Source organism: Macadamia integrifolia, chromosome 1 (assembly GCF_013358625.1).
Source record: "Macadamia integrifolia cultivar HAES 741 chromosome 1, SCU_Mint_v3, whole genome shotgun sequence".
NCBI classification, from domain to species: domain Eukaryota; kingdom Viridiplantae; phylum Streptophyta; class Magnoliopsida; order Proteales; family Proteaceae; genus Macadamia; species Macadamia integrifolia.
In genome coordinates, this window is record NC_056557.1 from 4,451,045 (window position 1) to 4,512,241 (window position 61,197).

At 37.7% G+C, this 61,197-nt stretch overlaps 7 protein-coding genes across 10 annotated transcripts; 2 read left to right on the top strand and 5 right to left on the bottom strand.

Annotated features, from left to right (window-relative positions):
* Positions 1-2,374: 2,374 nt before the first annotated feature.
* On the bottom strand, positions 2,375-4,134 carry LOC122075260 (transcription factor TCP20-like). Its single transcript, XM_042640229.1, has 2 exons — positions 2,763-4,134; positions 2,375-2,662 (listed from the first exon to the last, which is right to left on the bottom strand). The coding sequence occupies exon 1, from the start codon at positions 3,891-3,893 to the stop codon at positions 2,979-2,981; it is 915 nt and encodes a 304-aa protein (XP_042496163.1). The 5' UTR covers positions 3,894-4,134; the 3' UTR covers positions 2,375-2,662; positions 2,763-2,978.
* Positions 4,135-13,346: 9,212 nt separating this feature from the next.
* Positions 13,347-22,935, top strand: LOC122078236 (recQ-mediated genome instability protein 1). Of its 3 annotated transcripts, none has more exons than XM_042644137.1 (8): positions 13,347-13,926; positions 14,108-14,278; positions 14,812-14,957; positions 15,772-15,908; positions 18,979-19,244; positions 20,813-20,923; positions 21,047-21,175; positions 21,976-22,935. In XM_042644137.1, exons 1-8 carry the CDS (start codon positions 13,366-13,368, stop codon positions 22,144-22,146), a joined length of 1,692 nt encoding a protein of 563 aa, XP_042500071.1. In that variant the 5' UTR covers positions 13,347-13,365; the 3' UTR covers positions 22,147-22,935. The 3 variants fall into 3 exon arrangements, with proteins under 3 accessions (XP_042500071.1, XP_042500087.1, XP_042500080.1); XM_042644153.1 differs by having other exon boundaries at positions 22,019-22,935; XM_042644146.1 differs by having other exon boundaries at positions 20,852-20,923.
* A 145-nt stretch (positions 22,936-23,080) lies between these two features.
* Positions 23,081-29,685, bottom strand: LOC122078229 (glucose-6-phosphate 1-dehydrogenase, chloroplastic-like). Its single transcript, XM_042644125.1, has 10 exons — positions 29,109-29,685; positions 27,734-27,963; positions 27,508-27,602; positions 27,185-27,299; positions 25,074-25,279; positions 24,841-24,990; positions 24,634-24,754; positions 24,320-24,549; positions 24,009-24,209; positions 23,081-23,722 (listed from the first exon to the last, which is right to left on the bottom strand). Exons 1-10 carry the CDS (start codon positions 29,308-29,310, stop codon positions 23,479-23,481), a joined length of 1,794 nt encoding a protein of 597 aa, XP_042500059.1. The 5' UTR covers positions 29,311-29,685; the 3' UTR covers positions 23,081-23,478.
* A 4,304-nt stretch (positions 29,686-33,989) lies between these two features.
* On the bottom strand, positions 33,990-34,907 carry LOC122084050. Its single transcript, XM_042652057.1, has one exon. It carries the CDS (start codon positions 34,743-34,745, stop codon positions 34,212-34,214), a length of 534 nt encoding a protein of 177 aa, XP_042507991.1. The 5' UTR covers positions 34,746-34,907; the 3' UTR covers positions 33,990-34,211.
* A 3,916-nt stretch (positions 34,908-38,823) lies between these two features.
* Positions 38,824-42,372, top strand: LOC122080975 (palmitoyl-acyl carrier protein thioesterase, chloroplastic-like). The gene is made up of 6 exons (XM_042647880.1): positions 38,824-39,405; positions 39,749-39,882; positions 40,714-40,827; positions 40,926-41,103; positions 41,292-41,360; positions 41,826-42,372. The coding sequence occupies exons 1-6, from the start codon at positions 38,965-38,967 to the stop codon at positions 42,069-42,071; spliced, it is 1,182 nt and encodes a 393-aa protein (XP_042503814.1). The 5' UTR covers positions 38,824-38,964; the 3' UTR covers positions 42,072-42,372.
* Positions 41,506-45,314, bottom strand: LOC122080985. 2 transcript variants are annotated; one of them, XM_042647890.1, is made up of 5 exons: positions 44,805-45,314; positions 44,145-44,385; positions 43,458-43,575; positions 42,006-43,035; positions 41,506-41,917 (listed from the first exon to the last, which is right to left on the bottom strand). In XM_042647890.1, the coding sequence occupies exons 1-4, from the start codon at positions 45,050-45,052 to the stop codon at positions 42,944-42,946; spliced, it is 699 nt and encodes a 232-aa protein (XP_042503824.1). In that variant the 5' UTR covers positions 45,053-45,314; the 3' UTR covers positions 41,506-41,917; positions 42,006-42,943. The 2 variants fall into 2 exon arrangements, with proteins under 2 accessions (XP_042503824.1, XP_042503833.1); XM_042647899.1 differs by having other exon boundaries at positions 42,006-43,045.
* A 9,892-nt stretch (positions 45,315-55,206) lies between these two features.
* LOC122076804 (heavy metal-associated isoprenylated plant protein 7-like) lies at positions 55,207-57,446 on the bottom strand. Its single transcript, XM_042642411.1, has 5 exons — positions 57,085-57,446; positions 56,741-57,002; positions 56,446-56,654; positions 56,207-56,294; positions 55,207-55,905 (listed from the first exon to the last, which is right to left on the bottom strand). The coding sequence occupies exons 1-5, from the start codon at positions 57,091-57,093 to the stop codon at positions 55,475-55,477; spliced, it is 999 nt and encodes a 332-aa protein (XP_042498345.1). The 5' UTR covers positions 57,094-57,446; the 3' UTR covers positions 55,207-55,474.
* Positions 57,447-61,197: the final 3,751 nt, after the last annotated feature.

Genomic DNA, 61,197 nt, shown 5'->3' on the forward strand with positions numbered 1-61,197 from the left:
CTTAAGCCACGGTGAAAGGGAATCCTTTGACCATGGCTTTCGGATGGGCGGGAGAGGATAATCACACAACAGGGAGGGTATTATTGATTTTGTCCAATAGGGGGTGGGATGTTTTAGAAACCTAGGATGGTGGCTGAACTCTACAGTACGGGTGTAGGAAAACTTTCTCCTTTGGTTAACAAAACAGATAAAGATTTTTTCTGGACTAAAGAAACTAGCTAATTGTACAACATGAAACTGAAAGTTACATTCCAGAAGATATCGATGCATATCTAGTATCCGTATTAGTATTGCACCTTTCAACTAACATGTATAGCCTAAGCATGTTGAGAAATTTGGGAATCAGTGGAACTGATAATTTGTTCTTCCCTCAACTTCCATCATATGCTCTTGGTCTCTTCCCACAACTTCCACACCAAAATGCTCTTTTCCGAAGTCCAATTCTTCTTCATCACACTTCCATAAGTTGCTCAGTTATTTTGATCTTTCCTTCCTCCAATCCTAAGTTCTTTTAGTTTTCACCATCAACCATCTCTGCTTCATGCTGGTCTGTCATTCCCACTTCATGATCTATAAGTTCTTTTTTATTGCAAGGTACCCTGCACTTCCTCATTGATATCTGATTCTCCTCTTACCCTCACTTCAGGATTTCTAAAGCCAATATATTATGCTAATTTATGACATAGGACAGTTGAACCAAAAGTCAACTGCCAAAGTCCCTTCCTTCTGCTCTCTCTCTCTTATTCTTCTTCTTCATGTGTTCCTTAAAGGAAATATTGGGGTGGATTGCTTCAATACTAGATTTATTTCCTGTTATGGTCAGAAGTTGCTCACCAGGTCTTGCTAGCCTGTGGTACAAAGGTTAAGTTGCACTATTGCAACATGTTGGTCACAGGTTCAAAACTTAGAAACAGTCTCTTCTGCAAAGCAGGGGGTAAGGCTGCGTACACTTGCCCCTCTTAGACCCTGCAGTAGCGGGAGCCTCGTGCACTGGGTTGCTCTTTTTTATCCAGAAACTATGCATCTCCTGATTGTTTAGAAGCCAGATAATTTTTTCTCACCAAACTAAGCTACCAATACTTGGGTACAAGTTACTGGCTCAACAAATGGTAGAATAGTGCCAAAGCTTCTTGAAAAACAGCTCTTAAGAGCTATGCTACTTAATAAGCAGCTAGGACAAAGCACTTTGGAGTATCCAACATGATATTCACATTAAAATGTGGAAGTAATGTATAGAGGTAACATACCTTGGCACTTATGGATGATGTTAACCTCATGTTGTGGGACTGTGTCAGTAATGTATCCTTCAGTCAATCAGTGATCAGAAATGTATGTTGTTCTCAGGCAAATATGGAAAGTATATTTTGATATGGAGAAAGTTTGGACCCTGGATTGGGCAATTGAAAGAACTAAACAAATTGAGCAGCCTCAACAATAAACTAGAAATGATTGGATGCTTGTCCTGGTTCCCTGACCAGTGGCCCCATGAGAACATAGCCTGTAGAACTTTAATTCATTTTCACAACTGACTCGGCAACTCAACAGTTTTCCATAGGCCCAGATTGTAAACCAGCTAGTCCTGGTTCTCACTTCAATATGAGGATTCATTTTTCTGGGTTGAAAGATGTTTCAGATGTGAGAAGGTAAATGACCTGGCACATAAATAGTGAGAGGGTGAACCTAGCACACTTTATGTTAGGGATGAGTAATGCTTTTGTTTGCACTGCATTATCTGATCAAATTCACTACAATGACCCTCAGAAGCATGGCAGACAATAAGAGATTGATTCAGGAAGGCTCTTAATAACGTTCATGTGCTTACTAGAAATTGGCCCCCCCAAAAGAGGATTATCAAGTTCTATCAGAAAACCCTAGATGTGAACACTGGTTATCCCTGTAGCACAAATTGAAGAAGTTCATTGCCCATGCAAGAGTTGATGCTCTACAATTGCTAATTTAGATTTGAGACTGTCCAAGTAATTTAGTTTCTGTCCATTTCTATTTTTCTATATTGTGATATTTCAATTGCCATATAAACTACTTTACTGAACCACAGAGAACTTGTTTGTCCAAAATCTAACATATCAAACACTGTTCTAGATTTCCTGAAAAGTTATAATTTTCAGGAGAAATTAAGGCTTAGAGCTTCAGTGACACTGCACGCGAAACATATAATCATGGAAAAGTAATAACTAGATTTGGATGTGGTAATATGACAGGTTTTTCTGACTTCAATCCAACCATAGAGAGCATCAAGTCACTAGATAATATCTTTGCTTCCAAAATTTTGTCCTTGTAGGAAGCAAATATAGATTTTTTTGCTCATAGAAAGATGTGTTCTAATACTAGATTGAGTTAACAATGGCACTTAGCATACTTATGACGCTCGTGGAGTATGAATTATCTGAAATACCAAGTATACACACTAGATCCCACAGAAATCATATGCTTATCAAAAATTAAAATAAAAAATTAAATTAAATTAAAAAAAAAAGCCCTCTGTTATTTCACAAACAAGCTGACAATGATTCTGTCCAGACCTAATAACAAATGATTGGAGATCGCTTACAATATATATAGGAAAACACCCTTGAAATAAACAAGAAATTAAGTCCAACCCCAAGCCATGCAGCTCTGCAAATTTTCACTTCACCTGCACAATCTGAACCAGAAGAGACACCATTATAATTAACAGCCTCAATAGGAGAACAATCACAATGAAATTAAGTGGGGGCAAAAGGGAAAGAGAACCAGAAAAGCACCTGTATTCAGAGACTTCGATAAAGCTGTGGAGAGAAAAGGAGCTGATCCAATAACCAAGATACAGTCTCTATGATCCAACTCCATGAAAATGATTGAATTCTCATAATGTCCTTTCCCTCACTCTTGCATGTACATAGTAAAGAAAGCTTCTCTGGTGGTGCTAATTCTGTCTGTTTCTCCAAAATTCTCCATTAGAAACACCTTCACTAGACTAATTACTGTCCTGATCCTTGAGAATCATCCTTGGCAGGAGGTTGCTGTTGCTGCTGCTGTGGCTGCGACTGCTGATGCTGTTGCTGCTGCTGGTGCATGGGGCCAGCCACACCTCGGCTCTGCCCCATCTGCTGGTAAAACTGGCTTAAGGCTTGAGGATTCAAAACCCCAATATGACCATCTTGAGAAAGCCCAAGCTCCAATCCCGGAAGTTGCTGAGTGTTCCCACCCAGAATTGAGCCAAAATTCATTGGACCCAGATTGGAACCAGGTAGTTCAAACCCATGAAACCCAATTCTTTGCAAGTAATTCGAGCTTTCGCTGGGCAAATTCGATGTGGACGGACTTGAAGAAGGAACAAACCCAGCACCAAAGCCGCTGACAGAGGGCCATAAGCCTGTAGCTACATGAGATCTCCCTAAATTACCCCCTACCAAAGTCCAATTGGTCCTACTTCCGGACCCAACTCCACCTGGCCCCAACTCGTCGATCTTCGGATGCAAGCCCGCTGAAACAGAGGTTCCCTGCTGAGAAACAGAGCCCCCAACCGCAGCTAGGGCAGAAGCCGGGATCGTTCCTGTACCCGTAGCAGCGATGATTGAAGGCTCTGCTTGCTGCAACAACCACTGTATGGTTTCTCCATCAGATTTGTGACCCAATTCTCTCGTCAACTGGAAAATTCTTGCCGCACACAGAGCTGGCATCCTTATCCTTCTCCCTCTCCCATCCACTTTCGTATGTCTATCTTTGTTGGAGCTTCTCTTGGGCGCTAACTGTTTCTTACCCTCATCTTTTTCCGCAATCACAATCTGGAAATCCTTGATTTCTGCGGGCTTGTTATTATCAACCATGTCTGGCTGTGGAAGACTCAAGAACTTGGGAACCTCTGAAGACTGCTTCGAGACCTTAGGATCCATGAAGACAGAGGAAAAGAGACCTCTTTAATTGAAATCAAGGTGACCTGAAGTCCTGAAGAGGCCTCTGTTCTTAACACTCTTTAACCTTCCATGGGTTTTCACTGTTTTCGGATATGACTCAACCTCTTGTTTCAAAATAGGAAAAAAAAACAGATAAAACTCGATAAGTCCTAATACGAACCCCACCTTTCAAAATTTACTTGGGAGATTGGTACTCGCTCACTCTCTCTCTCTCTCTCTCTCTCTATATATCTCTCTATCTCTAAAGTCTAATCTCTATCTACATTTCCACTGTAGTGGGACTTTGACTACCCTGATTTGATACCCTTTTAAAGGCATTAACCGCCAATTTCACCACATGAGTTGAGACACTGCATGGTCAGGACAGCAATAGTGGAACCCTTCCGGCCTTTGCCACATTTTAATGGATTCCTACCTCATTATTTCCCTCCACTGTATGCTATTATGTAAGCATATCTTGCAAGGGACTCAAACATCCCACGTGGCAACCATAGGATGGCCCATGTGGCTGTCATTGAATGGGTAGTGGGATTGCTTGTGTACCACACTACCACTCCAGTAGTCCAGTCCAGACCAGACTATAGACCCATCCTCCAGAAATGGAAAAAATGGACATCAAAAGGAAAAACTGAATATAATGAAATCAACTACCACATGAGATTGGACCAGGGGGAGAGGAGCTGCTGTACTCAGGTGGGACATTTTAAATTAAATTCTTTTTTCTCCATCAGAAGCAGTCCTGAGCTTAGCCCTCTAATGGTATTGGATCTCTGAAGGTTAATAAGGATGTCTGACAGTTCATGGGTCAATTTTCTTTTAATTATAAGAGAGCTCCATGTTGTGCCCTTTTCAGATGTGGGTATTTTTTCCATCATCAATTAAAAATGAAAGAAGATGGAGAGGAAGAAGAAAGTGACCATGATAGCTGACGCAGTCTCCCCCCTCCCCCCTCCCGCAATGCTAATAAACAAAGGGAGCAGTTTTGGTGGACTGCAACCTAAAAATCATGGATGTGTGCTTAGATATGCCACGTAATAGATTGTGTGGGGTTGAAATTTTTATAAATAAATAGATAAAAATTAGAATCTTATCATCGATTCAAATGAGAATTAACTATGATTGATCCTAATTTTAAACGCTTTACAATAGTTGATTCTAGGGTTTTTGGGACTAGATCGATAACATTTTCAGATTTAAGAGGCGGAACCTATGTTTTTTGATTCAGAGTTTAAATCCTTTATTAATAGATCCTAAGGTCCTTTACTTACATGTTAAGTTCAACTAAATTATAATTAATCGTGTGGTAAAACAAAACAAGTAATACTATCGAAAGGTGGACAAGATTACTGGTAATGCATGACATAACAGGGTTAGAAGGGGGGAGAATGGTTTATTTTGAAGCTAAAATTTGATATGTAGCATATTTAGACTGTTTCTTAGACATCCAATGGCCAGAATCACTCTACCACTTTTTCATTGTGAGTTGTGCCCACCCACCAATTTTTTCTGTAGGTTAGCAACCATAGGAACTTTTAACATGAATTAATAAAAGAATTCTTATTAACAAACAATACATTAAAGGAATGCAAAAGATTTGTTTATTTTGGATACAAACTGGTTGGAAAATAAAATAAAAATATAATTATTCATTGATAATTATCATATAAAAATAACAGATGAATTATATAGTTTAATAGTAAGGTCCATTATATGCGCAAAAACCGCATAAAATAATTCCTATGATTAACAATTTTATATTCTCTTCACCATTTTATACCCAAATAAATTTTTATTTTTTTAGAGTATCCCATTGGGTATAGTATGTTGAATTTCTTTTTTTCATCAATCGTTTTTATATTATTTTTTTAAGTTTTATAAAGTTTAGGAATTGCAAACCTAGAATGGATGATAAAAAGTGTTGGGAGTTTAGTTCAACATTTGCTACTAATTAGCCTACAAGCCCCTTATTCACCTGGGAGTAATTTCATTTACCATTTCAAACTTTGGGTTGAAAACTTTACATAATATCATAACGTGTTTTCATTGTATCCAACTGCTATAAGTGCAAGGGAATGTTGAGAGTTTAGTCCTACATCACCTAGTAATTAACCTACAACCCCCTTATTACTCGTAAATCCCTCCACCTATCGTTTCAAACTTTTGGATAGGAAACTTTATAAAAATTAATTTTTCTTCGGAAGAAAGAAGGCTACCCTCTAATGCAAAAAGACCATGCTACCCCAGACCAAAGGTGTACGTGCCCTCTCAATGGCCGCATACGATGGTATGTACCTACGTGAGGAAGTAGTGTTCTCTTGCCACTCATAAGATGGAGAAAAAAAGAATAAAACATACGCAACTAGGATCACAGTAACCTGTCAAAGTGATTGCCTAATTATGTAATCTCCAAATTGGATCCTACCCTACCTTGACCCTTAGTCATCTTAATAAAAAGAAAAAAGTTTCTTTACCTTCTCAATCCTTTTCAAATCTACCATGTCTAATGTTCGAGGAGATCTAGGACCTTTTATATGACAGGTTGATTGACTTTGTTAAGACTTAAAAGAAAAAACACACCAGCCATATTGCAATCAATGAATAATTAAAGAGTCCAAAACAAGGTGTTAAGCATTAGGATCTGTGGTTTCCAAATCAAGTTTGGTCTGTCCAACCCATCTGATTTATGGATTTTTCTTTCTAAACATGGCCAAATTTATCTAAATATTTAGACTAGATTGGCTAGAACATGTGTATGTTTATGTGATATAGATACCCACAATCATTTGATTAGTCATGTTTTAACTCCTGTATTTAGAACTTTTAACCTTTATTTGATTATCAATTGTCTAATTCTCAAAATTTCATTGAAAATGACTTTATCAAATGTTGTGAAATAATAGGATTACCCTTGTTAAAAAAATGTGCATCGTAATAAATAGCAAAAAAGTAAGATTACAAATTATTTGATACGTAATAATAAGAGAATCTCTATTTTTTTTTTCTTTTCTTCTTCTTCTTCTTTTTTTCTTTTTTTAAAGTCAATTGCTTCGCATGCTTTTTTCATGTTGAAGCTTGATGAGTAATATATGGATACTTCAGTCCTCTACCACACAAATCCACCAACAATTATCAAGGTTGGTTGGTTACAATTTTATAAATAGAAACACCAAGATTGGTTATAATAAGATTATAACTTTACTTTTTTTTGCCATTTTAGTATATAATACTATTTTTATCTTTTATTTCAGTGAGGATAAATCCTATCTTTTCATATAAAAATTGTATTAAATAAATTTCAATTTTTCAAAAACTCATTTTTTTTCCCTTGAATTAAATACCACATTAAATAAATTTTGAAAACAAGATCACCAGCAATTAAAAAAAGGTTATCACTTTTTAGTTCATAACTTTGTTAAGATTTTACAAGAATTTTTACCAAAATTGATTCATACCATTGAAAACTTAGGAATTTGAAAAACAATCTCATACTAGAAATCTTTCTTTCAAAAAAAAAAAAAAGAAGAAGATGAAGCGATCTTTCTATCTTTTTAAATTAGAATTATTAAAGTATTTAATATAGATGCTCCAATTTTCCACCTAACCTCCCCTTCTTCTACTTTATGGCTAAGAGATGATTGTTTGCTTCGGCAAGCAATTCAAAGTTGCACCAATTAGGAAGAATTAATTGTTATTTGGTGTGATTATTGTACCCTCTTTACCTATCAAGATTATTATATCCTCTTCACCTATCAGCAAAGAATAACAATAATCAGAACTTTAATGTGAAGATTAAATAAAGAGAGAGAAGCTTCTCTGAACAAGCGGCATAGGAAATACATCAATTAAGAGCGATGAAACGATTTCATACATAGGAGATTGACAGATTATTTCAAGAGGAAAAGAGACGGTGCTAGTGAAACCTCTTTAGTCTACTCTAGGGTTTTTGTGTTTTCTCCTTTTCTCACCTTGCTAGCTAAGACAACTTAAAAAGAAAGAATCATACACAATCTTCCAAAATCCTATAGTTAAGTGTCAAAGAGGTGATATCAGGGTCCAGATGTGGACATGGGTTTTGTCCATTGCTTTTTTTTTTTTTTTTTTTTTGAGCTTTAACTTGTGTGGAAGAGTGGATGGATATATATTTTTATTGAGGGGGAAGGTATGGACTATAGATAGATAATAATGGCAGGTGTGGTGTGATTATTTGTGTGTTGATGCTTGCATTGCTTGTCATATGTGTTTCCCACCTTAGAGACACTGGAGGGTCCCTCTCTCTTTTGAAAGTTCAGTAACCATTTGACATATCACCTGATATCAACTTGAATTCAAAGATGGAGTGGGAAAAGATCTCTTTGCTTTAAATATTTAAAACGTATGGTTTTGATGAAAGATATGTTTTTTTCCCAAATCACAAGAAAATGGGATAAGCTTAGGATCAATCCAAGTTGATTTCCTTGTTCTCTTAATCATTTGTTGCTTCAAAGGCCCCATCTCTTTTCAAAAGCCTTGCTTTGCTCTTTTTTGAATCAAGAAATAATTGAGAAAGTAGTAGTAGTAGCAGTAGATCTCGTCGCAATAGTAAAATTACCCTCTATATATTGTTACCTAGGATGTGTTTGGTAGTCATTCAATTTCAGAAACAACGTTTTATGTCAAAAATATAATTTTCAGTTTTGATATCAAAATGTCATTTTAAAACAAACAAATGGTATTTGGTGAATCTGTTTCAGAAACAATTAGCCTAGTTGTTCATTTTCTTTTGCATTTGGAACAAAATTGAAATAACGGAACAAGATTTTGTCATTCCATTGTTTTGCGTTTCTAGAGTTTTTTTCCCTTTTCGTTAAAAAAAAAATCAAAAAATACCAAGTTGACACCAAAGGCTTTATTCTATTTTTTTTGCTCTCATTGAAAGAAAAAATGTGAGAAACATTTTTTTGGATGACAACCAAAACACAGCCCTAGTGGTTGCTGGTTTCTTAATTCATCCAATTTGTATCAATATTGTATTGATTTTAAGCTTTAATGATATCAATACATATTCAAATATTAATATAAAATAAAATAAACCATAAGTACCCAAAATTTTCAAAAAAGGGGGAGGGTGGAATTGGCACCTCTCTTCCCTCTTGGGTCATTCTGTGAATGGAGGACAAAAAATGAGGTTCTTATAACTAAAGCAGGTCATCCCCACCCACAGAGTTTATCCTGTTACTACTGCCTTCCATAAGCTCCAATTAAAGCTTAAGCCCTCTCTCTCTCTCTCTCTCTCTCTCTCTCTCTATATATATATATATATATAAAGAGTCCATTTTCCATTTCTGGTATCAATTATTAACAAGCTTTCTATATATTGTTTTATGATGGTCAGGGTGGGTTTGGGCCCTTGACAAAGATGGATATGGACGTCACCGTTATCCACATGTCACAGTCTTATCCCTTTATTTCCGTCTCTTTCTTTTCTTTTTTCTTCAGCCTAATTTCTATTGTTTCCCTGCTTCTTTATAATGGGTAGGGGACAGGTATCCATATCCTCTCTAGCAGCTGGATTGCTTAAAGAAAGGTAACCGATGATTGGAATTTGGAAGGATCCAGATTCCAGACATGCACCCCAATATATGATCGGATCCTCTCAAACGTTGGATGTCTCTCTAAGCAACCCAGCTGCTGGAGAGAAGGATAGGGATAGTGTATGGATTCTTTGGAATTCGTCTCTGGACCCCATTCCTCGTCTTTTCCTTCTTGGCTTAATAGCCAAGTTAGATATTGTTACACCTTGCCTTTCCTCTATAGGCGGGCTCGCTCAGTGATTCTCCCACCCAAGACACTTCGATCCTGCAAACGTAGGCCAAGCTATGGACTAAATTTTTTCCGCTCTTGTAAATTGTAATGTCATTCTTGATCAAATAGCAATCATGAAATGCATATCCACTAATAAATGATAATCTGCCAACTCAAAGTGGGACTCGGTGGGACTTGGCCACTCAAGAAATGACTCCTCACTCTTTCTAAATCTTATTAATAAACTAAAAAGGCAAGCGAACATTACCCCCTGGCACAAGTACACGTCAACAAAAGATGCCATTGAAGGGGTCCGTGTGATCATCTTTAGCGTGAGGCAGTGTAGTCTTTTTACATCCGCTGTTTCTTACTGCAAATGCACGTCATGAGGTAGCGTTTTTTCTTCTTAAAAAGAACTATGCCGACAACATGGTGCCTGCACCCTGACACAAAGTGAGGTGGATCTGATCTGATTTGTTTAGAGTTTATTTTCTATCTGAAGGGGTATTACTTCCTATACACGGAGGCCATTTGATGATAGGTCTAGTTTCTCAGTAGTAAAGAGATGTAAACAAGTCAATTAAGCTCTTTATTGTTTTAGGTGGGGGGGAGAGGATAAAACAAGCCAATTAAGTTGATGCTACTCAACAGACAATGACCTCCATATGGGTCGGTCCTCTATTCCCAAACCAAGAAACCAAACTCCTTTATTTTGCTAAAATTTTTGAAAAAAAAAAAAAAAAAAGCAAGGACAGTTTCCCTCGACTGAGGTGTTTGGATAGTGTGTAGCTGGTATCGAGGAACAATATAAAGTTATTATTGACCTTATACAACAAGAGATGAACATTTATGACCTTTAATGGATGTAATTTTCCTACACAAGACATTGATGTACACTTTAGAGTTCAATATATGTCCTTTTACTTCCAAGAGTACATGTACTGGACAAACATATAACGTGCACGTACATATAGCGAAACCAGCCATGTCCATCTCATGGGATGGACATTATATCAAAATATCATGGTGAGTTGATACAATAGTTATCAAGGGGGTCTACACTGAAAGTCAAAATGACAATTATATGATAGATACTCAGCAGAGGTAGTTTCCCTTCATCCATGGAAATTAAGGAGTTATTCCTTTACCATGAGCATTAATGGGGTGAAATGATAACCATAATAAGGATAGGAGCAGTTTAGAACTTTCATCTTGTAGAGGGGTCTATTATCGATCATCATCCAAGGTCGAGGAAAACTTTCTCCATTGTTGTAATGGGTTATACGTGTAGGAGGAAGTTTCCTCGGACCTTGCAGTGAGGTTCACCGCATGATCCTAGGGTCAGAGATTCTATGTCATCCCACCCATTCCCCCCTCTCGAGTGGCCCTAATGCTACGCAGTAAATAGATTCCCATTCATCATGGCCTAAGGAAAACTCGGTCCATATATAGTGTTGGCAATCCCGTGTCCCCCCCTACTCTTAGGGCATAAAGAAAAATGCATGCTTTGGCATCACTTTACAACAACTTCATTTGATATGCTCTTTTAAGAACCCCGAAGTCCCAGGCAAAGGTCCACTTTTCTGTGCCTGTTGACTTGAAAACATTTCAATATAGATTGTATAGCACACACTAGCACCTCCTGAGTTATCTCTCTCCTCCCACGATAGGGCATATATGTCATTTTATAGGAAAGGAGAGAGATAGCCATAAGGAGGCTAGTGTATGCCACACAGCTTGACAGTGTTCTTTCTCCCTTTCGTTATTGAAAAATGTTCTTAAGGCTTAATAGGGTTCTTTAACATTCTACCTAATGTCCCTCTGATTTTCTCATGTTTAGTTGCTAAGATAATGTAAAAAACTTTACAAAAGTGAAGTGTAAGACATCGTACGACAGTAAGGTCAGTCTCAATCCCCCTCAAAAAAAAAAAAAAAAAAAAAAAAAAAAACTTCACTCCTACCTATTTCGCCATGTTGCATGCCAAGTGGATAAAACCGAATCATTTAATGAGAAGAAAACTCCATGTATTTTTTTTTTTTATGTTGTCCAAATTGATCTACATATATTTTTATACAAAAAAATAAAAATTTTCATTAGACGGGAATAAAGAAAAATTAAGTTAATTCAATAGATACATTTTCCATTGTATCTTCGACTGTCAAGTATTGTCTAAAAATTTATATATCTTATACTGATATATAAAATTAAAAACTCTCTTTTCATGGCAAACTTTTCACTTAATAGTAATTCCTTTAGGACTAATAGGAAACTAACTTTGTTAGGTAACTATCATCTATGTATATATCTTCCCTTCTTCTATCATCTTTCTTTGTCAAACATCATAAGATAGGGAGTTCTAGCTACAATTATAATATTTAATATCCAGTTTAAAAAGAAATCACTCATATACTCTCAACCAATAATAAACCATCCTATCTTTGAGTCCAACCTTCTCCACAATATAGGGAGTTCTAGCTATAGTTATAATATTTATATCCTAGTTTAGAAGGAAATCTTGATATTCCATTAAATTTCCTTAATTAATAAAAATAAATCCAGTATTAATTAATAAGAGTTTATATTATAATTATAGGGTAGTAAATAAGAAAGAAATATGATAATCAACTTCCAATAAAAAATCCTATTAAATGTATTCGTAGAACCCATTATGAACAATGAAGTTCTACCTACTACTATAGTATTAATTAAATAAATTATTGTTAATACTTAATTAGATCTTATCAATAAGAGAATCTAATATCAACTGAAAGGGAATTACACCTACGGCCAACCTCCTACTCTAGCCGTTGAAGAGGAGCTACACATTGGTGCAATGTCGCCACACTTGTCCTCAGAAACTCATTTTTATTTATTTATTTATTTTCTCCCTTCTTATAAATAGTGATCAAGTTTTTCTTCATCCTCGGTAAATCAAGAATCTCTTCATCCGTCACTTTTATTGTGGTTGGATGAAACTCTTTGAATACTCAACCACACTTTCAAGACCAAACTTTCTTGCACCCACTGGAACCAAGAATCTATTCACCGACCCCTTTTTTTGGGTTGGATGAGATTCTTTGGTATTGAATTAGTCTTTTGAAATTTCTTACAATAAAGGAGAAAGAGATTCAATTACATGGGATTTCTCACCATAGGTGAAGAGAAATATCAACCAATCATTTTGGTATCAATCGACTAGACAAGTGTCGATCGATTGGGGCTCTACGTTGTTCGACCACCTATAGGCTCCGCCAATCCCATTTTGACGGGTTTTAGAAATCTTACCTTTTGATAGTATTTTGGCCGTAATTTTTTGATCCAAAATCGAATTGATCTGATTCCAATTATGTTGGATTCGTAATTCGAATCTTTACAACATCAATGAAGGAAACATCTCCTCAGACCTTTTCTTAGCCAATTGTTAATATATGGGCATTTACGGACATACCCCATAACTCATAAGAAAATGCTACCAATTGATTATGTAAGGCCATGTTGAAGATATCGTTTCTCATGCAATTATTGGTTGGCGTGGGAGATACCCCTACACCGGCAGTAGCCGTTGGCATTTTGGCGGTAGCCGGGTCGGGGTCGGGGGGGTGGGGTTTGCGTTTTGGGATAAAAGCTTCGAATTGGAATAGGTTGGAGGGAAAACAGAAACACGGGAAAATGAGTAGAAGACGCCTTCAGCTACACTATTCATCTTCTGAGGAAGACGACCAAGGAGGGCACAGAGGAGGAGGAGGAGGAGCGAAAGAGAACCGAGGTCTGGCAGAACCTACCATCGTTTCTTCTACTACCTCTTCTTACTCTCCAAACCCTAACACTGGCCACGGCACTGGCACTAACCCTAACTCGGCCTCGGCCTCTGCTGTTCTTTCTGAAAACATTCCCTTGGATATTTCCGACGATGATTTCTTCGACGCGCCTGAACGTCAAGATATTCCTACTCCTCCTCCGCATTCCGGGCAAGAAGACTGCCGTGACTCTTCCGTGGATGCATTCCTTCGCGGTCTAGGGCTGAGTCTACGCAGGGAATGGTTGGTTTCGTGCATTGCTGGTCTTCAGAGCTCTCTTCCTGGTTTCTCCGGTCTCGATGTACCCACCAAAGCTAAACTCTGTTTCGAACAGTTCCTCGTATCAGACATGAATTACTCCGGAGGCGGTGTTCTCCCTCATGATGTGCATACTATGCATCTTGTTGATTTGGGTGGGCCTTTCGTCTTGCAGGTGCCTTGTTATTCTCATTATCCTTGTTCTTTGTAGCCGTTTGTGGTTCCTCTGTTCATTTTCAGGGATCACTCTGGTTGAGTGTCTCTACTTTTGTATGGCTTAACTGTTTTGGAGAACTATAATTGATGGTTTGGAGGTTTTAAATATTCATCTGACATCAAGGCATATATTTCTCCAGGTTGATGAAATTGTTAATATCAGTTGTCCTCTTCGGAATAGGTATCAGAATGCAGCTTCCGGGATTAAAAGGTGCCTTAAATTATCCATGACAGACGGTGTGCAACGTGTATTTGGCATGGAATACAGGCCCATTAAGGATCTTGAAGTTCTAGCTCCTGCTGGTTTGAAGGTTGCAGTTACTTACATATGCGATTCTTTGCTGATATCTTCTTTCCATTAGCTATTGCTGGTTTCATTAAAACTTAAATTGTCAGTCATTGTATCCAAACATGTTGTGCTCGTCAAAGGACATTGGTCTTACCTTTGTCTTCTTTTCCTTATAATTTTTCTTACACAAAAAGTCACTTGATCCAGTCATCTTAATGATTTCATCTGTTTCTAATGTGCCTCTTCTTCTTTTCTTTGGGGGTTATGGGAGGGGAAGGCAGTAAAGGATATGGTGAAAGCTCCTGGAGAATTTCTCTTGGTATCTAATTAAGTTGCATTGGTGTATCTTACCCAAAAAAAAAAAAAAAAGAGTTGTATTGGTGCAGACTGTAGATGCCCTTGGGATTTTCCATTGATCCTCATCATGTGTCCTATGGCTATGGAAATTCATTGGTTTGACAGTCATAAATGTCTGCCCAATGGAGACTGCACATATTACATTGTTTTATATTCTCTACTTATGCAGTTCAGAGTAAGCCCTTTTGCAACTTGCAGGTTGCTATTCGTAATGCAAATGTACGGCGTGGACTTCTAATGCTGGTCCCTGAAGTTTTGGAGGTTCTAGGGGGACTGGTCGAAGATTTGGATGCTGCGTGCCAGAGGCTTGTCCATGAAGTAAATAAGCCACCAAGGGGAAAAAGGTTTTGTTTGGGCATATTTATATTCTTGTAGGAGCTCAAAACCCAGAGTTTACAATGTTGGCTTGGCTATATATATATATATATATCATTTGACAGGCATCTTTATCCTTTTCCCATGTTGTTTCAACAAGCACATGCTTTTTTGGATGTAATATTTGTCAATGCTTCTTCTTTTGATATCTCGACCTTTTGGTAGAAATTGGTTGAAGTAAAATGGCTAGATTTGTCCCGAATAAAACCTCTAGCAGAATTGTGGCATGATTCATTTTCACTTGACAAATGACAGTTGACATGATCTGGATTGTAAAGTTTTCTCTTTGTATTACATAGGCACTTCTTTGTCCAGTTCTTCTAGCTTTGGGGAAGCCAGTCCGTTCCTTCATATTGCTTACATCCCCCTTGTTAGGATTTGGAAGAATTTTTTACTACAGATCTCTTGGTCCATACCAAGTACAGCATTTCTACTGACATGGCTAAACTAATAAATGAAGAGACAGGTCCAGAAAGTGCTCTGCGGATGGTTGCACCCTAAGCAATTAGACAAACTCTAATCACGAGCTTTGCCCTTTTACTAGAGATAACAGGTCCTATAGATTACATTCAAAATATGTTGCTTGCTGGGAAAGTGAAGATATTGTATGGGTCATGGTTCATGACTGGTATATTTGGGGAGCTTGAGTTGTTGACATAAATCATTTGTCAGAGAAAAGCAAAATAAGGGAAATAATACCTTAATAGTTAGTTGAAATTAGACTCCTCGACTTATCTTCTGTAATTGATAAAGTCTTTTCTTATTTACTCTTTCTTGATGCAGAACACGGACTGGAGTTGTTCCTTCTTTGGTAACTAGAGCTACTCTTGCAGCTTGGCCTTCCAATAATGATAACAATCAAGGGCATTCTGACAATTCAGCATCAGTGGGTGCAACTCGCTCACAGAGATTGGATGAGGGTATTTTTACTCTCTCATGTGTAATGGCTCTGTAGAGTGGGGTGTCAATGCCAAGTTTTCATTTTTTGGGGAGGTGGAATAAATCCAAAGTACCTTTTCATTTTTAATGATGCTTTGGTCATCTTCAATACCTCTAATTATTGTTGTTCGTCCATTTTAGCATCGCTAAATTAGCCAATATGGTAAAATCTTTTGCAGGTTCATTCATGTCAACCATTTCTAACACTAAGAAGAAGCTGATAGAGATCAGTGGACTTGTTCTGTCTGCTTGCATATTGACCCTTCTATTTCCTCTCATGGTGCGACTGTTACCTATATCAGCCAAAATTCTCTGCTATGAATATAAAAACTACAGACTGAGGGCAGGATTTCTTAACATCTCATTTTTGTGTGGGCATGAGATGGGGGTTTTCTATCTACTTTTCAGCAACAATAATTTTATATTATAATTATTTATAGAGTACTGAAATGACATGGTTAAGTGGTAATAAAAAAGTATAGACATGAACTTGATTGTATGAGAATATGGAACTGAATGGAGCTAGTGTATGATTAGATAGAAGTTTCAAATTAGCAGATCATATTTTACAAGGTAAAGAACCTTTTGCATTCTACATAGCAAACTAGTATGTTCTGGTTGTAGGGAACCGAGCCTTGTTCCAAGTGAGAGATCTCTATAATATGCATAGTTGTCATGGCGTCTAGGTGATCCAAGGCGTTGGAGGGGGCTTGGATGCAAGGCAACACCAACAAGGTACTCACCTAGGCAACCATGGTTGTCAAGGCGCCATGAAGGTGCCTAGACGCCTAGACGACATCTTGACAACTATGATCATATGGCCTCCAAATGGTCTGAAATTTTAAGTGGAGGTTGCTAACCCCTAGGCCTATGATATATGGGGTGGAATGTTGGGTAGTTAAGAAGAGCCAAATAGATAAGCTATGTGTAGTAGAGATGAGGATGCTGAGATGGATATGTGGCAAAACTAGGAAGGATAAAGTAAGGAATGACCATATTAGAGCTGATTTGGGAGTTCCCCTATTCATGGGAAGCTCCGAGAAAGTCGTTTGAGGTGGCATGACCATGTTCAATGGAGGCCTTGGGATGCACCAATAAGGGGGAGTGATCTAATTTAGATTGAAGGAGTTAAAAGAGCTAGGGGCAGGCTTAAAATGGCCATAGGAGAAGTAGTGAGGAAACACATGCATAGTTTAGGTCTCAACCCTAGTATGACCTCAAATAGATTTGATTGGAGAGCTAGGATCTAGGTAGCCGACCCCATTTAGGTGGGTTTTAATGAGCTATTGTTGTTGTGTTCCGTCCCTTTTACTATTACTATTCTTATTTTTCCATTTGCATGAATCCATGTAGTCGACCTCATTTAGTTGGGATAAGTTGTTGTTGCTAACTCCTTAGCCTCTGAAATACAACTATTAGTCAATCGAAACAGCCACCTAAGAACTAATAAAATATTTCTAAACTCAACCGTGGCGGTAAAGTCAATCTCAGATCTGATTGCAGGTTCAACACTCACAAGAATAGGAGGTATTTGGGGATGGGAACCTGCCCTAGGGAGCATTTGGAATATGAGGAGGAAAGAGGAGTGAGGGTGATTGATTCACATTTGCTGGACTGCAAGTCACGTTAGAACAAAACACGGTAAAAGAAGAAGAACAATAGAGTGGAGATAAGTAAAAAGTAGAAGGAAAAGAATGGATGAAGGAAAGACCCAAGAAGTAGGGGAACTTGATTAATGGGAAAGGGAGATGAGGAAGGAGGAGAGAGGAAAGGTACACTTTGCCAGGAGGCTCACACCACAACAAAATCATGTTCTTCAATTCATTTTTATTCAACTACTTCTATTACATTGGATGACAGTATACATCAAGGTTTGAGATTTGTCAAAACCAAAGTATTTTAGGTTTTAGCCAAAATATTTTGATGGAAACTCAGCATGTTTCGGGTGGCTGTTTTGTTTGGCCAGTTCATTGGTCAAATAGCCATATTTTGGCTCGAAACTTCAGGGAAACCCTAATTAAGCATTTCAAAAACATATCGGGAATTTTAGATTGTAAAGAATCCCCCAAAATGGTAAGTTTGATTTGTAACCTAGGTAGTGTACACCATACCCTGTTGTTTACTTTCTCAAACATAGCTTTTTCTACACATAATTTAGTATAAATTCAATGAAAACAACTAAAATATGCATTAGGGAAGAAGAAAAACAATTTAATATTATAGAATGTCAAATTGTTACTAGTATAAGTACAAGTGTACAAGTGTTACAAGTAGTCAAGTACAAGTGCACAACCAAAGTTAAAACACCCTATATAAAACAGTTCTCTCAATTCTATGTTAGTGCGACATAGAGTTCTGGGAATGCTTTAAACCTTGGGGAAAAAGGGTATACCTCTAAGTTTGAATCTTATACAAATTTCACTCAAATGCAGAAAATTGTCATTGTAGATGCATTATAATAGTCCCTAACACTTTGTTCCACCAAGAAATGTAAGTGATTTGGCCAAAAATACCAACTCTGGGTTCTTTTTGTAGTTTCCCTCCTCAGTAGGAGAAACCTCTTGAAACTCATGAAATGCTTGGATTGAAAGTGGTTTTATATGCACTGTTTCTTTTTCATCGAAACTGAGTAGAAACCAAAATTTCAGCCAAAATTGCAAAATTTCAGTCAAACCCTGCATTCCTATTGAGTCGCACCCAGCTTTGTTTCTACCTTCGTCGAAACCGAATTTTTTTTGCGAGATCCTTTGGGATCCCAAACGGGTTCAGGCTGGCCCACATAAGTGATACTGCATCAAGGGGAGCCAATGAAGGTTAAGCTCTAGCTTTTACTATGCTAACTGAATGGGAACATTAATCATTTAATCGGAAACCCTATGTCCTTCGTTTCTCATAAAATTTTTATATCAGAAGGAGTGGTATATTTCTATATTATACCTCATTCATGTCCAGATAGTTTGTAATGAACTTATTTTATTTTTTTCATGTCATGCTCTTTATTTAAGTTAATGATTTTCTGCCTATTTATCATTTTGTATCTGGTTACTGCAGCTGCAGGCTCTGTTTCAGCTGTGCCTGGCAGTGCTGCCAGTGAAATGGCTATGGAAGAGGTTGCTCCCACGCATGCTCCAAATGCTGAAGCTAATATGTCCTCCGATACCCTTTTGGATGTTGAAGATATCAATATGATTGAGGAAGTTGAACATCCACTCATATTAACTGGTGACAATGAGATCCCTTTTATGTACTTGTCTAGTTTATTGGCAAAGTGGGCTGCGAAGGAGGATGGTACACCTTTCGTTCAAGGAATAATTAAGGTACCTTTTTGTTTTTTATTTTTTTCATCAGGTGGATGATCCAACATTCCTTTACAATGTTTTATCTGCTTGACACATCAAAGCCTGAACCTACTTTCTTAGGTTTTGCTTTGCATCACATTTTGAAATTTAAGGACATTTCTTCTGGAACAAGAACATGATGAGAAATTTTGTTTTTCAATACCAATATATCAGTCACTCGAGATTTTTTTTTGGGAGGGGGTCCAATGAGAAGATGTATGCACTGAACCCCCCCCCCCCTTTGTATCTTACGCTCCTTTGAAATAATGCTGCTGTGTTGCAATATTTCCTTATTTTGCAGTTCACATTTTTTACTTTGCACCATTCATCTGATGTTAAATTGATCCGTCTGCTAAAAGAATATGACCGTCTCCAAATGCTTCAATTTTTCACTTCTACCTTGGTCTGTTTGTCCATGGACATTTATTAAAAGGGATTATGGTGAGAGCTTGGGCTGGGGCCACAAGACCCACATTATGCTCCGGATTCCCAAACAATGCCCCAGTTTCATGGACAAATTATAGCAAGTACTGAATGTTATCCACCAAAGAGCTTGGTAGTCAAAAAATTAATGCAAGCAATAGGCAGATGATTACTTTCATCATTTGGGCAGTTAAAAAACTAAAATTTCTAAACATAATCTGCAGGATTAAATGTCATCAGAAATGCTGAGTATTAGTAAAGGCATTCTTTGGAGGGGTACCCTAGACCAATCCCTGGGTCGTAAGCCCTCCCTAAAAAATTTGGATATGCTCTCTTTAGAGATTCTCCTTTCCCATATGGAACAAGAGGTGGACTGTATGTCTCCTGTTCTGTTGACCACTCCTTTGTCTAACATCTAGGGATGCTCTAAGATGGTTGCTGATTGATTGAATTAGCTGTCTCATGTTCTCTTTTCCTATCTCTAGTTTTCTTGTTGAGGAAACTAGCTTTTGTGGGTTCATTATTTGACCCCTTCATGAACAAATATTTCCTGGCTTCCATTTTTATAATATGTGAATATGTAAGCAAAATATTTTATTTTCTTCATTTTCGACTCGTCTTTCCCTCTTCTTTTCCTGGGAAATCATTTGATAAGAACATTCATTCAAAGAAGTATGCTTCTAAAGGTTCATATATATGGACCAATTTCAGTTGGTTCCAAGCGATTGATTCTGAGCGATTTGATTCAGAATCGAATCGGAATCAATTGAGATCGATCCATGGTAGATTAGGAGTTTTTAAACCTTGGAACTGGGAAACACCAGAATCACCTTCTTTGCTGTCCAGTCAAAACCACTATATAACTACCCAAAACTGGAATAAAACACTAATTTTTTTTGTTTGTGGTCCTGTTGTTTTAAAAACTATGATTTGTTCAGTACTTAATCAAATTCTTTCTTACAAAGCTGCCACTGTTATGGTGTGTTATGTTGCCTATCAGTAAAAAGTGTCAATGGTGATGCTGTTATGATATTAACCTTAGAGTAGCATAATTGCCATTTAGGAGTGCTCATAAGTTACCCCCCTATTTTGTGTACTTCTGACATTGCTGACAAATTGCTTAGTGTTTCTTGACTGGCGTGAAGCGTTTCCAATTTAAACAGAGGGCTACCTTTGAGCTTCTGATCTATGTTGAAGATGGTAGTCTCATTTCTGAGATCCTCATTGATCACAACGTGAGTTTTTATTATATTTACCATTTGTTGTTCATTTGATCTTTGTTAGTGAATAATTGTTTGTTGATGGTCCCCCCCTCCCCCCTCCCCCCACCCCCCCACATCTTCATTATTGGCTCCCAGGTTGTACAAAAAGGAATTGGTTATTCTCCTGAGGAGGTTACAGCTGCTCTTTCTTCTTCAGATACTAAAAGAGTTAGTGATATGAAGGAATGCATGAAGCAGTTCCAGACTTTTTTAACAAATTTTGAGGTAATTTAAGTTTTGCTTGCTCCTGTCCTTTTGTTTTGCTTGTCTACTGAGATGCATAGTTGTCATGGTGCTGAGGCAAGGCAAGGTGGCAGCTAGCAGCCTTTAAGTCTAGGTGAGGCCTATAAGAATCCCAGGCACCCAAGACAAGGCCTTAAATGCCATATTATATGCCAATTCTTGTTTTGTTTTCTTCTTTTGCTTCCCCATTTTCCTTTCCCTAACCCCGCCCCACCCCCTCCCCCTTCCCCCTTCCCCCTTCCCCCTTCCCTCCTCCCTCCCCTATATTATTCCCTCACTCTGGTCTGGGCACTTTAGGCAACCAGTTGCTTTGGACATCCTAAGCCGCCTTGTGACCTAGGCATGGCCTAGTTGAGGCCTTGACAACTATGCTGAGAAGTATTCATTCAAAAGGAATTATGCCCAAGATAAAAGAAAAAAGAGAGGGTAAAAGTCCATTCTCATGACAGACCTCCAATATGTTCCTAAATCAGTTCAATTGTTGGTGGCATGGGTTCATTTTAATTATGAAAAATCAGCATGCGTTCAAACATGAGGGCCACATCTAGAAAATCTGTCAGACAGCCTTTCTAGTTGGCTCCTTTCAATAACCCCATAATAGAATGAGATTTATGATTTCTGGTTTTATCACATATCAAGAGAGGTCAGTCCTCCGATTGTTTTCAAAGTAATGGTGTGTGAGTGTGTCATCGAATGCAAGAATTAAGGATATCTTATCTGTTTTCCTGTGATTGATATATTTCCCTGTTACTTGAATCAAAATTGGTTTTACATGATTTTAGGGTACAATGCTCGTAGAAATAAACAGTAACTCTCCTCTCCCAGTTGCCCTTGAGATGAATCAGGGATGTTCAACATCTGATGCGTGGTTCCTTCTAAGAAGACTCAAGTCCTCTACACCTGCTGAAACACCACAGCACCCACATTCTGATCCCATTATTTTATCCCCTTGAATGAAAACACATACTGCAGTTGGAATCTGCAACATAAGAGGAAAAGCCATGGTAGCACCATTGATCATTGAGGTTCTCTTTGAATGGATCCTGAGAAGACTTTCATGAGAAAATCAGGAGCAAGAGTGCATGGACCTTTCAGTATCCTGTGTTATCGCCGAAAGTGAAGATACATTGATAGAGATGGACTCAAGTAACATCATCCACCAAGGTTTCAAAAAATGAGGATTGGTTTGGATGGATTGCTCTGTTTTGGGATGGTGGTCGGGATCGGCAATCACCCATCTGGCTGATACTTCATCTCTCTCAGAGATCAGCTCATATCAGGCCAGATTAGTGGCCACAGATGTGGTCTCCCATTTTTTTAAATCCTTATAATCAACTGTTTATGTTCAGTCAGCGTTTGATGTTGCTCTATAAAAAAGTAATTATTCTATGATGGTGGAAGTTGATTTTCCTCGCAGCAGTACATCAAAACAAACGTGACATGACCATATCTGAGGAAGGTGAGAATGCAAAGTTTCAGTTAGCAGGAAAATGGCGACACCCTATTGATTTGTTGAGTTCTTAATTGAGATGATATGTTATATTTTGCTACATTAAAATCTGCTTCACTAAGCTCGCTTACAAAGAGTCCTTACTCCACCCAGGAGATTGTAATCTTTGAAATTACAAAGCCTAAACTGAATTGCCAGTGTTCTCTCTCAAGTTTCTCCAATATCTGTGATGTGCCATTGTTAATTAAGATTGAATACTAGTTTGCATTTACCTATTGGTTTTCATTTTTCAGAGATTGTAATTCAATTAAGTTCTTGATGGAGAGAGCGAGGAAGATGTAAAAAAATAATACCAATTTCAATTACCAGCTTCATTTAATTCTTTGGTTGGGGGGGAGAGAATTTTTCCAGCTTCAAATTGAAATTGCAAGAAAAAATGGGAAATAAAAACACCAGAAGGCACCATGAAATTATCTAAAAACCTTCAGGTTAATTTGTAATCATGATCAGGGAACATAGAAGTAAGACAACTCTAGACACTCCCCTGCCCCCCAAACAAAAAGATGGGAGTGGGGAGAATGAAAAAGAAGAAAACCCTTGTGCTTGTGAACTTGCAGCAGTCCATCAATTTTTACACTTATCTGTGTCACCCAAATAAATGAAGATTACTATTATTAGCATTTCAAGTAAATTCCAATGATAAATATACTATAAATGGAGTAAATTCTCTCCATCCCTGGTTGTACCAAAATTTTTTTTCCTCTTTTTCTCCCCCCTCTGACAAGTGATTCTAAATGGCAAATGGTTGGCATATGTAGCATCTGAATAGATGGTGTTATATACACAGGTCGCCCCACCGAACATTATATCTGGCTGCAAGATAGTGGGCACCGATAGGTCCTCGACTCCCATAAGGATAGTACTCAGGGACTATCTTCTTCTCCTCCACTTCTTTCAATACTGGTGTGAAAAGCTCCCATGCTGCATCCAACTCATCACTTCGGATGAACAGCCTCCTTTCTCCTTCAATAGCATCAAGCAGAAGCCTTTCATATGCACAAGGAATCTCATTCGAGTACCTACAAAATCATCCGAAATCTCCATAAACCAGACACAATTGCATTTGTCCTAAGTGAAAGGACAATTAGAAAAAGGAAAAGAAGAGAAACAAAGAAAATCAATAACAATCTTTAAGGTTTCTTGTAAATTTTGTTAGCCACTAATCAAATACGTAGAGAAACCACATTCACATAAGCCTTAGGATTAAATGCTTTGCCACAAAGATTTCTTGGTCTATAAAATTATAATGGCATGCAATTACTAGTTTCCTCCTCTTATCATCTACAAAGATAATTAAAAATTTACCTGGCTGCATAGTGGAGATTTAGAAGACTGTTGTCCAACCTCATGCCCAAACCAGGGACTTTATTATTGATCTTCAAATAAACAGCTTCATCAGGCTGAACCCGAATGACAAGCTCATTTGTTGCTTGATCACGATCTGTTCCAAAACTCTTACTGTATAAATTACCAGGAACATGCCTGAACTGCACCCTTATTTCGGCTCTGAAAACGACACACAGAATTACATTTTCCTCAAATTATTTGTTAAAAAGTTGCAAAGGTTTCAATATGCCAATTGAGTAGACCAAAGATACATCAGTGTTCCTACATACCTCTTAGTATGTAACGCTTTCCCAGCTTTCAATAGAAAGGGCACCCCATCCCATCTTGCATTATCAATAAAAAGTGCAGCTGCAGCAAATGTTGGAGTAAGGCTGCCTTCAGGTACTGTTCTGTCATCTGTGTAGGATGGGTATGTGATACCCCCTCTGGTGTGGCTTTTATACTGACCTATCACCAGATTTTCTAGCTGCAAAGGCTTCATGGAGCGAAGGACTTTAACCTGCCAACAATGAGCAATTTAAAAGAGGAAATCTTGTGACCTAGATATGAGAAAAGGTTGCATGCTTCTGTTTTCCTCAAAAACCTTTTCATTTCTGATGTCTTCTGCATCCAATCTGACAGGAGGTTCCATGGCAAAAAGGGCTAGTATTTGAAGCAGATGGTTCTGCAGAATGTCCCTTATAATACCATAATGGTCAAAATACCTGAATTTGAATTATAAAGTAAGAAACGAGATGTCCTTGAAATAATTTTGGCACAAATATAAACTCAAATTATAAAGGAGGCTTACCCTCCTCGTCCTTCAGTGCCAAAGTCTTCGGAGAATATCAACTGTACATTCCTTATGTACTGCCTTGACCATAGAGGTTCAAAAATGAGATTGGAAAAACGCAGCACAGATAGGTTTTCCACTAGTTCCTTCCCCAAATAGTGGTCAATCCTGTGGTAAAAATGCCATACCAATCATGATAAGAGTCCATAGTCCTTAGCCTAAAAGAAGCAACTTTAGTTCAGGAAAGCCACCTGAAAATTTGATCTTCCTCTAAGTATTGCTTCAATTCTCGAGTCATAGCAGCAGAGGATTCTGAATCGCGTCCAAAGGGTTTTTCCACAATAACTCTTGTCCAGCCATTGGTAGAAGAAGCTGATGAGCTTGCACATCTTACCGCATCAATAAAGATATTGGGTGGAATTGATAAATAGTATAGGCGGTTTGAAATCCTCCCACCCTGCATGACCAGTTTATCATATTGTCTAACTGGAAGATAACAGTGATACTTAATGACAAGAAACAGAACTAGTAACATACTAGTTACTCCCTATCTCTGTAATATAACATGATCCTTTAATGAGTTCCTAATATTCACAATGAAAGATGCAGATGTACACTGAATTTGATGCTGCAAAAAGGTTTTACCATACAGATATGGATTTGGATATTCCACCATTGACATCATGAATATTTATTTTGCTATTACTGAACCAGATAACCACAAAAAGACCATCTACCATGGTGAAAATTAAGGTCATCATTACAACAATTTGGTTGGTGACCATGTGGTCATAATATCCAGGAGGATCCTCTCTTAAACTTGCCATATGCACTAAGAAGGAAAAAGAAAAGAAACTGATGAGAAACACCAACATGGTTTTTGCTAGGTAAGTATATCAAGAAGAATGTTCAAGGATATTGCATCACCAGCTTTTTGAGAAACCCAAAAGGAGTAGCCGACCCCAATTAGTTCGGATAAGGAGTTGTTGATGTTATGCAATGCTTTCTGTCACACAAGACTCAGTTCATATATCTGGAATCTGGACTCAAAAGAATCAATTATCATTATGTGAAGTACCAACAAGTAGCCACTAAGAAGCATCAATGTCATCCATTTGCGCTAGCTGATCTACGACCTTTACTCCGCCCAAGTGTCTGGGTGAGCGAATGGTGAATAACCAGGTCTACCCTCTTTCTCAATATCCCAATTCCAGTGTTTGCTACAAGAAGTGCATATGGGAGGGATGGGGTCTATTACAACATTTATGTGAAAACGACAGAAGCTGCTATAAGGGAAGAAGCACATCCTGCACCTTCACCAGCGAAGCGCTACGCTCCTTTTTATGAAAGACTATTTTCCAAGTGACGGACATGTTATCAATGAATAAGTAATTAAAGAAGGTTCACATATATGTAGGCATAGCACCAACTAATACAACTGAGTCTAGTTAAGCTAGAAACAATCTGGCATTAAATCCAATATTAGACAAGCATCTTTAGTTAATTTCACAGTTTTCAAACCTTCTTAACAAAATCATGATCAGCCGTCTACAAAACAATATTTGTTCTTTGAAGGATCATTGATACCAGCTTATAAAGTTGATGGAAGGTCTTTGGATAAACTACTTTGTGGCTCCTACTTGTAATAAATTCAAAGGAAAGAATGTCAGCAAGCATGGGACTGGAGAAGTTGCTGCTTTAAGTTGTAACATTTTCCATGACTACCGTAGGGCTTCTGTAGAGTTATTCTGGGGCATTCCAAACGGAGAAAACATAAACTGAGCTCAACTTGCAAAGCCTTATCTCAAATACCAATGGATTGGCCAGATTAAACATGTTCCACAATTATACATCCATTTTTGGCGCCAATTCATGTACTGATGATGTGTTTGTTCACCACCTCGGCACATGAAGAACTAAATCACATATAGAGGATTCTACACAAAAGTAACTCATAAAAAAAAAATTTTAATAAATAAACACAAATAGTTTAAGTCTAATAAGAACAGTAGAATTGTAAGTTGCACATTTAACATTATGTGAGTAAAGCACAGAGTGAATACTAAGATATTCCTAATTTAACAATCTTACAGTGATAGGTCTGCGTTATAAAAATTTAAAACGAATCTTCAGGTTATAGAAGCATATCAAATGCAAACCAATATAAACACCCTGCCGTTAACATACAACCTACATACAATTATTCTTTTGGCATAATGAAGAAATTGCTGGCAGTAGGTTTAATCCACTTTGTTTTCTATAACGCCAGACTGAAAACTGAAACCAAATTATCAGCTATTCAATGAAATGACTCTAACTTGGTGATGGGAGAGCTTCACTATCTTAGCCACACTGGAATTACCTCATGTTCCTTCAAAATCTTGTCCAGCTCTGCAAACTTTTCCTCTGAATCATACAGGCCAGAATGGTAAAAGCACCTTTTTAGGAATTGGTCCATCTTTTCACTACAGTTCTCCCTGAAAAAGACGAAAGATAAGTGGCCTAGACATCACGTAAAAAAAAAGTGCAAATTCCAATCTTCAACAAACAACAGAACAGGTGACAGAATATTACAAGTCAGCACAGAACAAGCAGAAGATGAGAAGGCATCAGCATCCCTCAAAAGAGGTTACAGAGTTTATATACAAGAAATACAAGGGGAATCAATGTCAGATCAAGGATCACCTTCTATCGATCCTGCAAGTAATGGTCTTGTTAACCATGTTCCTAAATTCTGCATCTGTCATCTTACTCCGAGCATAGCCAAACACAGTAAAATGCTGTAGCACAGAAATGTACCGGGCTCGAGTTGAGACATACCATCTCAGAAGGAAAGAGGCCAAGAAAAATAAGAAATAAAAAGGTTGACCCAAATCATAGAATTTGATGATACAGTTAAAATAAGCAAAACCTTGGGGAGGTAATCTTCATAATAAAGTGCAAAAAGAGCAGGAAATATCTTCTTCTTGGCAAGGTCCCCGGAGGCTCCAACAACAGTGATGCTGACCGTAGACTCCTCCCTAAAATAAAAATCTGCAACATCTTTGCATTCCTCTGAAGATTCTATTTTCAGCAACTCCTCTTTGAATATTGTCATGGGGGTCTCATTTGCAGGCAATGATTCAGTTGCAGCCACTTCACCTGATGCCAAATTTGCAATGTGAAATAAAAACAGAGGAGATAGATCACAAATAAAAATTTGTGCAATGAACCTAGGAAAAGAAGAACATGCATGCGTAAAAAATGCTGATTCTTTAAATTCATCTTAAACCAACTCAAAAAATCCATGTCCCGTGTACTTGGGTTGTGGTACAGAAATCATTATCCATGCTTCCACTCTTCCATCATATCTAGGGCCATACTTTCCATCACAACATAACCATCCATGTCTTTGCTCACTACTTCAGCCTTAGTCATTTTCGGCCTCTCCCTTGTCCCTTGTAATGGCTTTAACTCACACTAAATCACTATAGGCTCCATTGCACTTGACTATACCATCCAACATTCCTTCAAATTGCCAGCTATTGCTTTAAATAATCATAGATACCACAAAGTGATCATTTTAGATATCTGGGGTCAACAATAAATAAAGAAGGCGACAAAGGATGATGTTTCACAAAGAATTAAAATGAGATGTATGAAGTGGAGAGGTGCATCCAGGGTGTTATGTGACCGACGTATTCTTTTTAGTTCAAAGAAAAATTCTATAGGACTGTCGTTCGTCCGGCTATGATGTATGAAGCGGAATGTGAGCAGTTAAGAAATGTCATATAGATAAGCACATGTGCAACAAAGATAATGATAATGAAATGGATGTATGGCAAAACTAGGAAGGATAAAGTAAAGAATGACCATAATAGAGTTGATTTGGGGGCATTCATGATAAGCTCTGAGAAAATTATTTGAGGTGATATGACCATGTTCTATAGAGGCCTTGGGATGCACCAGTAAAGAGGAGTGATCTAATTCAAATAGAAGGACCTAAAAATAGAAAGTAGGGATTCTCCATGAAGATATAAAAAGACCCAAGACGAGAAAGTAACACTAACCCAAATTGAGACAAAAATAACTAATAAAAAAGAGGTGGGGACACAGCAGATGAATCACAAAAATGATGACAGATAACAAAAGGTTGAAGATGATAAACAGAACGTTTATTGTAAACTCTGAAAATTAACCAAACAGACAACATAGGCATCATGAAGAAGAGAAAAAGGGGGGGGGGGGGAACCCAACAACAATGACAACCTATATTTCATTAAAAATAAAAGTAAAATTTGACCAACCTCCTTGGATGGGAACGACATTGCGGCGGTGATTCCTAGGTGACTGAAAAGAGAAATTCTGTGTATGCAATCGTTTAGGAACTGAAGAAACTGTAATATGTTGTTGAGACCCAGATGATGATGAAGAAAAATAAGTAGAAGAAGTGGCAAGACGAGCATAATAGAGAGAGTAAGAGCAATTTGGAGAATAGAGGGTCAACATCTTCCTCTTCTCTGTTATTATTTATCTCTGGATATCAGAACAACAGCTTTGTAGCTAATCTCATTAATGGAGTTTCAGAAATCAAAGAAGAGTTAGGAAACAACTAGCGTAGTGTGGTCCCTTGAGATCTCCTAAAGGCAATGCAGGTCGAAGGAGGAGAAGAAGAGCTCAGAAAAGGAAACTTATGTGGTCTGTTGACTGTTTTCAGAAACAGAGACGTGTGATGTGTAGAGTCTGTAGACTGAAACAAGTTATACCCTAATCATGGACGGTGGAATATGCCCATCATGTGTTTGTGCGATTTCCTGTCTAATGAGATTCCAATCCTACGGTATTTAGTTCTACCATCCTAGAGAATGATATCAATTTTGTTGCACTGGAATGCTTTTCAAATAGTTTCGTTGACTTTGACTTCCATGATAACCTGAACAATAAACAAACGTTAGTTAGGTCACATGATCGTGACGCCGATGAGGGAGGCAAGAAAAAGGAAAAACTTACAATGACCCATGGAAGGATGGAGTTCATATCCTTCCTGGTGATGAAATGATATAAGAACTGAGAAAGAGAACGCCCTACCAAAATGTGTTGATTTTTTAGTAAAGGGTAAGCATGGAAAATTCCATCCTCCAACAGGTCATAGCACAATTCTGTTACACAATGATGAGCCAACCCTCGTAGAGACTCTTGGTTTGGGGAAATCGCCTGACGTGATTCTTCAACGTCTGTAGTTTTTGCTCTCTCTTTTCTTATACAATAAAGGCTTAAATATGTTATTTCAAAAGGGAAAGGGGAGAGGAGAGAGATAGACTTAAGTATATGTGGAAGAAAAAAATTTATGAAATAAAGGTTACTTTTGTTCTTGAATGTAATATATTAAAAAAATATATTTTAATTTAAAAGTTTTATATTTAAGTGTCCGGTGTCTGCATTGAAGGGTATTTACACGGTGGGTGCTTCGACCTAGGGTTGTCAATTGATTGGCTCGGGCTGGTCTCGGTTTGGTTTAATCGGATTTGACCACATATAAGCCTTGCACCGTGAATATCCATTTAAGTAAATGGGTCAAGCTTTGGGGGGCATGGTATGGTTTATAATTGGGCCGATCGGTGTCGGACTTTAATCAAGTTTCCTTAAATGGGTCTTAACCAGGTTACGAACATATTTAAATCTAAACGAGCTTTATATCTGCCTACCATAAAATTCTTTTCTTAAGTGGGTTGAATGGCAAAAACTATGAGTGGCAAATCTTTAATAAAAAAGAGAAATGATATGAGATAAATGGGTCAAGCTTTGGGGGGCATGGTATGGTTTATAATTGGGCCGATCGGTGTCGGACTTTAATCAAGTTTCCTTAAATGGGTCTTAACCAGGTTACGAACATATTTAAATCTAAACGAGCTTTATATATGCCTACCATAAAATTCTTTTCTTAAGTGGGTTGAATGGCAAAAACTATGAGTGGCAAATCTTTAATAAAAAAGAGAAATGATATGAGATTATGGTTATTCTTACAAAGAAAAAGAAGAGATTATGACCTTTACAACTTACAAAATAAAACTTAATTAAATCAAATCCTATTACAAAGCAAAGGTTAAGAAAGCTTAATTTATTTTTTTTACTAGTAATGGTAAAACAATAATTTTATGTATGTTAAAGGGGGTCGGGCTAAGTCGGGTTATAACGAGTCGGTTCAAGCTAGGCATATAAATGTGTCGGTTCTATCGGGCGCTCGACGGGCTAGCTACTTGCACCATGAACACCCGTTTAATAAACATATCAAGCCCGACACATTTATTAAACGGGCCGGTCCAGGTCTGGGCATAAACTTGTCGGGCTCGATTGGGCCTATCAGTGCAGGCTTAGAATTTACACCCCTACAGTTCGACCCTTTGTCTAATAGGGGGAAAATGGTTATACAGAGCTTATTGAGTAATTGTCTCCTCCATCTGATGGCTAAAGTGGTCGCTGCACAAAACCTTTCATCATGTATTTATGAAGAGTTTTCCTCACTGTGGGTTGAGGAAATCAATTGCCATCAATACCTACCCTTTATTTACGAACGGCTGATAATACCATGGATTGTTCTCCTATACCCTATGGACATCATTTGAACCCATCCATTTCCCTTGACCATGGGTGTAGGAAAACACAATCTTATAGTTATTATATGTTCACTAATACTTTAAGGGGTTTGATGCAGTTGGTAGAGGAGTTGCAAGTCTAGGAAAGAGGAGCTAATTCTTGAAATCGGTAACATCTCACGATGATTTCTATTTTTTATTTATAAATGACTTGGTAGAGAGTCGACAGGTTGGGTGGCCAAACAAATTTTGTCTGTAAGGATCGAAGAGAGATAGAAAATTCTTTTCAAATACAAGAAAATGATTCAATTCAAGACCCAAAGATCGTAACTCTTTAATGAATAATTGAAAAGATTATGAAGCATCATCATCAAAGTTAGGTATTATTCCTCCAATGATCGTAGTCCCAAGTATAATAGAGACTTTATTTTTCAAAATAAAAGACTAACCCATGAAAACTTAGTAGAGAGATCTTCCCCTCCAACCCAAAGCCTAGGCCTGAGCTTTTCCTCTAAGCAATTAATTTATGAAATAAAAATTAAACATGTGTTTATTTCACACACACACACAGTATATTATATTACATTAAAATCATGCATGACAAAAGAATCTTTATAAAGACTCTACTCAGGAATTTGGAGGGGAAAAAAAACCATCCTTTTGATATGAAGAAGAAGAGCACATACTATTATTAAAGCAAAAGTTTTCCTTTCACTAATGTTTAGGGAGTAAAAAAAAAGAAGGTTAGTTATTGGGATGGAAGATTGTTTGTGTTTCCTTCGTGGTTAAGGGAAGCTTATCAATGGTTGGATCCGTCTCTTCTCTTTTATTTTTAAACCAAAAGATGCAACGTTCTAAAGTATCTCCACACACACACTCTCTCTCTCTCTCTCTCTCTCTCTCTCTCTCTCTCTCTCTCTCTCTCTCTCTATAAATAATAATAAAAGAAAAAGAATGAAAGGGACATGGACATGCCTAACAAACTTCGCCACTTCCTAAAGTGCATAGCCCGCTTTCGGGTATTCCCGGCCCACTGACTAATGGACCACAGCCCACATTCACAAAAACATAGATTGTGTTTGGTAAGGATGTCAACTTGAAATCGAAATCATTTATCGAAATTGAAACTTAGCCATTTACATCGAAACTATAAAATCATTTAGAAAATAGTTCGATTCTGGTTTCAAGTTTAAAATCGATTAGCTAAATGGGTCGGGTTGATTTTAACCGTTAGTTTCAAACCAAATTGGCATCTTGAAAACTGAATCATTTAAATCGTCAAAACCTATCCGATTAACCCGTATAACGATTAAATATTTTTTTGTTTTAATGGTTTAATTTAGAGAATAATTAAGGACCATAGAGGCTTTCCCACAGTCTATTCAATAATTTACTCCTATTATGTAGTATGTAATTAAATCCTTGCTTGTTCAATGTCTTATTTAATTATAAATTAGCACACCGATTGCTAACAATTTAGAAACTGTATGGAATAAACAGTGATCAAAATCATTTAAAACAGTAAAATCGACACTGTTTAAAAGCCGTGGAATTGAAACCGTTTGCTAAATAGTTGCGTTTTCAAAAAGCGCAACCGTTTAGTAAATTGTGCAGTTTTGGTTTCAGTCAAATAAATGTGAACCGAATCAAACCGTACTGTATACACCAAAATCTAACCGATTAACACCCTTAGCGTTTGGTATGCATTTTAAGTCAATAATGTATTATGAAATAACTAAATTTTCTGTTTTTATCACCTTGGAAATCAGAATGTATGATTTAGAATGCATATCAAACACAGCCATAGAGTAGAGTAGGGGTGTGAAAAACTGTTGGTTCATTTCAATTCTGGTCAGACTGGAATGGGCCAAATTGAAGACATCCTGATAAGGGAAGGATCAGTTTCTATCTTGGTTCCAGTTTGGTTTTGATTTATCTTAATTTTTGTCATCATGCTTTTATTGGTTTGATATTGGGCTTGGTCTGGTTGGGGATTTCATGTATATATAAGCAATTACAGAAAAAAATTTCCCTGATTTTTGGGTTTGTATCATTTTTTAAATCGATTTTGGTCCAGTTTTTAGTTTTGGTGAGTTAATTTGGTCAGTGAAGTGGGGTCTGGTTTTCGATCAGTTTCAAACTATCCCAAACCAAAGCCGGTCTAACCGTTTCACTTTTGGTTTTTGAGACCCCTAGAACCGAATACATTATACATATCTGCTTTAGGTGTTAAGTCACTTTGCTGAACTGAAAATTTCTACCTGGTCACAAATAATTTGTAAGCTCAAAATTAATTTATAAAATTGGATGCCTCTTGTTAATTCTGGTGGTAAATTATGATTCAAAATCAATGGTTCAGATGCGTTTGTGGGGAACAATTTAGTCTATGTTTAGTATGTATTTTAGGAATAGATTCTGGATCTAGAACACATTATAAGCGAGAAAATAAAGAAGAATTGGTTTTCAAAATGCATTCTAAACTTTGAATTTATTCCAAGAATGCACACCAAACACAATCTTAAAACTTAAATTTTCTCCCCAATAATGATAGTATCTAGAACAGAGAATTAATTAGGGGTTGGCTGATCACTGATGTCTAGAATACAAAATTTGTTTCTCCAATATTCATGGAATCTACAGAACTGATCAATAAGTATTTATAACAACAGAGAATGGAAAGTTGGTTTTTGTTTCTACAAGTCATTTTTATTTATAGATTTACTTTTTGATTCTTTCTTCATTCTCCATTTTTGTTTTGGTGCAGGAAGTGGTTTTAAAAATTTTCCTTCCAATATTCATGTACAGTACTAAACAACATCAAATCAATTGTTCAGCTTCAAGCCTCCTTTGTCTGTTCACCCTTGCAATGAAATCCTCAGCCCTTTTTTTCAAATCGTCTCCTTCTTCTTCTTCTCCATCTTCATGAACCCTATGTGTGGAGATCTCTTCATTTAAAGGCATCTCCACTTTCCTTTCTTCTATTTTCTCTTCCTGGGAAGAGAACCTCTGAAGGGTTTGGCTTCTCTTCATATACTCATCATAGATATCAGCTGAAGATGAGGAGGAAGAGGAGGAGCCCATCAACTTAGATTCTCCAACAAGGAAGACAATGATGATGTTGCAGACAATGAACAAACACTTGGGATTGAAGAGGAAAGACCTCATTTTGGGGATGGAGATGAAGAGGAAGGACTTTGAGGAAGAGAACAGAGTAGGAAACCATAGAGGGCTTGAGCAGAAAAGGGTAAAAATGAAAGCAGTCAGAGAGTAGAGGATGAAGGTGCTTAGAAAATACTGGTTTTTCTTGTACTTCATCATGGCTATACGTTTTTGTATCTCTATATCATCCATTTCTAATGAAGATAGAGATGGGTTTAATGCAGGGGTTTGGTGGGTTTCTAGTGCGTTTAGACTATAGACTATAGAGGGATTCTTCCTGGAGGGCCTAAAGAGTTAAGAGGCAAATATGGGGGAAAAGTATGGAGGAGCAAACTTAGGGTAGCTCAGGGAGGATTCCCATCTGACAGAACATAGAGCAGTGCCAAAGATAGCATTATATAGGGGGGAGGGAGAGGGAGCTTTCGGCTTTGTTGGTGGGTACATCTTTTTCTTTACAGCATGGGAGGGTGACTTTTTTGCTTTGAAATGCCATGGGATGGGATCATGGGAGGGTTCATTAGTATTGCTTTTCATTATTCTTGGTTGATGGTTTTGATTGGCTCCTACAATCCCTAAGTAGGGTTTTAAAACAAGGAATTGGAATCTGAATCAGATCAAGTTGATTTCGTTTCAAATATGTTCCTAATAGGTCAGCGTCCAAGTTTCGATTGGAATCAATTAGATTCCATTCTAATAAGAAGGTCCGAAATACCTTACTTAAGTCTAATTAGAGGGTCAGATCTAGTGGATGAAGAGATTCTCTCTTTACCATGGATTGAGAGGAACTAAGTCCTTTGCAATATGCAAAGGTAAAGTTACCACTTGAAATCCATTTACTATTCAATAATTCTATCGACGCAAAGAGAAGATGAAAAGTATGGTTGTAGATGGTCACTATCTGATATTCTGTTTAACTTTCCCTCACAATTGAAGTTGGTGGAAGCGTAATTATATAAATTATGAATAGTATTTAATATCAATAATTCACCCTAATAACTAACCAATTAGTTTACTACATTTAGGCCTAGGAACCACCATAAAGTTTGTATGAAGCACACAAAAAAAAAGTATGGATTCCTTAGGTCTCACTTCCTTCACTAATAAGTTTTCATTTCTTAACAAAAAATTATATTGGAGAAGGTTGTTGTAACCTTGATCCATCACTAATTACATATTTACATGTGTGCATAGATTAAACAAATTCCCACTTTGCTTTCCATTTGCTTTTTGGTAGAGAGAAGACTTCTTTGGATTTCCCCTTAAGGAACCTTTCCAGAGAGAGAGAGAGAGAGAGAGAGAGAGAGAGAGAGAGAATCTTAGAAAAAAAAGAAGAGAGAGCGCGCTTATATGCACTAAACAATAATTGTTAGTGAATGGAGGAAACTAAGAAAAAAAAAGGTGATAAAGTCAAGTGATATTTTAGTCTCAAACTGCTCAAATTATTGGTATTTGATGGTTAAACTTGTGTTTTGAGTGCTAAAGAGCAAGCAAAACAAAAAGTAGGGAACTTTAGCACTCAAAACAAAAAGTAGGGAAAGAGAGATGTGGCTTTATTTATTTTTTTATTTTCTTCATAGAGAGGTTTCTCTAAACAAACAGTATCTATAAACACACCAATGAGGTGTGGGAAAAAACAATTTATATATAGGAAGGTAGTGAAGTTATTTCTTGTGAAGAGGAAAGAGATAAAGAAAGAGGGTGCTATGAGTCTTCTTGTGTGGAATCTTTCTTTCTTTATTTTTAATAAAAAATGCTTTTCTACATGATCCACCCGTTGGGTTTGATCTTCTTATGCAGCCCTTTTCACGTGTTAGATTGATCTTAAAATTTGTGGATAAATAAGTTCCAAGGCTTCCTGATTCACTTTCAAGTTTCAACCCCAAATGCATATGTTTTTAGTTTTTAAAATCTGATTAGAAAATGTAACTTTGGAAAAATGGTTGAAAAATTAAGGCAGTTACTAGTAGAAATAATGGTTGGTGCCCCTTCAAGTTGCAGGGTCAAGGGATCAATTCGACTGCCCTCACTTTACACAAAGGTGTTCCCCCCTACCTCCTTCTCTTGCCTCTCCTTTCTCTTGAAATGTAATCCCTTTGTGTGCAAAAGTAGTGTAGGACGGAGAGGAAAAAAAAAAAAAAAAAAAAAAAAGAAGAAGAAGAAGAAGAAAGAAAGAAAGAAAGAAGGAAAGAAAGATGGGCCATCTGATCTTTAATTTTTCTTAATTACCCTATTATGAGTGTAAGTTCTTCTATTTTCAGAATCTAAAACTGAGTTCAGATTTATTTGGGATATTATTTATGAAGGGATTTTCTTATCAATACTCCTTTTGAGGTATAAAATAACGTGTCATCTTTCTAACAAAAAAAAAAAAAATAATGTGTCATCTTATTTTTTGCCCTCTTAGTACAACAAATGTGATAGTAACAACTCTTGCATGCATTAACTTTTAAAAATAAGACGATGGCAATCAAAAGAAGGTTATATGTTTTAAATATGAGGTCATTTGGACAGTCCCATATATGCATTTTTTATGAGTGAAAGAAAAAAAAAGAAGAAGAAAGATGTGTAACCTTAAGCTCAGTCAGCACGTCTGCTTTAATGAATTAATGTGTAATCCATCAAACTCCAAATTATAAGTAGGGATCTATCCACTCTGAAGAACTAGTGAAGTACTGTTAGAAGGGGTGCAAGTTCCCAACAAGCCAACACCCACCTGAAATCCATCCTGAGCCCGGCAAGGCCTGATGGGCCTTTCAGCCCACAAGGTGGGCCAAGGCCCGTCAGCCTGGGCTGAGGCCTTGGTTGAGCCTGATTCAGCCTAACATGGCCTTGTGTATATATATATATTTATACATTTTTTTATAGGGAAAATGCTGGATATGTCATTGGTATATCCAGATCTTCATCTATCTCTCTCCACCTCTCATTGGAAAACTCATATGCCCCTCCCATCCTAGCTCTCCCATTGATTGAATCGCTATCTCTAGAAAAGCCAATGGCATACCTAACCTCCTCCCTTTTTTTATAATATAAATCATAACATCAAAATAGGCCTTGGTTGAGCCTGACTCAGCGCAACCTGTCTTTGTATGTATATTTTTTATAATATAAATAATAACATGAAAACAAGAAGTAATGCAAGTGACTTGGGATATTGTCTAGTTTTATTTATAGACATTAAATTCTCCATTCCTTCTCTTAAGTTTTCAAAATGGGATAAATAATTTGTTTTTGCTTGAAAGCCGGAGAAAGGACTAAGAGAATGCACTCATTTTTAGTTTCACATCAGAAATCTAAGACGAGAAGAAGGGACCAAGAATCTATACATGAGAGGGAGAGATGATAGATATTTTCATTGGTTATTAACTCGAAAGGGGATATCTTAGTTGGTAAAGACCAACACTTCACAATTATTAGGTCATGATTTCAACAATTCTTGGTACTTATACCTATCAGAAAAAGTTAGTTCTTATTAGACGAACCAAATGGCCTAATTATAAAACAGGGCCAAGCCTGGCCTGCATTAAGGTTTTGGCTTGACCTTCTGACAGTCACATGTCTAGAATCTCCCACTATATTTAATTCTACCTCTCCTTTGCTTTCAACAGGGCTAAGCTTGTACATATACACTACACATACAGTTAGATGATGGCATGTGTTTTTTTTGTTTTCATAAATGTCCTCTTCACGCGCTCTTAATGTCAGCAGATGTGACAGAGCCTACACATATAGGTAGGTGGCCTGGTCTCTTGATGGTGAATTTGGATCCTCTCCAGCCAACTGAACCCTCCGACCCCATCTCAAACCATTAATGGGATAACCCTTGTTTATAATATAATTAATTGTGGTTTTTTCAAACCTTAATGCAATTGGAATTATCAAACTTAATCACGGAATGATAAGAAACCTGATCTTATAATAGTTGGTTAGAAACTACACCTATATTTACCTCTCATTTCTTCTTCCTTTCATTGTTTTGTGTATGTCCATTAGAAAAATAAAAAAGGACCCCAAGGCCCTGACCTGAAGGGTAAGGACTAAAGACCATGGAAGCATCACCACTTATTTGCGTGTGGGTTAAGTTTAGAATCTTCATTTTCCTCTCCGATTCACCTATTAAAAGTGGTTGACCTGCATGTCTCAATTATTCTTTTTCCATATTTCAAAGGCAATAAAACTAACCTTTTCTCCAGTACCTTCTTCAACCGTAAGTTTTAAATGTGAGGTTCCTTGCTTAGTTTAAGTTGGTATACCCACCATATACAATATGATTTCCCTCCATCTTCTAAGTTCAAACCAATATTAGCCTAATTACCCCTATAAGAACAGATACACCTTTATTAGTTGTCTCCTTTAGTTTGGAAGTTCAGAAAAGAAGAAAAAAAAAAAGGAACTGATCTAGAGCTTAGCTATGATGACAATGGCAGCAACAAGCAAAAGGGGACCTTATCTTAGTCTTATAACAGAGGGGTTGGGGAAACAAGAGAGGAAGATCAATGTGGATTTGGCTGGAGGAGCTCACAGAGTGGGTATCTTCCATGCATGGAAGGGTTTTGCATTGAAAAAAAGAGAAGTGGGAGGAGGGTGGTTGGCTGTGAAAGCCAGCAGCAGCAGTTATCAAAGTGTGGATCAGATCCACAGAAGGGTCAATGGGATTAAGGTGGGGAAGAGACATGGTAGCAGTGAGTGGGGGAAGGGAGGTGGTGGTGGTATGGATTTGCCCAGTCATGCATTCAAGCTTGGGAGGTTCGTGGAGGATCGGTTTGTCTATCGACAGACCTTCATTATCAGGTCTTATGAGATTGGACCAGACAAGACTGCCACCATGGAGACCCTTATGAATCTCCTCCAGGTTTGTTGTTCCCTTATAACTTCCCTATTATACTTGTCTACTACTTTTTTCTTTTGGATTCTTACCAAAAAGAATTGGTTATACAATTATTTTGGTAAAGATTGCAAAATCTCATTTTTTTTGTGTTCTAATTTTAATTGGACTTTATTTTTAACAAAACTGGGTATGGCTCATGTTAGAAAAGAATCCGCTCTGCAGAGTTCTTCCACCCACCAACCCCCCCCCCCCCGGCCCTCTTCTACTGTAACCTGCTATCTCAAATCTCTTCCTAGCTTTGATCTTGTTGTTGGCTGATTCTCCCGTCCCCGGGCCTCTTCCTCTCTTATTTTATTAATGGATGCAGGAAACAGCTCTGAATCATGTAATGAGCTCAGGCCTGGCTGGTGACGGTTTCGGGGCAACACAGGAGATGAGTCTCAGGAAGCTCATATGGGTTGTCACCCGCATACACATACAAGTTGAAAAATACAGTTGCTGGTAAGTCTTCCCATCACCCCTCCGTTCAATTCTAACGTCTTCCTCAAGCTAATTAAAGTTGTAGTTCATTTGTAATGTCTTCCTCAGGCTAATTAAGGTCGTCTTTCATATGCATTCTCGTACTAGAATCTGGTCCTAGAACACATTATAAAACCTGGTTTTTCTCTATTTTCTCACTTCAGAATGCGTTATTAAATCCAGAATCTATTCCAGGAATCCATACAAAGTGCAGCCTAAGTCTTTACTCATTTGTCATTAATTAGTTCAGCGTTACCATTTTACATCCCTTACCCCCCCCCCTCTCTCTCTCTCCTTCCCCCCCCCCCCCCACACAAAACAAAAAGAAAAAAATGGAAGAAAAGGGGACATTCCTAGTGCTTCAGATTATCTCTCCTACAAAACTTGTAGAAAATTCTAAAAGCATAATCACTTCTACTGGCCCCTCTTCTAAACAAGACCCAAGTTTTGAATAGGATCGACTTCAATTCTTCATACCAACCCATCAGGGTTTAAAATATGTTCCTGGAATCAGAAGAATCGGCTTATTCAACTATGACTAATGCCGATCTCGACAAACACTGATTCTGGCATGAAGTCCCACACCTAATCTGTGTGGTATATGGGATGCAAAATTGATGGAGACTGATCCTGTACTTTCTATTTCAAGTTTTTAGTCCTTGCAAACCCCATCTGTGTCACCAAAGAGGGGTGAAATATTTGAAGTGAGCATCGAAGAGTCTATTTATGTTTGTAGCAGTACCTCTCATCCCTCATCTGTGTCTTTTCTGTGCAACTTCTTCACAAACTGATGTGAAGAAATTTATGTTACAGGGGGGATGTAGTTGAGATTGATACATGGGTGGATGCACTGGGGAAAAATGGGATGCGCAGGGACTGGATAATAAGGGATTACAGCACTCAGCAGATCATAACAAGAGCTACAAGGTACAGATTACCAAACGAAAACCTTTCCCCCCCTCCCCCACAACCTTCCCCACAAAAAAAACCCACAGAACTCAACACTTCATCTATGTTCGATGCAGCACATGGGTAACCATGAACAGAGAAACAAGAAAGCTGACTAAGATCCCTGAACAAGTCAGAGAAGAGGTGAAACCCTTCTACCTGGATAGGAAAGCAACTGATGTAGCCACAAATGATAACAAGCAAATTGGAAAACTGACTGATGAAACTGCAGGGAGCATCAGATCAGGATTGGCTGTAAGTATGAACTTTGAGTACCCTTGGTTCTTTTTCCCTTCCTTTTACTTTTCCTTCAGGGACAAGGAAAGAACAGCATCATTCATGTGTGTTTAAGCAAAACCGATTAGTAGATGATTAGACGCAGACTATCAAGATAGCTAGTATTCTTGATTAACAGTCTCTCTCTGTGTGTCTATGCAATCCAGCCAAGATGGAGTGATATGGATGCAAATCAGCATGTAAACAATGTGAAATACATTGGATGGATTATGGAGGTATGAACCAAACCCACACCCTCACCCCCCCCCCCACCGCCAAAAAAAAAGTTCCTTAGACGGATAAGATGCAATAATACCTAATCTTCTATTTTCAGCAACCATTTGTACAGATTCAAATGAAAAAAGAAAGAAAATCCACGAATTGTTTCCTAAAAAATTGGCATATGGGATCATTTTCAATAGTAATTATTCATAAAAAACAAGAAGTACGAAAAGTTAGTAATAACATTCAACACCCATCACCTCAAAAAGCCAATGTTTGAGCTAGCAATCTGGACCTGCATTCTCAGGAAGCTATTTCACCAGAACCTACAGAAAATAAGTTGGATCTCTTTCCTCCATATTAATACAAATAATCCCGAATCAAAAGTAAGAATGGTGGTGAGATGAGAATTTGACCAGTGACTCAACTTGAAAGATGTAAAGAAAATTAACAGCCATTGCCTTCTCCTTTATTTGCAGAGTGTGCCATTGAATGTCTTGGAAGATTATGATCTCAGAAGCATGACTCTGGAGTACCGACGCGAATGTCGGCAGTCGCATTTACTCGAATCCTTGACAAGAATGAAAGCAAGTGTAGCTGAAGATTCCGACCCTGAGAATACAAGTACATTCGGAAGAGATTTTTTGGAAAGTACTCACCTTCTACGCATGCAAGAAGATACGGCAGAAATAGTTCGGGCAAGAGCAGAATGGCAATCCAAGTGACCTGCCACCACATAATGAAAATTTTCTATCCTCTTTATGTTTTTTTCTTCATAATTTCCCACAGGATTTGTGAATCATCACTAATCATTCATTCGTTTGAAGTTGGGAAGTTATAGGCATGATAACCTATTTCATCACTGTGGTCAGCTGCTTACTGCAGTTGGTTGGCGCATAGAGCAGTTAGAGCACTTGTGCCCAGGAGGTCTCGGGTTTGAGACTCCCATTCCACATCTAGTCCCCAACCAACTGTATCCCCCTACTTTTGTAACAGAAGAAAAAGACCTATTTCATCACTGTTTCAGATATTGTTCACTGCAGAGACTGACCAATTGAAGGTTCGTTCTCAAAGTCAAATAGTAAAACAAATTTTTCTTTTTCTTTTTTTTTTTTTGGGGGGGGGGGGGGGAAATAAGCCAGTTTATAATTAGCTAATAGAAAAATACACTTCTCTCATTTCATAAAATTAACAAGAAGCAAAATACATTTCCCTCACAAAAACAGGGTAATCCAGAATGCTCCAAAAATGCGGTACAGGTATGAGCTCAGCTCTAAAACCTCAAGAAACTCAACAAACAACAGAGACCAGCAAAACAACTAGGAATGTAACAGTACAAGGGGTCTCAAGCGCAGGCACATAGACCTGCAGGTCAGAGTCAATAATTGACAGAAATTTTGTCAAAATGGAAAAGAATGCAGTGGAAACTCCCTTGCATCTGAGGAAAGAATGATGAACAGATGAAGACTCACTTGCAGGCCAAATGTTCCCACAGGGTTGGCGGGAGGCGAAGAGAGAACATCAGAAACAAAAATGGAGAAAGAAAACACCGCTCTACATAACCTTAACTAACAGAACTCCAAGATGGCAGGCTTCCTCAAAGTACAACAGCAGCCTTCTCTGGGGATATACATGGGACTGGAAGGGCTATCAAAGGTTCATAGTGATCAGCTCCAGCGCCACACCAACCTGTACGATGCTGGAGAGATTTAAGAAATCGACTTGAAAAATACCAGTGAATTTTGCACAAGTAGTTACAGTCAGAAAATAAAAACTAACCCAAGTAAAAGTCAACAACAATAATTTACCAAGCAAATACAAAGAACAATAATTTATCTTTTTTCCTTTTGTTTCTTTGTCAAGTCGGACTGGACTCAAGATTACAACTTTGCAACCATATTTCATGAAAATAACAAGTGTGAGTGGTGTTTCCATGCAAGAAACAATTATATAGGTACCATAGTTGAAACCAGTGTTTTTAAGGACAATTGACCACTGATCTCTTTGCATGAGCAGTCCAATGTGCAGTCCATTTCTAAAAAACTGGGTTGGGACAGTGAACATAGAACAATAAACTGCAAGAATCTGTATGATGATAGATAGCTATTTACCTGTCCCTTTCATGAAAAGGAAAAATGGAGGATCACAAATTTGATCCCTCGGGTGATGAGGAAGGAAGAAAACACAATTTTCTTTGTCAACCATTCCATCTGATCCATGGGCTTGTACCTGTTAAAATTGGAGGGGGTGTTAAGAATGTCTAGTATATTTATGTTTCTGCCTTCCAAACAGCAATAAAGTTGAACTCAAGATTGCTCAAAGAACAAACAAAATTGCCTAGTAATATTAACTTCAGCAAAGCATGCTAGTCTTTCCATATTCATTGAGACTGCCTCGAATGATCTGTTTAAAATTTTTGTCTTGGTGCCTGAAGGGAATCATTCCTATGCAAGGTTGAGATTATACGAATTGTTTGTGATTCCAATCCTGCACCTGAAAGTGACACCACAGGCTAGACACTTCCAATTGAACCATCCATTGTTTATAGATTAATAACCACACCATGCAAACATGAAAACGTAATCAACCTTTTGAAGCTTATTGGGAGATACATGTTGGTCAGGAGACATTCAAATAAAAGGGAACAATGGAACAATGCTCATAGAACAAGCATAAGCATCATCATCTGTCTAAATAAAAGAGAATTTCAATATAAAATATTCTTGATGTATACTATTATACAAAGATAAGGCGGAAGAAGAATAAAAAGAAGAGTTGGAATGATTGGAACATCTTACCACATAAATCTCCCTCTTGAACTGGGTTGCTAAACTCTCTATTGCAATGTCATCTCCAAAAGCAGCTTCACGTCCTTCTCTGTTCTCATCTACAGTTAACAACCCCTCCTCAGTGTATTGCAATGTGACGATATCAAATTCATCATCAGGAGTACCAGAGACAGACATGTATTTGGCCCAACTAGGGGCATCATCCACTGCAATGCATCTCTCTTTATATACAGACTCCGCAGCTATTTCCCTACAATCATAAATTTGCAAACAAGGAAACAAATAACTAAACCAGAATGCCTAGATAGGATGAGTAACACATATAAACTATGGACATGAACAATCTACACCCCAAAAAAAAACAAACAAACATGAAAAAAGAAAAGACCATTATAATTATCTTTTACTATATAGCAGGGAATTTAGAAAATGGCGGGGGGATTTTCTTTTAAAATATTGGAAGTTTCATAAATTTCCAAGCCCAGCAAAGAGCACACAAAATAATGGCGTAAGTGGAAGGAAAAGAAAGAGTCGTTACGGTAACCTAAATATAGGGTCCAAAGAAACATGATAATGGACACTCAATAAATACATCTAAGAGACTCCATAAGACGCATTTAAACTTTAAATAATCTATAACCCAAAGAATGGGAAACCCGAAGAAATTACCTCTGCATTCCAAGATCAACAAGCTCGTTGATCGGTACATCAAGTCCCACTCGATCTTCCTTCTTGGCCAACAATTTGAGCTCCTGTACAACATGTATCCCCCAGCCAGATTTCAAATCGGGAGAATAGAGATGCTTAATGGTAACATCAATTGAATCCCTTTGCGAAGTGCCGTCAGATCCGAGATCATCCAGGAACCTTCTGACGGTTCGACGTCTGAGCTCTCTGGCATCGACGGCTAATCCCATTGCCTTCCGGGACGCCGTGAAAAGCCAGTTTCCGTCGGCTTCAACGTCTCCTCCATGGGATAGGCGGAAAATGATGGAAATTTCAGGGGATGAATGAGTGTCCGGTTGTTTCCAAAGAACTCCCTTGGTATGGAGCCTCTGCAAGTAGCGCGTTAGGGTTGACGGATAGATCACCGAGGTGGGAAATCGTAGTACCCGTGGCAAAATCTATATTGTTAATATGTTCAATGGGGCTAGCGCTGGCCGTTCTTTTCTAACGTATGGCTTTAATGTTTTGAAATTTATAACGGTTGGAAATTGGTGGCATTCGTTGGCACGTTTGATAACGTTCCAAAAAACGAGTTTCTACCGTTTTTGTTTTCAGAAACAACAAAATGGAGTAAAAACTGTTTTGTTTTATTTATTTTTAGAAATAAAAATAGAAATAGAAATTTTTACTTATTTATGGTTCAAGAAACGATCCAGATAAACTTGTTTCACCATTTCTAAAAACGACTTGTGGTCTTTTTTTCATTGGTTACTATCGACTTCTAAAAACATGACTTATCAAATACCTTCAATTCCGTTTCTATTTCTAGAAACAAAAATTTATGTTTCAACCGTTTAATGTAAAATGGTATAAAAATAAATTTTATTTAGTAATTTGCGACGCCACTTCATACAGAATGTCACTATTATAAAAACACTTTATACATTTTTTCTGTTCCATCAAATTAGATTTAGAAGCTTTACCATCAGTCACCATTAAAAAATATATCTTATAGATATCAATTATTATATTTTATTTTAAATATCAAAATACTCTTATCTTATTAAGTATGAAGTACCTAAAATATTCAAATCCACCCTGTTTCTTCCACTCTGTTCCTTGCGATTCCAATTCCAAGCTTCCTTCAATCCACCATCGGCCGCCACTGTTTCCCTCGCAAAAACTCACCGGTCCGGTGATGTTGTGGCCGTGAAATCTGTGGAGCGTAACACATGAGAATGGTTGATTGATGTACAATCTCTTCATGGAGTAAATCTCCAGTGGTACCCTGACCAACGTTATTCGAGATCATGGTAGGAATTGTCATATTAAGGGTCAGAATGTTTTGATTGGAGGAGATGGTGCCAAGATTGCTGACTTGGGTTGCACGAGATGGATCGATGAGGAGGATGAAGAGGCTCCAGCGATGCCGATTGCCGGAACCCCTGTTTTCATGGCACCTGAAGTGGCTCGAGAGGATGAACAGAGTTTTCCTGCCGACGTTTGGGCAAGGGATGTTTCACATCTGTAGATTCCCTTCACGTTTCTTTCCCTCCCCCTCTTCGCACTCTCTATCCCTTCGTGACTTAGAAGACTAGAGCTCCATCTCTCACTTTTGTCTTCAGCGATCACTTCCTTCCACCAAAAATTACCATTTATGCATGAAACGGAGTTGCACGATATGTCTGACGATTCAGATTACGCTGCGTCACAGCAGCAGGTAACTAATCTCTTGATTTTCTTGGGATTTCTTTCAATCTCTCTTTTTCGTTGCAACAAATTTCCTAGTTCGATTACTGTCCGTCTCAACTAACGCATCTTTTTCCAATTTTTATGGGCTTTCTCTCCCTATTCTTTGTCGCCTCCTGTTCTCTCTTTGATTTTTTTAGTAAATTCTCTTGTGAGATTTATTATTTGCCTCACATGTCTGCAGAGAATCCAAGGTGTAGTGCAAAGAACATAAGTACAAACCCTAATCTAACTTTCCTCATTCCCTGTTTCAATACTGATTCTCGCGATGTCTGCAGGCATTCTCAGCTCAACGAGAATCTCAAAGAGAAGGAAGCGTGAGATCGATCGAGCGATCTCCCTCCCAACTCCCAAGCAGTAACATTTCGATTTCAATGTCTCTTCTTCCTCCTTGCTTCCCAGATCTCCAAAGCAATATCGCTCTAAAATCGAACCTCCGAGTCTCTCTTCAATCATTCCTAACTCCGTCGTCGAAGGTGGAGAGAGCAACACTCAGATCGAACTCGTTGCTGCTTGGCTACAGAACAAGAACACGGAATGGGCATAAAAGCACATTCTAGGTGGTGCCTCGTTCTAGGATTTGAGAATGTTAATGCATACCAAAAGGCTTTTTTGACCCAGAATACGCTCTGAGAATACCAAACACAAACCCACAATCGGTTTCCTATGATGCCGATTGCCGGAACCCCTGTTTCTGTACTGATTCTCAACGTTCTTCCTTCTGTGTTTTTAGTCTTTGATTTGAACGGTTTTTCAGTCGTAGTGGTGAAGAGGAATGAGTTTTAATGAATAGTGTATAACAGTCATTTTAACTTTTCACTTAACAGTGACAGATGGTAAGGGTCTGAGTCTAATTTGATGAACCAGAGAAAGTGTTTTCATAATAGTGGTATTCTCTATGAGGTAGTGTGATAAATTATCTTTTTTTTATTGGTTCTGATGTGCTAGACAAATAGGAGGAGAATTTTTGTATTCATCCAATTAGAAGTGAAAGTGCAATTTTTTTCTGATGCTGATTAGGCTGGATGCAAAGCGTGGCCGATGACTAGGTAAATTAATAATATGTATGTTCATTGGATGGAAAGACCAAGAAGGTTTGGGTAAATGATTTCACTGAGGATCTCATTATATGACATTAGTTTCATTTTTTTTTCTTTGCTATTCTATTCTATTAAGCGCCATTGACTAATGACAAGCCTACGAAGCGCTAATCTCAGAATTTATGGAAGGGATCTCTATGCAATCTGCTTCTGACGGGATGAGTTGCTTCTTTTGACAAATAAGAATGCTTCTTCACTACCTTGTGAAAGAACATTTATTTATTTATTTGTTAAGATATTTTTCTTCCTTTAAAATTGCTGATGCTGGAACTAGATTAGACTATGATTGGTGAGATATCATCTATTAGTTGAAAAAGATCTCCTACATCATATCAGATTTGAGGTGACAATAGATTGCTTAAGATGTTTTATTTCAATGACACCATCATTTAACACATAATTCTTGATACAATTTTGAAATTTTTTTTTTTTCTTCTTAGAGACACTTAGAATAAATCCTAAATTTTTGCCTGTGCAAACCAAAGAGAATGATGGATTTGGGTTGTACCATGTCTGAAATCAAGTGGATTTATTTTTTAACCCATACTAACTTTCTATGCCATATTTATCACGATATATCCTACTTATACACTTACCATCGTTGCTTGTTCGCATAAGCACTTGCTTCTTTCTAGTGTGCATCATCACTTATGGAGCAATGAAACTTCTACATGTGTTAATGCACCCTTATGCAACATGCAACCAGCAACCAGCAACTATGAGCTAGCTTATCATAGAGCACCCTTGCCTCAACTCTGTTAGGGGTTAAGTAGCAAAAGAAAAAAAAAATGCATATGAGCTTCTATTGGATTTGTCAACAATGAAAAACGATTGCTGCCAATATGTCCGGAAGTTTCATTTATGTTAAATTTAGGTTAATAAGATCAACGGAATACGATTTCTACCAACATGTCCAGAAATTTCATTTATGTCAAATTTAGGTTAATAAGATCAATGGAAAGCGATTGCTACCTTCATAGCCACTTTGGGGATGGGGTATGGGACAAAACAATCCATCTATGCAATTCAGATAGTGCCCAACGAAGGGGAACTTTCCTTTGGGGGTAGTGACGACCCTCTGAATAGGACTTCGACAATGCTACGATCTTGTCATGGAATGAAAGGGCAGAAAAGTCACTATATTGGGTTGAGAAAAAGATAGGCGGTAGCTCCACGGTCTCTTGGTTGAAATAAGACCCACAGGCCCAGGAATTAGAAAACTCACTTGGGCCAAGAATGTGCGTAGTCTCATATCAACTCGGGTGTGGGCCTGCACAGGGTAATTGGTGAATTTTGAGCGTAATTGATCCTAAGTGTGAGCCTGGTGTAGCCCAGCCCAATTTGATAGTTACAACCCTGCCACCCATGCGGCCATGCCAAGTCAATCTGTGTAGTAAAGACCAACCGATAACATCTCAGACCAGACCAGACCAGACCAGACCATACCGGTCGAGTAATTGGTATAGTCTCAATTTTTTTTGCTTTAAAAATTTTGTAGTTATTGTTCAGTCCCCGGTCTGGGTCAATTATCTACCTACGGGCAACCCGATTAAAACACAAGTAAACTGATGGGTTATGGACCGATGTTTACCCATCTATTTATCAATTAACCAGCCATGGCCTGATTGTGGACCGAGTAATCGAGATCAATTACAAGACGGATTGATTGAAAAATAATTGGGTAGTAGGACTAATTAATTATTTGGTTCAATTTCGGTCTGATCCCAAAATGAGTAATGCATATAGTCATTTTTGGTGTTTGATAGCAAGGAAAATTCATATAATTCCTTGAGAAATGAAATATATTTTAGATGAAATGTATATATTTCTTTAATTTATAGAGATTTTTCTATTTTTACCAGAAAAAATAGAGATTTTTTTATTCATTTTTTTCTTTATTTTCAAAAGAATTAGTTAAAAAATCATGTAAGGGTTAAATTCAATTCTCGTAGGCCCTAGAATTTTCGCAGGTCTATTTTTCCATTTGGTGAAGCCTTTTTGAACTGAAATTCGATCATCTTCATGACTATAACCAGGGAGAGGGTTTTTCATGCCACCCACGTACTAATTTTGACATCTAGCAGTTAGTGAGCTGAGCTACTACCACTGCAAATCGTTAAGTAGGATCAAGAATTTATGTTGCACCAACAAAATAGTAGGAGAATTTATGGAGAGAGAGAGAGAGAGAGAGAGACAGTGTCCATGTAATATTGTCCATTTTGGGTTCATAGCCCGCATGGTTTTAAAATATGCCTACATCAAAGCGTTCGCCCCTACTTGTACCTAAACAATGTGGGACTATCTTAATCGTCCCTAAAACTAATTTTGACCAACAACATGTGCAAAAGAATCCACATGCAAATGATGTGTGGATCTTTTGCCTTTTTTCCCCCCTAATATTCTTCCTATACCTGTACTAAAACTATATTAGATAGGGAGTAAACCAATCCTGACAGTATCAATATTGTGCAATAAACTCATGTCAAATAGGGATGTGAACCAATCCAATTGATACATATATGTATCACTATCAACAAGACCGACACCATTATGGATACTCAAAATAGATTGAAAGTTTTTTTATCTCCCCACATTGCCCATGTAGTGAGGTTGCAGGTGAAAAATTAGAATGGAACCTTACCATTAGTAGAATTTAAACGAGAGGAAGCATTTTTTATGGGAAAATGCGACTCCTGAGTATACATAGACCAATAAAAATGATAGGAGACGTGATTTTTTATTTCAAAAGGACTGATGGGTCATTTCAGCCCATGTGTCTGCCTCTGACGTAGAGCCATACCCTAGTGAATCCATTTACCCTTTTAACTATGCAAGAAAGAAGTGTGGGTCCCATGTCCACGGGGAGAAGGATTGACACATCAGCATCAGTTAGAGTCAAACATGTGATAATGGCCACGTAGCTCGCTAGCAATTGGCAGTTGCCGCATCCACCAGCAGATCGTATGACGTGTGATCGTACAGACAGAATGATTTATTCCCATATATTTTTCCAAGAAGGGTATCACGTGGAAGGAATCTAAAAGTTTACTCTGAGGGCCCAGATGTGAGATGTGGGTCCAACTCTCATAAAATATGCGTCAGATCTGACCCGATCTTTTCGATTCTTTGTAATACAATCTCTATATATGATTAATATGTCCATACATTAAGATTAGGTAATTCTTTCTAAATGGTCTTGTTTTGTTGAAAGCTTTCTATTCAATGATAAATGGTTTTTTCTTAACGGTTTCACTATGAAGGCATCAGATTATCTTTTTGTGCGAGGATATATATATATATATATATTTTTTTTTTTGACAGAAACAAAATGTTACTGAAAAAAATCGGACAAGAAGGAACTCTTGCCAAGATATGAGTTATTTACGAGAAAGGGTGGGGGCTGAATCCACCAAGTATGAGAAAGACCAAAATTAAGAGCACCACTTGCAAAGAAATGGGCTTCCCTATTAGAACTACGTGAAATGAAACAAAAGAGAACTAAAGCAAAATCTAGAGAAAGTACAAAAATAACATCAACTATTTCTAAGGTTGCCCAATCAAGAGACGTAGAGATGCTGTTGAGGGTCTGGATAAGAGGCTAACAATAAAAAAAGATCGACAAAACATAGAGCCCCAAGCTTTTAGCTAAGAGAAGAGCGTCACAGACTCCTTAAGCTTCCATGGCCGCAGCTGAATGACCCCAACTAGATTTGTACTTCGCTCCGATGAACATCTTTCCCTTGTCATATATAATTGCACCTCTCACACATTTTTGAGAGTTTGATAGCCATGCCCCATCAACAAAAGAAAAAGCATTGTCTTGCGAGAGAAATGGAATTTAAAAATCAACATGTAAGAAATGAGGGTGATCATTATGAAGGGGAGTGCAAGAAATAGCAATATGAACCATACCCAATCTGCTCTCTTCAGCAGAACAATGAAAAGCTGAGATAGTAGACTTCAAATTTAGTGAAGTCTACGGATTGAGATTAAGAATCCATTGCTTTGATACAATTTTTTGCGAATCTCAAGAAACTCAATTCTAAAAACTTATTTATAAGACGAGGAAATTCAAGACTATATAAATTTATATCAAATCTCTTAGATCGATCATAACATGAATGAATGAGAATCATTAGGAATTGTAATGGAACTTAGAATGGAATGAAAGATTGAATAAGAAGCAATTAATAAATACGAATTTATTATCCAATAGTTAAAAATGTATTGAATTGAAATAGTTACGGTGGGGAAAACTTCACTGATAAAAAAAGTAAAGAAATAAAAAGATGGTGGGATTAGCCACCAAACATGAGCTACAAACAAAGAATATATATGATATAAAAATTAGCTAATATGTCGGCCTCAACACTAAAGTGGTTGAGAGTAAACAGAGAAACTAAAGAAAAGATGTCTTCATGTTGATACTTAGAAGCCCAATCTAACATAGAAACACACTTGTGAAGGCCCCTCACGATCATATATAGAAGAATAATATACTCATTGCTTGATCTATAAGCTTCTTGTAAGTAGTATCCCATTGATCACGAATTGCTTCACACTCCATAGAAAGAGAGGACAAACCAGGACTACATCGGCTAATCGTTGCAATAGATATACAATGTAGATAAGTTGCAATGAACTTGGTACGAGCCGTAAACTCAGACGTCCTAAATTCGATTCCCACTAGGTACATCTTGGGCCACTCACACGGGGGTGTTTAGTGTTCTTCACTGCTTTCAGTGAAAGCTAAATTGTTCTCATTCAATCCCGGTATGACCCGGTCCATGCGATTGTGGAGTCAATAAGGACCCGCGGGACTAGTCAGGCCGAAGGCCTGGATACTCATCGTTAGTAAAACATAAAAAAAATTGATGGCACCCCGCCTCCCATACCATCGTCCAGCCAACCAAGCCCTGGCCCATTAGTAAAATTATATAGGGACAAAATTTTTTGATCACAGGTTCAAAACTTGGAAACAGCTTCTTCTGCGAAGCAGGGGGTAAGGCTGCGTAGACAGTTGTCCCTCCCAGACCTTGCAGTAACAGGAGCCTTGTGCATTGGGTTGTTCTAAAAAAAAAGGCTATTGCATCATAGGCACAAGTGTATGCAATGACCACCATGCCCCTGCCTAAGATGAATTTGGAGAAACAATCCATGACTGAGAGAACCCATTAAAGGTAGAGAACTATCTTCTGGAGATGGAGACCCCCTCCAAATAGGAGGAAGCAAAGAGACTATACCAAAGTATGCACAACAGTTTCAAATTTATTATGGCATTTTTGAGAGGGCCAAGACTTTCAGCCCTATGAACTCGCAGCTCGGTGGGTTAAGGGGCTTAACGGTGGTGGTCTTAGAGGCAAGGATCTTTTTCGCTTTTTTTATGTTTTTTGGTGAAAGATCCTTTTGGCTTTCAAAGTATCAACGTTGTCGAGGCTCCACATACATGCTATTAACCTAAGCGTAGTAAGCGTATGTATTAAACTATGCTCGGGTCCCCTCCCTCCCCTCCCCTCCCCTCCCCTCCTTATGCACCGCTGGCCATCCTTTTTATGAATCGCTTTCTAAGGGAAAGAAAGATTTTACTTTCATCATTGGGAGAAAAGTTAAGAGACGTACATGACGTCTTCGGCTGTTACCAACCGCATAACTGGCAGCTCCTCCTCTACCACCCACTTCGTCACCCGCGTCGTTCTCATTATCATTATCATATCTCTCTCTCCCCTCCCGGCTCTTAATCCTCGATCCTCAGCCAGCCATTCGCTGGAGATGACATCCTCAGCCAGCCATTCGCTAGAATTCAACCCTATAAACTTTGGAAGTGACATCCATTCTATGCGATTTCACACACTTCATAACAAGCTTCTACGAAAACTCATTCTGGTTTAAGTAGCCATTTGTAAGTCTCTCCACTTATGAGAACATTCTCATACAACCCTATGATGGACACCTGGATTCTATGAAGTCATTATCTTTAATGCATTGGACTTTGGTTTAGTGAAATATTGATGCCAATCACAAGACCACACTTATGAGAACGTTCTTATACAGGCCTACGATGGATACCTAGATTCCATTAAGTCATTCTTTTTAATGCATTTTAAACTTTGACCTAGTGGAATCCAAGTGGTGATCACAAGACCACACTTACGAGAACGTTCTCATACATGCGTGTGATGGACACCTGGATTCCATTAATTCACTCTCTTTAATGCATTTTGGACTTTAGCTTAGTGGAATCTAGGTGTCAATCACAATACCACACTTACGAGAATGTTCTCATATATACAAGCATGTGATGAACACGGAGATTCTATTAAGTCACTATCTTCAATGCATTGGACTCTGGCATAGTGGAATCCAAGTGTTGATCACAATACCGCACTTACGAGAACGTTTTGGACTCTTGGATTCCATTAAGTTACTCTCTTTAATACATTGGACTTTGGCCTCGTGGAATCTAAGTGTCGATCACAAGACCACATTTACTAAAACGTTCTCATACAAGCCGATGATGGACACCTGGATTCCATTAAGTCACTCTCTTAATGCATTGGACTCTAACCTAATAGAATCCAAATGTCGATCACAAAACCACACATACAAGAAGGTTCTAGATTCCTCCTCCAAGGTCTCTACCTGACGATCAATTACTCTTCCCTTGGAACCTTACACTCCAAGGTATCTTCCGAACGACAAATAATCTTTTCCTAGAAACTTCACTTTGGCAACATTGGCCTCTTCCATTGTTGGGACGAGCACTGTATGCTCCAATACCACTTATACGAATCTCAAGAAAACTCTCCCCTAAAAACCTGCCTATAAGATGAGAAACCTAAGATGAATCCAAATCCTCTCTAGCACCCAATGCACATCTGATGGCTGATAGCATCTGAATATGCACTCTAAATCTTCCCATGTGCGAAGACCACATCTACATCAACCCACACAAAATCTCTGAGGCTGTGTTTGGTAGCCAAGAAAAGAAAAGAAAAAAATGCACATTTTGTACTTTTTTCTTTGAGTGAATAATTTTTCTTTCCACTTGGTATGTCTTCACCCAAGAGAAGATTCCCCTCTTCAAATTCAAAATTCCTCTTGGGAATTGTGAAGTTTTCTTTTGTTCCCCCAAAAATTTTCTTGCCAAAAACATAAGAAAACATGACAAAATATGAAAAAATAATGATTACACAATGATTTCCCATGTGCCTATCTCTCTCTTAAAATTCAAATTTTTTGAATTTTTTTCTTCTCTTTTCTTTTATTCTCTTGGTAACCAAACATACATAATATTTTTATTTTCTTATCATTTCATTTCATTTCATTTCTTCTCTTTTCTCTTTTCTTTTCTTTTCTTCTCTTAGCTACCAAACATAGCCTTACATAAGCAATTGATATGAGATCGGAACATTTTATAAAAATAAAAAATGTCGGATCGTACACATGTTCCTCCCCTAAGATGAAACGTATCGAAATTTCTTCTAGACAAAAGGAATCTTGAATGAACAACACTTAAATTGAGAGACGAAAAATACCAAGAGAATGATGAAGAAAAGTACACGAAATTGTTCTTTTATTTATGGATTTAAATAGCTGTAAGAAAGAAAAGTACAAACTCACCAAAATTTTCTACAGCTTTCCTCCATAGATTTATACTGAGAGAATGAGAGAGAGAGAGAGAGACACGAAAGGACAGAGTGATGAAATCTATACATATAAAGAGAGAGAGGGAGAAAGAAAGGGGAAGAGGAAAGGTTGATGAACCAGAAAGGATGACTAGAATTCTGGAATGGCGAATGCTAATGCTTAATTACTCAAACTTTTTTACATAATTGAACAGGCGTTTGGGTTTTCGTCACTGAAGATCTGAGGTGGATACGCATGTTCCATGGCGTATTTGGGGGTATAGTAGTATGGATAGTAGTACAGTAACTCATTCTTCTTCAATTCCACCACTTTAGTCTCCTCTTCCCCTCCTCCTCCTCCTCCTCCTGCTACTTCCTCCGCCGCCGCCTTCGCTTCTCCTTTTTCTTCTTCTTTCTTCTCTTCCTTCTTCTCTCCGCCTTCTCCTCCTCCCTTCTCTTTCTCTTCACCCTTCTTTTCGTCCTTCTCCTCTTTCTTCTCTGGCTCTTGCTTCACGATCACAGCGCGCTTCCCTGTTCTCTTGTAGACATACTCAACCAGATTTGGTGGGTCGAACACGCCCTTCACCGTTACCTGTGAGCTCTTCAGATCCGGATCCACAGCTTCAACTCCTGCAAAATCAAATCCCAAGATTCAATATTTTCACCATCAAATCTCTTATTCCCATTTCTAATTTGGCCATAAAAGTTGAAAAATCTTCAAGGATTTGCCACCTAACAATTAGATGGAGATTTCATTACAAGGATCTGTAAGGATTTTTAATTAATAAATTAGATACTCTTTTCAATTAGTAGTCATTGATTGGAGTTGAACATTGTCGGAGATTCTGAAGATCCCAAAAGGGTATTATTAAAAAAGAAAAGCAGAAAACTTGTTGAGATCGGCGAAGAAGAAGAAGAACAGAGTATTCACCTTTCATTTTCAGTATACATTTTCTGATTTTCAGAGTGCAAGCTTCGCAGTGCATGTAAACTTTTAATACTACTACGATCACCTGAGGCTGCAGGAAGAGAACGAATTAAATAAAATAAAATCTAGAATCAAATTGAAACAAAGCAGAACCCAAAATGGAGATGAAACAGAGGGGGAATCCAAACAAAAGGAGATACAGATCTGAAGCTCTTCTGTGTTATCTTCAATCATGAACGGACCTCTTCTTTCTTCTCCTCTGATTTAACGTTCTCTTTTTTGTCTTCATCTTTCTTTGCATCTTCTGCCGGAGGTTTCGGTATCGGGGAGAGAAGCTCAACATGTCTATGACTCTTCCGTTGAACTCTTTCCAAAACCTTCAAAGGATCGGCCTTTTCACCCTTCACAATCACCTTATGAGTCTTGCAATCAGTCTGAACATCTTCTACTCCTGAAGAACACAATACATTGGATCGAGTTCACCTAGAAAGTTATAAGAGGCAATAAAAACAAGGAAAATGGGTTCGATACTCAAACCTTCGAATCCTCTCAAGCTTCTCTTGATCTTCCTTGCACATCCCTCGCAATGCATGTAGACTCTGAGAACAATCTCTTTCGGTGAAGGTGGCTCCTTGGATTCCTTGGTGTCGGCATCTTTGGCATCCTTCGACTCCTCTGTTTTCGCCTCTTTCTTTTCCTCCTCCTTGGGTTTCTCAGCCTTGGCTTCCTCCTTCTTCTCTTCTTCTGGTTTCTTTGCCTCTCCATCTGCACTCTTAGATTCTTCTACCTTCTTGTCTTCCTGCAAAAACAAAGAAAGAACAATTGGAAAATGGATCGAGCTCTTCTTCAGATAAGAGAAATTAAGGAATAGGGTTCTTTACCTCCCCCATTTTTCTTCTCTTCCCTTCCACTGTTCTTCTTCTACTACCTTGGAATTGCAGAAATGCGAAGGATGAGCTATAAAGACGAGCGAAGCGCTTCAGGTCTCTGTCATGCCTATCTCCTTTCGTCTTGCCTTACTCATTGCCTGAGCCTGAGGCTCTTTCTCATGCGATACAACACCTCTGTATCTCACTCCAGTCAATCTGGTGTACCTACTTTATAAGGTTTATACCATCAGATGTGGATCTATAAGGTCATCATACGGTGATGAGAGGGCGGAGTCTCCGACTTCACACAGTAGAGGTCCAAAGGGATCCAGACGAATGGTGGTTATGGTGGGCTGGATGGACGTTTTGGGCCATTGGACTCTTCTAGTATTTACTTACATTTGTACGAAGTCTTCAACCACAGTCAGTTCATAGCAGACTCTATTTGTAACTGAATCCTTTGCCGGGGAAAACCACGTTCACGCTGCCAGTATTGCATGCTCACACTCTTCACGTTCTTTCTTTTTCCTGACAATGTAGGTATCTTAATCGGTTTATTCATTTTAGAATCTTTATCATGATCCTCCGTTTAAGTAATCAGTCCTCCTAACAACTCATATGTTAGGAGGTATGGTTTATTTAAAAACAAACAGTCGGATATCGATGTTTAATCAAATTACTAATAATTGAGTTAAACGTGCTAACGATATATTTAATTCTAAACGATCTTTAAATGTGTCAAGCTTAATTAATTGATCGATCTTTGTTGGGCGTTTATCGAGTAGCACCCTTGCACTGGGTAAAAATCAGGCCGGTCTGGTTCAAACTTTAACAATCAGGTTAGGTCGAGTCTATTGGGCCGAGCTTGGAATTGACAATCCCTAGTTTGAAGTATCAGTTGATTCAGCCAATTCGAATTGGTATCAACATAGGTCGATCACATATCACTAGAATGTTTAGATCAAGGGTACAAATAATAATAATAATAATAATTTTTAAGAAAAACCAAAGGCATAACCTTTTGATCCAAGCCGATACATACTGATTTCATATCAATTTTCAAGATGAACGATCTCCGATTCAATACTATGTACTTAAACCATGATGTGGGCTTCCCAATATACGAATCATAATGCATTTCCTGTGCATCTACTGTTATCACACGTACGATACCAATATACATTATCAAATATTGTAGAATGTAACCTAAGGAACAAAGTTGTACACACTGCCAGTGGGTGTGGACCTCTTATACTCCACACTCTCTCCTCTCTAACATGGGTTCCCTATATGCTAACGGTCAAGTGTTATCTCTTGCGGTCCCTGCCTCGATGTGTAGAAGCTATGACACACCGACATTTTGTGGATTCCTACACACCGGCATTATGTGGATCCAATGCTATAAATAACTAATTAAATGAGCTTCGAGTTGAAGAATTTGGATGGGTAGGACTTCCTGGGTAGAAACATCGTCCATCATGGTTGGGTAAAAAGATGATTTTGTAGAAACATAATTCTAAAAGCGATGTAGAAAATAATGAAAAAATAAAAACAAACAATATACATAGTACTATCGAGGGATTGCACTAGTACTGTCTGGATTAAACTGCAACGAAATATGAGACATCGTACACCAAAGATTCTTTTCTATGACTCATACCATTGACAACATATTTATATTTTCAAATAAAATCCTTTTTTTTTTTCTTTTTTTTGGGTGTGGTGTGGGAGTGGGTTATCTATACACTAGAATATGACAAGATTTGTTCTCACAAGCTCCTCCCCTTGGTGTCGCTTCAAGCTGAAGCTGTCTCCACTAGTCTAAGCTAGTGTTCCCAATCCAATTATATATCCTCTCATGCATATCAATGCACTTCCTATTCTTTATCTATAGTTATATATGATTTTTTCAATAAATTGTTTTGCAACTTTACCAATTACATTTGACTTAAAACTTGACAAGTCAACATGCGACTTTGAGAAATGATTGCTTACAAAATTTCAGCCTAACTTGACTTGCGACATAGTGATAATTGTCATGGCGACCCAAAGAGAATTACTGAATTGAAAATTCATGGAACTTCATGCTACTTTTGTCACAATATCATTTTCTTATAATAATTTATCTGAGAAATTTTTTTACAATTGGATTGTAGAAAAAATACAACTATCAATAGCCATAAATGTCTGACTTTATTTATAAATAGTTGATAATATCTTTCACAGTTCCCCTATATCCTATAGACATCAACTGAAACCATCAATCCAAAGAACCATTTGAAACCATCAATCCAAAGAACCGTTGATGTGAGAAAACTCAGTTTTAATTAATTTGAGAATAACAATATTAAATATGATCTAAACAAAACAATATGTCAGTTTCTATGGTGAAATCAACTTCTCAGTCCCACACCCAATTTTAGGTTGGTGGCATGTCAAGGTAGTGGGACCAAAAAGCTGTGGAGGGAGATAAAAATAAATAAATAAGTAAAAAAGTAATTATAAATTACAAGAAAGATAAAAGGAATATATTTTTATGGATCAAGTTTTATTCACCTAAATTAGAGAATCTTTTTGTTCATAACCTTTATTGCTATTGGATGAGACACTTCAAAACTTTCTACTATAAAGGAAGAGAGAATGACTATATACTGATAGGGGAATTTCTTCACCCTCAGTGAATGCAAAATTTTAAATTCTAATTAAAAAAATAATTTTTAACCTTTTTTTTCTCCTACTCATTTCTTATCTCTATCATATCTATGTAATCTGTGACCAATCTTTAGAGGTGATTCTAACTTTTTTTCGTACTGTTGCTTGGAGTCAACAATTCTCTTGTAGTACTTTTTGTTTTTTATGGTTGGTGAAGTACAATTCGTGCAGTAGTACTAGGAAAATTATAAAATTTATGGAGAATTAATTTGGTTTCCTAGTACGCAAGCTTCAAGAAAGGAATAAATAGGGAACATGGTTTGAGGAGACCGAATCGACCAATTGAAATTGGTGGGAGCAAATTGATATTGGATTGATCTTGATTCTTGACTGATATGATATTGATTCATAGATCCCATTCTCCATATCAAGATCTCAAACCATAGAAGGAACACATCAACTTGATTAGTCTTATCAACTCTATCCCATTTTCTTACCAAAAAAAATCTTAATCTCATTTTAGACAATACAAATTAAATATCATCACCTTACCAATCTTACATATCAATGATCAATTTTATATATAATTATAAGGGGGAAAAAAAAATTAAAAGCATACAATGCTACCAGAGTGCAGATCAAGATATGAAAAATCTGGAATTGGAATCTAGGTTGGTCTCGGCCTAAAAACCCTAGAATCTACTTTTACATTCCTATACCTACTAAGTCAGTTGGGATCTATCCGATCTAGATTGGCTGGAATTAAGAATTCAAGATCAGCCTTTTTTATGTTTAAATCTCTGATGTAGATTACATCATACCTTTGAAATAGATTTTACAACATTTTAATAAATGAATGTGATACATTTGGAATGCACCTAGGTTAAGACCCATCAAACCTGTTGATCTATTTATAATGAGCTGTGAGCAATCACTAACAATCTCATGCGATCCTATGTCGATGATATCATTCTCTGCACCACCATTAGTGTGACCTACGAACTCTTGTATAGTAGGCTACCCTCTCCCATAATTATATTACCAATTCTATCACAATTAATTGGTTTCCCAAGTTTCGTCTGGACGAGTTGGTTTATCCATCAACCTATGAATAATGTTTCATGTTCAACTCAAACTCAAATGCTTACTCTTTTGAAATGGGGTCCAGGTAGTTCAACCAAGATAAGAATAAGTCATTTTCTTAATCTGTTTTTAATCCGTTGTAATAGGAAAACAAAACATGCATGTACCTTACTCCTTATCAAAATGTGTTTAGAATTAGAATGGTTCCAATGACTTCAATGGCTTGGCTAGGCTAGGCTAAATCTTTCCTGTTTTCAAATTGTGTCATCTTGTGGTTTTTGTTTGGTATCCACACTCTCTCTCTCTCTCTCTCTCTCTCTCTCTCTCTCTCTCTCTCTCTCTTATATATATATATATATAATCAAAGATCTCCTATTACTGGTTTGTAAA

Bases quoted from the DNA above. Each gene is read 5' to 3' on its own strand.
- LOC122080985 (XM_042647890.1), bottom strand. From the start codon at position 45,052: ATGGGATTAGCCGTCGATGCCAGAGAGCTCAGACGTCGAACCGTCAGA. The intron at 43,576-44,144 runs GTAAGATGTTCC...CAATTTTAACAG, and splicing joins TCAAGAGGGAGATTTATGTG to GTACAAGCCCATGGATCAGA. The intron at 43,036-43,457 runs GTAAATAGCTAT...AGCATCGTACAG, and splicing joins CCTTTTCATGAAAGGGACAG to GTTGGTGTGGCGCTGGAGCT.
- LOC122075260 (XM_042640229.1), bottom strand. From the start codon at position 3,893: ATGGATCCTAAGGTCTCGAAGCAGTCTTCAGAGGTTCCCAAGTTCTTG.
- LOC122078236 (XM_042644137.1), top strand. From the start codon at position 13,366: ATGAGTAGAAGACGCCTTCAGCTACACTATTCATCTTCTGAGGAAGAC. The intron at 15,909-18,978 runs GTATTTTTACTC...TGGTTACTGCAG, and splicing joins CTCACAGAGATTGGATGAGG to CTGCAGGCTCTGTTTCAGCT. The intron at 19,245-20,812 runs GTACCTTTTTGT...CAAATTGCTTAG, and splicing joins TCGTTCAAGGAATAATTAAG to TGTTTCTTGACTGGCGTGAA.
- LOC122076804 (XM_042642411.1), bottom strand. The intron at 56,655-56,740 runs GTTTGAGTATCG...TGTGTTCTTCAG, and splicing joins AAGCTTGAGAGGATTCGAAG to GAGTAGAAGATGTTCAGACT. The intron at 55,906-56,206 runs GTGAATACTCTG...TTGATTTTGCAG, and splicing joins ATGTATACTGAAAATGAAAG to GAGTTGAAGCTGTGGATCCG.
- LOC122084050 (XM_042652057.1), bottom strand. From the start codon at position 34,745: ATGGATGATATAGAGATACAAAAACGTATAGCCATGATGAAGTACAAG.
- LOC122080975 (XM_042647880.1), top strand. From the start codon at position 38,965: ATGATGACAATGGCAGCAACAAGCAAAAGGGGACCTTATCTTAGTCTT. The intron at 40,828-40,925 runs GTACAGATTACC...TGTTCGATGCAG, and splicing joins ATCATAACAAGAGCTACAAG to CACATGGGTAACCATGAACA. The intron at 41,361-41,825 runs GTATGAACCAAA...CTTTATTTGCAG, and splicing joins ACATTGGATGGATTATGGAG to AGTGTGCCATTGAATGTCTT.
- LOC122078229 (XM_042644125.1), bottom strand. From the start codon at position 29,310: ATGTTGACCCTCTATTCTCCAAATTGCTCTTACTCTCTCTATTATGCT. The intron at 25,280-27,184 runs GTAATTCCAGTG...CTGGTCATGCAG, and splicing joins AGATTTTGAAGGAACATGAG to GGTGGGAGGATTTCAAACCG. The intron at 24,991-25,073 runs GTGGCTTTCCTG...TTTTTACCACAG, and splicing joins GAGGAAGATCAAATTTTCAG to GATTGACCACTATTTGGGGA.